At 44.8% G+C, this 52,423-nt stretch overlaps 3 protein-coding genes and 1 pseudogene across 5 annotated transcripts; 2 read left to right on the forward strand and 2 right to left on the reverse strand.

Moving 5' to 3' along the window:
• The first annotated feature begins 11,877 nt into the window (after nt 1-11,877).
• Nucleotides 11,878-17,627, forward strand: LOC123401091 (splicing factor 3B subunit 1). 3 transcript variants are annotated; one of them, XM_045094810.1, is made up of 4 exons: nt 11,878-15,804; nt 16,511-16,566; nt 17,022-17,094; nt 17,185-17,627. In XM_045094810.1, exon 1 carries the CDS (start codon nt 11,948-11,950, stop codon nt 15,797-15,799), a length of 3,852 nt encoding a protein of 1,283 aa, XP_044950745.1. In that variant the 5' UTR covers nt 11,878-11,947; the 3' UTR covers nt 15,800-15,804; nt 16,511-16,566; nt 17,022-17,094; nt 17,185-17,627. The 3 variants fall into 3 exon arrangements, with proteins under 3 accessions (XP_044950745.1, XP_044950744.1, XP_044950743.1); XM_045094809.1 differs by having other exon boundaries at nt 17,022-17,627; XM_045094808.1 differs by lacking the exon at nt 17,022-17,094 and having other exon boundaries at nt 17,313-17,627.
• Nucleotides 17,628-18,009: 382 nt separating this feature from the next.
• On the forward strand, nt 18,010-22,463 carry LOC123401092 (dolichol kinase EVAN). Its single transcript, XM_045094811.1, has 14 exons — nt 18,010-18,344; nt 19,088-19,200; nt 19,359-19,547; nt 19,664-19,768; nt 20,167-20,237; nt 20,318-20,392; nt 20,465-20,691; nt 20,839-21,028; nt 21,110-21,175; nt 21,299-21,387; nt 21,471-21,585; nt 21,726-21,777; nt 21,859-21,959; nt 22,068-22,463. The coding sequence occupies exons 1-14, from the start codon at nt 18,151-18,153 to the stop codon at nt 22,179-22,181; spliced, it is 1,701 nt and encodes a 566-aa protein (XP_044950746.1). The 5' UTR covers nt 18,010-18,150; the 3' UTR covers nt 22,182-22,463.
• Nucleotides 22,464-28,813: 6,350 nt separating this feature from the next.
• On the reverse strand, nt 28,814-30,040 carry LOC123401093 (glycine-rich protein 5-like). Its single transcript, XM_045094812.1, has 2 exons — nt 29,713-30,040; nt 28,814-29,528 (listed from the first exon to the last, which is right to left on the reverse strand). The coding sequence occupies exons 1-2, from the start codon at nt 30,006-30,008 to the stop codon at nt 29,162-29,164; spliced, it is 663 nt and encodes a 220-aa protein (XP_044950747.1). The 5' UTR covers nt 30,009-30,040; the 3' UTR covers nt 28,814-29,161.
• A 1,717-nt stretch (nt 30,041-31,757) lies between these two features.
• On the reverse strand, nt 31,758-34,304 carry LOC123401094 (annotated as a pseudogene).
• Nucleotides 34,305-52,423: the final 18,119 nt, after the last annotated feature.

Genomic DNA, 52,423 nt, shown 5'->3' on the forward strand with positions numbered 1-52,423 from the left:
TTCTGTTGAACAACGTTAGTCCGAGTTAGTTCCATTCAAACCATGCAAATTAGAGTCCAAAACAAGGGCAAAAGAGTTCGGAAAAGTAGACACGACGGAGACGTATCATGGTCCTATGACATAGAATACAGGAAATGAAACTACGAAAACAAAAGTCTTCACGCTTCAAAGTCCTCGCATCAATTTCTTCACCGACACAGCAATTTCCTCGCTTTTAAATTCTTCGAGGAAATAATAAAGTCTTCAGTCCAAGACATATATTTTTAGAGGTCGATATTCTCCGAATAACTCAAACTCCCCAACGACTTATAGAACCTGTATACACTCACAAACACATCAATCTCTTATCCTATAAGTCTTTAATACACCAAAATCACTAAGGGGCACTAGATGCACTTACACCAACACACTCAATACAATGGAAAATTGCATAGGTGCACTAGGTCGGCGAAGATATGGTGATACAAGTGTAGTATGGATAGTAGATATAGGTTTTTTTAATATGAAAATATAAAAACAGCAAGGTAGCAAGTGTAAAACAATGAGCAAAACGTTGTATAAATGCTTGGTAATAAGGTCTAGGGTTCATACTTTCACTAGTCCAATCTCTCAACAATGCTAAGATAATAGAATAATATGGTCATCCCTCAACTTGCAACAAAGAATCACTCCAAAGTTCCTGTCCAGCGGAGAACAATAAGATGAAATTGGTGTAGGTAGTAGAACCACCTCAAAGCTATTATTTCTGATCAATCTTTTCAGCTATTCTTATAAGTGTCACAAACAGTCCTAGAGTTCATACTAAAATAACACCCATGATATGTATCAATCAACCCTAATTTCACCTAGATACTCCAATGTCACCTCAAGTATTCGTGGGTAAACTAATCCCTCAACATCGAGGGTGAACTATGTTGGGGAACGTCGCATGGGAAACAAAAAATTTCCTACGCGCACGAAGACCTATCATGGTGATGTCCATCTACGAGAGGGGATGTGTGATCTACGTACCCTTGTAGACCGTACAACAGAAGCGTTAGTGAACACGGTTGATGTAGTGGAACGTCCTCACGTCCCTCGATCCGCCCCGCGAACCGTCCCGCGATCAGTCGCACGATCTAGTGCCGAACGGACGACACCTCCGCGTTCAGCACACGTACAGCTCGACGATGATCTCGGCCTTCTTGATCCAGCAAGAGAGACGGAGAGGTAGAAGAGTTCTCCGGCAGCGTGACGGCGTTCCAGAGGTTGGTGATGATCTCGTCTCAGCAGGGCTCCGCCCGAGCTCCGCAGAAACGCGATCTAGAGGTAAAACCGTGGAGATATGTGGTCGGGCTGTCGTGGCAAAGTTGTCTCTAATCAGCCCTAAAACCTCCGTATATGTAGGGGGGAGAGGGGGAGCCTTGCCTTGGGGTCCAAGGACCCCTAAGGGCTTCGGCCAAGCCAAGGGAGGGAGATCTCCCCTTCCAAACCGAGTCCAACTAGGTTTGGAAGGAGGAGTCCTTCCCCCTTTTCCCACCTCCTCTTTTTTTTCTCTTTGATTTTCTTCCTATGGCGCATAGGGCCTTCTTGGGCTGTCCCACCAGCACACTAAGGGCTGGTGCGCCACCCCCAAGGCCTATGAGCTTCCCCGGGGTGGGTTGCCCCCCCCCCCCCGGTGAACTCCCGGAACCCATTCGTCATTCCCGGTACATTCCCGGTAACTCCGAAAACCTTCCGGTAATCAAATGAGGTCATCCTATATATCAATCTTCGTTTCTGGACCATTCCGGAAACCCTCGTGACGTCCGTGATCTCATCCGGGACTCCGAACAACATTCGGTAACCAACCATATAACTCAAATACGCATAAAACAACGTCGAACCTTAAGTGTGCAGACCCTGCGGGTTCGAGAACTATGTAGACATGACCTGAGAGACTCCTCGGTCAATATCCAATAGCGGGACCTGGATGCCCATATTGGATCCTACATATTCTACGAAGATCTTATCATTTGAACCTCAGTGCCAAGGATTCATATAATCCCGTATGTCATTCCCTTTGTCCTTCGGTATGTTACTTGCCCGAGATTCGATCGTCAGTATCCACATACCTATTTCAATCTCGTTTACCGGCAAGTCTCTTTACTCGTTCCGTAATACAAGATCCCTCAACTTACACTAAGTCACATTGCTTGCAAGGCTTGTGTGTGATGTTGTATTACCGAGTGGGCCCCGAGATACCTCTCCGTCACACGGAGTGACAAATCCCAGTCTCGATCCATACTAACTCAACGAACACCTTTGGAGATACCTGTAGAGCATCTTTATAGTCACCCAGTTACGTTGCGACATTTGATACACACAAAGTATTCCTTCGATGTTAGTGAGTTATATGATCTCATGGTCATAGGAACAAATACTTGACACGCAGAAAACAGTAGCAATAAAATGACACGATCAACATGCTACGTCTATTAGTTCAGGTCTAGTCCATCACGTGATTCTCCTAATGACGTGATCCAGTTATCAAGCAACAACACCTTGTTCATAATCAGAAGACACTGACTATCTTTGATCAACTGGCTAGCCAACTAGAGGCTTGCTAGGGACAGTGTTTTGTCTATGTATCCACACATGTATATAAGTCTTCATTCAATACAATTATAGCATGGATAATAAATGATTATCTTGATACAAGAATTATAATAATAACTATATTTATTATTGCCTCTAGGGCATAATTCCATCGAGGGTGAACTACCCCCTACTTGCCATGGCCTTCGTTGGAATGATGAAGATGGCCACTCGAGATAATTTCCCTCTCCGCTAGGGAATTGGAAAGGCTCTAGATGGGTTTTCATCCAGAGAGAGAGTTGCTGCGGTGGAGCGGAAGTTCTCTCTTATTTCTGGGGTTTATGGTAAATATAGGATTTTTCAGCGTTGGAATCACGCCAAACGGAGCCACATGGGCCCCACAAGCCATCAGGGCGCGACCTAAGGGGCGCCCATTGGCTTGTGGCCCACACGTGGCTCCCCTCTGACCGCTTTTTGCTCCAATATTGCTTGTTTCCTCCAAAAAAAATATAAAAACGTTTCCGGCGACTATGAGAACTTTCATTTTCTGCACAAAAACAACATCATGATAATTATGCTGAAAATAATGTGAGTCCGGGTTAGTTCTAAATAAATCATGTAAAGTGCATTAAAACCATATAAAAATATTGTAAACATAGGCAAACATGGCATGAATACTTCATAAATTATCGATGCGTCGGAGACGAATCATCTATCATTTAACAAGAAGACATCCATACTCAGGTTTACTAGCAAACAATCATGTCCTTTTAAAATAAAAATGCTAAAGAAAGTTATGCCTGCAATATCATATAGCATGTCATGCTTAGTCGTCCTATCATAAAGTATAAATCATGAGCACCCAAGTGTCAAACCAAGAAATTGGATCATACTCTCTCCGTCCCAAAATAAGTGTCTTAACTTTATACCAACTCTAGTATAAAGTTACACTAAGCTTGAGAAAATTATTTTAGGACAGAGGGAGTACTTTTTAACACACTTCAGCATTTTATACCTCACTCAATACATGAGCGTGAACCATGGATATATCATAGTGGTGGACTAGAGTATGGCGGTAGGTTTCAAAGGAGTAAAAGTGGAGAAGAAAGTCTCGCATTAACTAGACGGACCAATGCGAGGAGTAGGAATTGTCATACAACATATGCACTAGAGCTATAAGTGTATGAAAGCTCAACAGAAGCTAAGTGGGTGTGCATCCAAGTTGCTTGCTAATGAAGACCTCGGGAATTTGAGGAAGCCCGACATCGGAGTATGCAAGATAAGTTCTATAATGTAAAAATTTCCACTAGCATATGATACGTCCATTTTGCATCATGAATTCTTATTGATATTTATGATATTCTTGTACATTATTCCTCATTATGATACAATTCTTATGTCTTTTACCTCTAAATATGCAAGGTATATCACAAAGAGGGAAATTACTAGAAATTGAAATTATGGACCTCAAAACCAAGAAAAAGGCTCAAAATCATTGGACTCCAAATGATCTAAAACTTCACGGAGATATTTATGGAATATTTAAGAACTATTGGGTCAAAAATATACCAGAAGGTGGCCACGTGCTGGCCATAAGCCAACAGGGCGCGCCCACCCCCCTAGGCGCGACCTATTGCCTTGTGGGGGCCCCAACAGGTCTCCTGATGCCCCTCTTCTCCTAAATGGTGTGCTTTACCCTAGAAAAAAATTCACAATCATACTTTCGAGATGAAGCGTCGCAGTCTCGAGACGGAAACCTGGGCAGAGGCCCTTTTTCTTTCCGGCAAACAGATTGTGCGGGGGAAACTTCCCTCCGGAAGGGGAAATCAAAGCCATCGTCATCACCAATGCTTCCTCCTTTGTGGTAGGATCAATCTTCATCAACATCTTCACCAACACCATCTCATCTCAAAACTCTAGTTCATCTCTTGTATTTAATCTTTGTCTCAGAACCTCAGATTGGTACATGTGGGTTACTAGTAGTGTTGATTACATCTTGTAGTTGATGCTAGTTGGTTTACTTGGTGAAAGATATTATGTTTAGATCCTTCATTACCATTATTATACCTATGATCTTGAACATGTTGATGAGGTGCGAGTAGTTACTATTATTCCCGAGGACATGGGAGAGGTCTTGTTATAAGTAATCATGTGAAATTGGTATCCGTTTGATATTTTGATGATATGTATGTTGTTGCTTCTCTTAGTGGTGTCATGTGAACATCGACTACACGACACTTCGGCCTAAGGGGAGGCATTGTGGAGTAACAAGTAGATGATGGGTTGTGAGAGTGACAGAAGCTTAAACCCTAGTTTATGCGTTGCTTCATGAGGGGCTGATTTGGATCCACACGTTTCATGCTATGTTTAGATTTATCTTAATTCTTCTTTCGTAGTTGTGGATTCTTGCAAGAGGGGGTAATCATAAGTGGGTTGCTTGTTCAAGTAAGAATAGCACCTTAGCATCGGTCCACCCACATATAAAATTATCAAAGTAACGAATGCCAATCAACTCAACATGATAAACACGACTAGACAGAAATTCTCATGTGTCCTCGGGAGCGCTTGCCTCATATAAGAATACTTCCAAGTCTGTCCTTTGCTAACGCGATACCTATCCACTCGATGCTAGCAATGGCCCTTTCACCGAAAACGCTTGCGGCTAAGGCCAAAATTTGTCGAGGGTTCCTCTGGTGTGGGAAAACGGAGGCTAGAGGAGGCAAGTGTGTTGTTGGATGAGATATTGTTTGTCGGGCAAAATGAGTCGAGGGACTGGGCATCATGGACATGTGATGAATGAATTTGGCCGTGCAAAACAAGTGGTTATGGCCGCAAAAAACAGACTGGAGCAGGCTATTTCAAGCGGCTATGCATGTCGCGCTCGGAGAGGGGAATAACACCCTTTTTTGGGAAGATCGCTGGCTCCAAGGATCTCAAATTCAGGACGTGGTGCCAATGTTGTATGAGCGAGCATCCGCTCGGGCGAAGACCTCTCGATCGGCTCATGACGCAGTCACCATGAATAGCTAGGCCCGCGATATCGAACCCTCCATCGTCTTGGCAGATCTAGAGCAATTCATGGTTGTGTGACTGTGATAGCCTGGCTTATTAGGGATGATAGACTACTCATATCAATAAGGAATTCCTTCTTTTCTGGGAGCCCATTCGAACAGAACTCCCAGGTTAAGCATGCTTGGCTTGGAGTAGTTCTAGGATGGGTGACCGACCGGGAAGTTGATCCCGGGTGTGCATGAGTGAGCACAAAGTGCGCAGAAAAGACTAGTATTGATATGTGGGGCAAGTCTAGATCCCGCCAGGAGTAACGACCGCCGGCAGGTGTGTCCGGGGCGCTACAAGTTTGGTATCAGAGCCGACCCTTGTGGTTACACAGATGTTTGCAGACATGTGTGCGGTCGTGTTGTTCATGACATTTGTGACCCGTCGTGGCACGCGACATGGTACATGTACTCGACTGGATGCACAGACGTTTGTACCAAGAGGGAACGCTCCTGTGGCCCGACGAGGACGTCGGTTCCTCTGAGTGGTGGTGTATGTGATAGTCTGGCTTATTAGGGATGATAGATGATACGTCTCCAACGTATCTATAATTTTTTATGGTTCCATGCTATTATCTTGTCAACTTTGGATGTTTTATATGCATGAATATGTTATTTTATATCTTTTTTGGGACTAACCTATTAACTCAGTGTCAAGTGTCAGTTTCTATTTTTTCCGTGTTTTTGACCCTTTTTCAGACGGAGTCCAAATGGAATGAAACTTTACGATGATTTTTTTGGACCAAAAGAGACCCCCGAAGCTTTGAAAGAAGGCCAGAAGAGCCACGAGGGAGTCACAAGCCCTGAGGCCGCCGCCACCCTCCTAGACGGCGCCTACCAGGCTTGTGACCTCCTCGTGGGCCCAACCGACGTAATTCCACCGCCATAAATTCCTATAAATTCAGAAATCCCCATAAAGAAACCTAGATAGGGAGTTCCGCCGCCGCAAGCCTCTTAGCCACCAAAAAACAATCTGGAGCCTGTTCCAGCACCCTGCCGGAGGGGAATCCATCTCCGGTGGCCATCTTCATCATCCCGACGATCTCCATGACGAGGAGGGAGTAGTTCTCCCTCGGGGCTGAGGGTATGTACTAGTAGCTATGTGTTTGATCTCTCTCTCTTGTGTTCTTGAGATGTCTTGATCTCGATGTACCATGGGCTTTGCTACTATAGTTGGATCTTATGATGTTCTTCCCCCTCTCCCTCTTGTAATGAATTGAGTTTCCCCTTTGGAGTTATCTTATCGGATTAAGTCTTTGAGAACACTTGATGTATGTCTTGCACGTGTCTATCGGTGGTGATCAACTTGCGGGTTTGTGACATTGGGAACCTATGCATATGGGTTGGCACACGTTTGATTCATGTGAGTACTCAATGTATGTTTTGGTGATCAACTTGCGGGTTCGTGACATTGGGAACCTATGCATAGGGGTTGGCACACGTTTTGACTCTCCGGTAGAAACTTTGGGGCACTCTTTGAAGTTCTATGTGTTGGTTGAATAGATGATTCTGAGATTGTGTGATGCATATCGTATAATCATGCCCACGGATACTTGAGGTGACAATGGAGTATCTGGGTGACATTAGGGTCTTGGTTGATATGTATCTTAAGGTGTTATTCTAGTACGAACTCTATGATGGATCGAACAAAAAGAATAGCTTTGTGTTATTTTACTACGGACTCTTGAATAGATCGATCAGAAAGAATAACTTTGTGGTGGTTTCGTACCCGACAATAATCTCTTCGTTTGTTCCGCGCTATTAGTGACTTTGGAGTGACACTTTGTTGCATGTTGAGGGCTAGTTATATGATCCAATTATGTTATCATTGTTGAGAGAACTTCGCTAGTGAAAGTATGAACCCTAGGCCTTGTTTCCACGCATTGCAATACCGTTCGTGCTCACTTTTACCATTTGTTACCTTGCTGTTTTTGTAATTTCATATTACAAAAACCTATATCTACCATCCATATTGCACTTGTATCACCATCTCTTCGCCGAACTAGTGCACCTATACAACTTACCATTGTATTAGGTGTGTTGGGGACACAAGAGACTCTTTGTTATTTGGTTGCAGGGTTGCTTGAGAGAGACCATCTTCATCCTACGCCTCCTGCGGATTGATAAACCTTAGGTCACCCACTTGAGGGAAAATTGCTACTGTCCTACAAACCTCTGCGCTTGGAGGCCCAACAACATCTACAAGGAGAAGGTTGCGTAGTAGACATCAAGCTCTTTTCTGGCGCCGTTGCCGGGGAGGTTAGCGCTTGAAAGTATATCTTTAGATCTTGCAATCGGATATTTTTGTTTCTTGTTCTTTCGCTAGAAAACTACAAAAAAATTGGAATTGAGGATGCCTCATATGCTCCATCTTTTCAATGTCTTTCGTGAGCATGATGTGAAGGAAAATTGTGCTCAAGTGCTGAAAGAAGAATTACATAGAATGCTTGGCATAGAATATGTGAATGATGAGCATGATTGTAATGTTGTTAGCATGAATTCTTTGAATACCCGTGATGCTAATGATATGCAAAGCCACAAGCTTGGGGATGCTATATTTGATGAAGATGATCTTTTTAGTTCTTCCACTTTGAATGATCAAAATCAGTTTGATGAAAGCATGCCCCCTATCTATGATGATTATTGTGAGGATACTTATGCTTTGAAGAAGAGGGATGATAAAACTTGTCATACTCTCGAGAACCCCTTTGCTAAACCTTGCTTTTTCATTGTGGACACAATTTGTAGTGCTCAAGTCTTTTACGATGCTCCCACTACTATTCTTGAGAATAGATTTCCTTATGTGGAGAGTAGTAAAATTTCTATGCTTGTAGATCATGAAAAGAATGCTTTAGGTGCTAGTTATATTGTTGAATTCATTCATGATGCTACTGAAAATTACTATGAGAGAGGATCATATGCTTCTACATATTGCAATAGTATCAAGCTTCCTCTCCATATGTTGAAATTTTTGAAGCTATGCTTGTTTTGCCTTCCTATGCTAGTTGATTCTTGCTCCAATAAATTGTTTGATCACAAAATCCCAATGCATAGGAAGTGGGTTAGACTTAAATGTGCTAGCCATTTGCTCCATGATGCTCTCGTTGTGTTTCAATCCTCACCTTTTATGTGAGCATCATTGAAATCAATGCCTAGCTAAGGGCGTTAAACTATAGCGCTTGTTGGGAGGCAACCCAATGAATAAATTTTTCTTTGCTTTTTTGCTTCCTGTTTTGTTTTCTCCACACCATCATAATTCTATTATGATTGTGTCTTTTGTGTTTCTTTTTGTGTTTGTGCCAAGCAAAACCGTTATGATTAGTCTTGGTGATGATTGTTTGATCATGCTTGAAAAAGACAGAAACTTTCTGCTCACGAAAAGAATTTTCATTTTTATTCTGTAAGAGCTTTTGAGTTGAGTCTTTTTGCTGCTGATGTCTATGCAATTTCTTCAGACTGTCATAATTTTTCAGATTTTTTGAAGTACCAGAAGTATACGAAGTATACAGATTTCTACAAACTGGTCTGTTGTTAACAGATTTCCACGCATTGCAATACCGTTCGTGCTCACTTTTACCATTTGCTACCTTGATATTTTTGTATTTCAGATTACAAAAACCTATATCTACCATCCATATTGCACTTGTATCACCATCTCTTCGCCGAACTAGTGCACCTATACAACTTACCATTGTATTAGGTGTGTGGGGACACAAGAGACTCTTTGTTATTTGGTTGCAGGGTTGCTTAAGAGAGACCATCTTCATCCTACGCCTCCCGCGGATTGATAAACCTTAGGTCACCCACTTGAGGGAAAATTGCTACTGTCCTACAAACCTCTGCGCTTGGAGGCCCAACAACGTCTACACGGAGAAGGTTGCGTAGTAGACATCAATAGACTACTCATATCAATAAGGAATTCCTTATTTTCCGGGAGCTCATTCGAACAAAACTCCCAGGTTAAGCGTGCTTGGCTTGGAGTAGTTTTAGGATGGGTGACCGACCGGGAAGTTGATCCCGGGTGCGCATGAGTGAGCACAAAGTGCGCGGAAAAGACTAGTATTGATATGTGGGGCCAGTCTAGATCCCGCCAGGAGTAATGATCGCCGGCGGGTGTGTCCGGGGCGGAGTGAGCACAAAGTGCGTAGAAAGACTAGTATTGATATGTGGGGCCAGTCTAGATCCCGCCAGGAGTAACGACCGCCGGCGGGTGTGTCCGGGGCGTTACATTGACCCATGGTGGCGGACATCGACCTAGATGATCAACGATGAGATACTAATGTTTTGGCATGGACCAAGGATGGCCAGTTCTCGGCCAAGCCGACTTACCAGGCAAAGTTTTGGGGACTCGAAGTTGCCTCCACGACCAGATTCACATGGGGCTCGAGAGCACCACTAAGATGCCGCTTCTTTGCTTGGCTCGCATCCAAAAACCGATGCTGAACCTCCGATAGATTGACGCATAGAGGACTGCTGCATCAGGCGGCTTGTCCTTTTTGCGACCAACACGAAGAAACAACCGATCATCTGCTCCTGCACTGTGTCTTCACGAGGGACATCTGGTCCAAGATAATGCCGCCCTTGGGCATGGGGCACGGCGAGCCGCGCACCGGGGAATCCCTCCCGGACTGTTGCGCAGGGAATGGCCAAGACCACCCGTCGAAACGATGTGCAAGATGGCACACACTATTTGTCTACCAACCATGTGGCAAGTGTGGAAGCATCACAATGCCATTGTATTTGATGGTAAAACTCCATGCCTACCTGACACGCTACATATAATTGTGAGCGAAAGTGTAGTGTGATAGGAAGCAGGCTGTTGTGCGACGAGGGCTCATTGAAAGGCCTCCTCGTGACGGTACAAGGGTGGGCGCAAGGCGAGTAGTCGACTAGTTTATTGGATGGAGTGAGGTGTGAGCATCATATAGACACGCCTTGTAAAACTACGGAGAGGCTCTTTCCTCGTTTTCTCCTTCTTTAATACTCCCTTCGTTCCTAACTACTCCATCCGTTCCTAAATATAAGTCTTTTAAGAGATTTCACTAAATATAAATCCGTCGTCGTGTGCTTCCCCTCTGCGCAGGTCGCCGTCGCCCCTCCCCCCGCGCAGGCGTCGTCGTCGCGTGCTTCTCCTCTGTGCATGCCGTCGTCGCCCCCTCCCCCGCGCAGGCGCCGTCCACGCCCTCGTACCTTCATTAGCGTTCCCTTTGCGCATGCCGCCATCGCCCCTCCCCCGCAGGCACCGCCGCACGCCCTCGTACCCTTCGCTGGCGCTGCTGCAAAACCACCATCGCCGGTGCTCGGGCCGAGCCACAGGGGAGATGACATGGCTGCCTCCTGCCATGGACTGATCTGTGTGTATGCATCTATTAAAAAAAGCTACAAGCGGTGTGCAACCAAACCTCTGCGCTTTGAGAGTTGCAACCAAACTTCGCCGGAGTTTTGTAGCCGGAGTTGCAACCATGATGAAAAATGCTGCAACCATTATACAAATTTGCTACATCACTTATTCTTTTTTGTTGCAAACGTATTGTTTTTTTGCTACAACCGTTGACATGAGCGAGTTGCAACCGTGATGGAAAATGCTGCAATCATTGTACAAATTTGCTACATCAGTCATTTTTTATTATTGCAACCGTATTGTTTTTTTGCTACAACCGTTGACATGGGCGAGTTGCAACCATGATGGAAAATGCTGCAACCATTATACAATTTTGCTACATTTGTCGTTCTCTTTTGTTGCAACCGTATTATTTTTTACAAGGGTTGCAACCATGAGCGCACGCTGCTACATCCACGAAGGTTAGAAATGCACAGAAGGCGACATAGGTGAGGGCGGCGAGGGCGGCCAGCGGTGAGGAGGTGAGGTGAGGCGGTCGGCGCGTGCGAGGCGGGCCTCTCCCCTTTCCCCGTGCAAGAGGTTGAAGATAGGAGGGATGGGGACGACGGGATCCGACGGCTCGAAAGCCAAATCTGACGGCTCGAAAGCCAAATCTGATGGCTGGAGCTCGACCGATCGAACAGTTGGACCGGCGCGCCGACACAGAGTGCTTCCCATTTAGGAATGGAGGAAGTAGTATATGATAGGTACACTTGTGCGAGAAAAAATACTAATGTTTGATTTTAAGTCGGTTCATTTCCGTTGCTAACAAAAAGTCGGTCCGTTCCGTGGCACAGAAAATAAAGGCAGTTCATTTTCTTTTTCCAGATCAACGGCCCAGAGCTCTCTGTGATCTACTTTGCCAGATCCCAACTTTCCCAAGTCCAAACAATTTCTTCCACTCAATCTCCCCTCGCCCCCTCCCCTCGCGAAACCCTAGCCCCGCGCCGCCGCCATGGACGGGATCGACGCGGAGCTCGCGCGCGCGCAGGACGAGCGCCGGAAGTTGGAGGAGGCCCTGGCGGCCGGCGCGCCCATGGCCGTCTCCTCCGTCACCTTCGACAAGGACCTCTACGGCGGGGGCGGCTCCGGCTCCGACCGCTTCGCCGGCTACGACACCTCCATCCCGGCCTCCGAGGACGACGCGCCCGAGGACGACGGCGCCGAGCCCACCGCCACCAACCCCGCCGTGCGCCGCCTCGCGTCCTACACGGGCCACGCCGTCGCCGCCGCCGACATCCCCCGCTCGGAGGACGACGACGGTATGCCCGCCAAGAGGTCCCAGCGCATCATCGACCGCGAGGACGACTACCGCCGCCGCCGCCTCGACCGCATCATCTCGCCCCAGCGCCACGACGCCTTCGCGTCCGGGGAGGCCACCCCGGACCCCTCCGTCCGGACCTACGCAGATGCCATGCGCGAGAGCAAGGTGCAGCAGGAGAAGGAGCACGTGCTGCGCGAAATCGCAAAGAAGAGGAAGGAGGAGGAGGAGGAGAAAGCCAAGGAGAAGAAGGCTGCGCCCCAGCCCCAGCCAGCCGCGACCAAACGGCGCAATAGGTGGGATCAGTCGCAGGACGGCGATGCCGCTGCTGGGGCCAAGAAGTCCAAGACCTCAGACTGGGATGCTCCTGACGCAACTCCTGGGATTGGGCGCTGGGACGCCACCCCTGGACGTGTTGGAGATGCCACGCCCTCTGTGAGGAGGAATAGGTGGGATGAGACTCCAACTCCAGGGAGGATGGCTGACGCAGATGCAACCCCTGCAGCCGGTGGCATTACTCCAGGAGCCACCCCTTCTGGGGCATGGGATGCTACTCCTAAGCTGCCTGGTGGGCTTGTCACACCAACACCCAAGAAACAGAGGTCGAGGTGGGACGAGACACCAGCGAGTATGGGGAGTGCAACACCTGGTGGCACGGCAGCGACACCTGCAGGTTTCAACACTCCTGGACAGACACCATTTGGGGCAGAGAACCTTGCCACGCCAACACCTGGCCATCTTGCTGCTCGTGGCCCGATGACTCCGGAGCAGTACCAGCTCTTGCGGTGGGAGCGCGACATTGAGGAGCGGAACAGGCCTCTCACTGACGAGGAGCTTGACTCCATGTTCCCGCAGGAGGGATACAAGATTCTTGAGCCTCCAGCTTCATACCAGCCCATACGCACCCCTGCAAGGAAGCTGCTTGCCACACCAACACCTCTGGGCACACCAATGTATGCTATTCCGGAGGAGAATCGTGGGCAGCAATTTGATGTGCCCAAGGACTTGGGTCCTGGTTTGCCACTCATGAAGCCAGAGGATTACCAGTACTTTGGGACGTTGCTGAATGAGGACGAGGAGGAGCAGCTAACGCCAGAGGAGCAGAAGGAGAGAAAAATCATGAAGCTCCTGCTCAAGGTAAAGAACGGCACACCCCCACAGCGGAAGACGGCACTCCGGCAGCTCACGGACAAAGCACGTGAGTTTGGTGCTGGCCCATTGTTCAACAAAATCCTGCCATTGCTCATGCAGCCAACACTTGAGGACCAGGAGCGGCATCTCCTGGTGAAGGTCATTGATAGGGTACTGTATAAGCTGGATGAGCTGGTCCGTCCATTTGTGCACAAGATTCTTGTTGTTATCGAGCCACTTCTGATTGATGAGGATTACTATGCTCGTGTTGAGGGCAGGGAGATTATCTCAAATCTTAGCAAAGCTGCTGGACTTGCTACTATGATTGCTGCCATGAGACCGGATATTGATAACATTGACGAGTACGTGAGGAATACGACTGCTAGGGCATTCAGTGTGGTGGCTTCTGCTTTGGGTATCCCGGCCCTCCTCCCATTTTTAAAGGCCGTTTGTCAGAGTAAGAAGTCCTGGCAAGCTCGACACACTGGTATCAAGATTGTTCAGCAGATTGCTATTCTCATGGGCTGCGCTGTTCTGCCTCACCTTAAGAACCTAGTTGAGATCATTGAGCATGGTCTAAGCGATGAGAACCAGAAAGTGCGGACGATCACAGCTCTCTCTCTTGCTGCACTTGCTGAAGCTGCTGCGCCCTATGGTATAGAAAGTTTTGATAGTGTCCTGAAACCTCTCTGGAAGGGTATCAGATCTCACCGTGGAAAGGTCCTTGCTGCCTTCTTGAAGGCTATTGGTTTCATCATCCCTCTTATGGATGCTCTGTATGCCAGTTACTACACGAAGGAGGTGATGCAAGTCCTGATTAGAGAGTTCCAGTCCCCAGACGAAGAGATGAAGAAGATTGTCCTGAAGGTTGTTAAGCAGTGTGTCAGTACAGAGGGTGTGGAGGCTGATTATATCCGGAGTGACATCCTTCCAGACTTCTTCAAACACTTCTGGGTTAGGAGAATGGCCCTAGATCGTAGGAACTATAAGCAACTTGTGGAAACAACAGTAGAGATGGCAAACAAGGTGGGAGTTACTGGTATCGTTGGGAAGATTGTTGAGGATCTGAAAGATGAAAGTGAGCCTTACAGGAGAATGGTGATGGAAACAATTGAGAAGGTGGTGGCTAACTTGGGTGCTTCGGATATCGATCCTCGCCTGGAGGAGCTGCTTATTGATGGCATCCTGTATGCTTTCCAAGAGCAGACAAGTGATGATGCAAATGTCATGCTTAATGGTTTTGGAGCTGTTGTGAATGCGCTTGGCCAGAGGGTCAAGCCTTATCTTCCTCAGATATGTGGTACCATTAAGTGGCGGTTGAATAACAAGAGTGCGAAAGTTAGGCAGCAAGCTGCTGATCTGATCTCAAGGATAGCTATTGTGATGAAGCAGTGCCAGGAGGAGCAGCTTATGGGTCACCTGGGTGTTGTGCTATATGAGTACTTGGGAGAGGAGTATCCTGAGGTGCTGGGTTCAATTCTCGGAGCATTGAAGGCTATCGTGAATGTTATTGGTATGACTAAGATGACGCCTCCAATCAAGGATCTCCTTCCTCGTCTGACCCCCATCTTGAAGAATAGGCATGAGAAGGTCCAAGAGAACTGCATTGATCTAGTTGGTAGGATTGCTGATCGTGGAGCAGAATTTGTACCAGCTAGGGAGTGGATGAGGATTTGTTTTGAGTTGCTGGAGATGTTGAAGGCTCACAAGAAGGGTATCAGAAGAGCCACTGTGAACACATTTGGTTATATCGCCAAGGCAATAGGGCCACAGGATGTGTTAGCCACTCTGTTGAATAACTTGAAGGTGCAGGAGCGACAGAACCGTGTGTGCACTACTGTAGCAATTGCTATTGTTGCTGAAACGTGCTCGCCTTTTACAGTTTTGCCCGCCCTCATGAATGAGTACCGAGTTCCGGAGCTAAATGTTCAGAATGGTGTTTTGAAGTCTCTCTCTTTCCTCTTTGAGTATATTGGTGAGATGGGGAAAGATTACATATATGCTGTCACTCCCCTGCTCGAAGATGCCCTAATGGACAGGGATCTGGTACACAGGCAGACTGCTGCATCTGCTGTTAAGCATATGGCTCTGGGAGTTGCTGGCTTGGGTTGTGAGGATGCTCTTGTCCACTTGCTTAACTATATCTGGCCCAACATATTCGAGACATCTCCCCATGTTATAAATGCCGTCATGGAGGCTATCGAGGGGATGCGAGTGGCTCTAGGTGCAGCTGTGGTTCTGAATTATTGCCTCCAAGGCCTTTTCCATCCAGCAAGGAAAGTACGCGAAGTATATTGGAAGATCTACAACTCGCTGTATATTGGTGCACAAGATGCACTTGTTGCTTCTTATCCTGCACTAGGCGATGATGGAGACAATATCTTCAGCCGTCCAGAGCTAGCCATGTTCGTATGATCTATGTGAGTGCTCCTTATTTCTTATTTCTTACTGTGATATGTGCAGTAGCTATTGAAAAATCTGCCAAGATATGAAATAAGTTTTGTAATATTGGTCGATGCATTTCATGTTTACTAGAATTTGGGTGCTGAATTCCTTTTGATCCAGACTATACTTGTAGTAGTTCAAGCTTTTGGAGTGATGTTTACTCAAATACGGACAACAGCTTTTAACTTGCAGTTCTTAAACATTATGCTCAGTAGGTCTCTCCCTACCACTTCAAGCGAAAGAAAACTCAGCCATGAACGGATTGAAACTCTGATAATATGTTACGATTTAATTTCATTCAGGTCCCTCAGAATTTGCAACTATAGTTGAAAGTGCAATATCTAGAACATGAACACAGTCAGATCAATTTTACATTATCAAGACTTGAGCATGAAAATCTTTAAACTCCTAACATGTATGTTCTCCAGTTTTAAGAAAGATGTATGCAGGTAGTAAAAATATTCTGTTAGTGGGTAGTTGTTTCTTTTCCTCTTTTTTCACATCTACTTCCTTGCCTTTATGTTCTACTGGCGCCAAGATTCTTGTTTTCATGCTCATTCATCTGTTTGTGTAGATTCTTAAAATATTACAGAGTCTTCTATTGTATTACTTTCAGTTTTAAGTTAGTCCTGATCTTCTAAATATCTAAGATCGGTGTCATTTTGTTGTGTTGTCCTGTAGATTTACATACCCTGCTTTGTGAAGACTTCACATTTTGAGGAGTATCTTATGTCCAGGTAACGGATCTGTATATGATGCTATACATTCTGCTTGCAATTGATCATGGACATATATTTTTGTATGATATACATGTTTTGTGCTAAAATGTATAAATTCTGTCAAGAATATTATTTGCTACTCCATATGTAGTCCATATTCAAATCTTTACAAAGACTTATATTTAGGAACAGATGGAGTAGCTAGTAGTGTTCATAGTAAATAGCTACTCAGTTTAAGTAGAATCAGCTGTACAGGGAGTAGCGCACTGACCCATTGAGTGTATGTTCAAATAAATAGCTGCTCAGTTTAAGTAGAATCAGCTGTGCATGTCATTTTAGCATGCGAGCAGTAGCAAGTGGTGCTTTATCTGTGTTGTCATGTTTCCTTTTGCATTTTGCTGTATGTTGTATTTTTCTTTTGCTCTCTACAAATAATACAAAAGCAAGAATCTGATATGCAAACGCATTGACAGGCAGGATGTGCATGTCCATGTATCGTCACCCACATGCATCAGTGCAGATGCATGTGAAGCTTGAACTGGGGTGGTATTTGAATTAGTGCTCGCATTTATTTGAACTGGTGTTGTTTGTTCTTGCAAAGTCTGTTTTTATGAAGCTGCATTTTTGTATTTGCAGGCTTGTTGCTTCCTGAAGGGGGGGTGCAATCTTTAAGAAATATACATTTTTGTCCTGGTTGACTGTAGTGCTTTAACCTACTGCTGGAGACCTATGGACTAACCTTCTCAGAACTGTTGTGTTTTCAGGGTATTTCTTTCCAAGTGTTCCACTGAAGAGTCTTCTTATCTTGATCTGCGACCGGGCGAGCGACGTGGCAGAGAAGCATGTTTATTTCGCCGTGGCTGATAATATGTGAAATCAAGTCCTTAATAGTGAAGACAATACAATCATACTAGCATGAACATCGTCTTATTTATCATGTATATTTGGTTATGATGGCCAGCCTCTGCTGTCAAAACTCTGTTTTAGCGATGTCTTGTAACGCTGTAAACCGTCAAGCTCTGTACTATGTGTGCTGTGGCATGATTATGTCTGGAATGCTTGCGTTGTTTTACGGTTGATCACCTTTCGTTGTTTTACGGTTGATCACCTTTCGTGTTAAACACATATTGTTTGCTGAGTCCATGTTTCTCAATGACTGATGTTCAATTGGCTTGAACCACGCAAAATGCATGGTATATGTATTTATCAATGTTCTAACGTTCTTTGAAGACGTAGATAATTTCGCTGGATATGTAATGTGCCGCCACTGGCAAATTCACGATCTTGAACGGTGCAAACGCCGGTATGTCGTGCCCGAGCGGCGGCATGAAGAAGCGAGCGGCCGTGGCGACCTGGTCTCCCCGACGGACCCGCCAATTATGACCGAGACCGGAACGAACCGAGTCGTGTGGTCAGTCACCCACCCAAAGCTAAGCGTCCCAGCCAAGCCAAACCAAGCTACCCAGAAGCCACGCGCACGCGGCGCGCGAGCGCAACCAACTGCTGCCCAGCCCGCCCGCCCTCCCATCACCGGCCGGTTCGCGCCGTGTCTCCGACGCCACCTCCCTCCCTTGCCCGCCCGGATCCTCGACGGCGCCGCCCATGGCGTCCTCCTCGCCGCTGCTCACGGGGGAGCGCCTCGTCGTCTTCCTCTTCGCCGCGCGCGTCGCGCTCGCCGCCCCGGCCCGCCTCGCGGCCCCGCTCGCGCTCCTCGCGGGGGCCGCCCTCGCCGTCGAGCTCGCCGTGGACCGCTCTGCCGCGGCCCCTTCCCCCCCTCTCCGCCGGTTCAGGACAAGGTGCGCCCCCCGCTCTCCCTCGCCTCTTTCCCATCCCCCACCCCACGGGATTAAACGAAACCATCGCGATTCGGCCGCCCAGGCGGATTCCCCAGAGCGTAAATTTGGTCTCGTTCGGTTCCCCCGCCAGAAGAATGAGAGCGAGGTCCCCTCGCAAAAATCTCTTCCACGAAATGGTCAAGACGATGGTCGCTGCCTCGTTTCATCGGGTTGTCAACACAATTGGGGAATAATTGGCGGCGTAGTTAGGGCAATAGCAGCTGGGGATGCAGATAGGAGCTTATTCCTTGGTTGAATTGTTGATTTAACATACACAGTAGAAATGCGACTTATTCAATTATTCATGGTGTAGCGACTACCATCAAGTATAATGTACAAGTTCAGGCGGCCTGTTAAGATTTATTTTAGGTCCTATGATGCGCACCCCTAATTGCATTTTAGCGACGATCTCCGAGTAGAATGTGGAACTTCAGAGGGTCTGTTGAGATTTATTTTAGGTCCTATGATGCGTACCCCCAACTGCATTTTAGCGACTATCTCTGAGTAGAATGTAAAACTTCAGAGGGTATGTTGAGATCTATTTTAGGTCCACCTATGATTCGCAACCCCAATCGCATACCTTTACTGTACATCATATTTGAGTTGTGTGACTACTTAATTTTATCTCGTCTTTTGTGGCAAGCTACAAAATAAAATTGAACCTAGTGCTTGGCGCCTGACGTATATATTTATATATCCTCCAGGCCAGGTGCTTCATCAGGCATTCTTCTTGGCGCAACTACTTTGCCATGTGTCATGCTTGCACGGTTAATCCAGCTTTCGAGGATCTTACCGACAGACCCTAATGGAGCACAAGGTATACTCCTAATTTTATCATCTTCATCAACAATTGAACAAGTCAGAGGACTTGTGAAGTGCATTTATCCTCTGTTTTATGTGCTATTGAACCTTTATTTTTGTGATGCATACATTTTACCTTTTACTAAATACATATATTTTTGTTTATGTGGCCAGAATTTGCATACCTTGAAATGCAGTATTGGGCGGTATCCATTAGCTGCGTCAGTGTGCTGTCTTTCTTCCTTTGGCATCTACGTCAGTCTGCCAACAATGAGATTTCTAAAACTTCGAAATATGGTTCATTGATGGTAGTTTTATATCTCGTGACATTCTTGCTGTTCTTCCTACTGAAGACTGATGGAGGTAACATGCAAGTCTTTATCTGCATTCAAATATAGATTGTCTGTGTGTTTTTAAATCTAATTCAAGTCGAAAGATGACCTGGATTTGACAAAATAATTGTGTTGAATTTATTGTAGGTCTGTTAGCGATGACCAAAAATGGGTATCTGCTCTGCCATGGCGTGGCTGCTGTGATCTTGATCAAGCACATTCTAGAGAAGTTCCCTTCATGTTCATCTTTTGGTTTGTACCTGAAGTCTAAGATGTAATTAGATCTTTATTTCTATTCTTCTGTTTATATCTGATTGCATATCCTAACAGGCATTTATACATTTTTCCTAGATACCTTATGTTAAATCCCATGCAGAAATATATGTGCACATAAGAACGATTGCAATTGCCCCCACTTTGTTTAGTATCTTTTGCATCTAAGGACAACTATTTTGTATGGTTCTTGTTTAGTAGTGCAATTTATTACTCCCTCCGACCCATAATAAGTGTCGCAGTTTTGAACTAAGGTTGAACTAACCTTAGTTCAAAACAGCGACACTTATTTGGATCGGAGGGAGTAGTATATACCCTCTTCATTTTGACTTGGAAGTGCAACCTTTTTCTTATTCACACTCTTCTATAAATTCCAGGGGAGGGACTTCTGGTATCAAGTGGTCTCATTGTTTACTTTGGTGATATTCTGGCTCGTACTCTTTCAAAGGTGTGAACTGTTCCTAACTATATGTTTGCTATGAAAAATAGCAAATCTGATGGTCTATATCATTTTAATTGCACTGGCAGATGGAGTTCTCTACATCATCAGGAGCATTCATACACACACCTGGAACTCAAAGCGAGATAGCCACTGTTATTCAGGTAGAGTATTTTATATTTCTATTGTCTGGCTTGAGCTTTTATAGCATTTACATCTTATACTTCTTTTGGCAGGGAGTTTTGCTTGGTCTTTTTCTACTTCCCTTGCTGTACAAAAGTTCTCTTCAAGTTTGGGTTTACTGTCGAACATTGGGCAAGCAACGGACACAAACAATTGAGAAACGAGCAGAAAAAAGAGCAGGTTCTGCTGTATTTTATGTCTCCTTGTTGGTCGTGTTACTGTTCTTAGTGCCGTCATGGACGCGGCTTGTTCAAGGTCTTGAAGTTCATCCATTTGTTTGGTAAGAATCACGGTTTGACTTCCATGGAAAGAGCATACAACTCATTATTAGTGGGATTAATATTTTAATTTTAAACTCTGTTCTTTCTTGGAAAATCTTCTGTATGTTTACAGATACTGATTTTGTTGTTTGCTTAATGGCTCACAGGGTTCTTAACTACATGTTCACCAATTCAGAAGAACGGCTTCTTTTATGTGCATACTGGATATTTGTCATATGTGTATCAATTAGAAGGTTCTACAGTATATCAAAGCAAAGCAAAACCGAGAGAATTCTTTTGCGCAAGTATTATCATCTTGTTGCTGTCCTGATTTTCTCGCCTGCCGTTATATTTCAGGTAATGTATACATCTAATCTAATCTAATCCCACTAGAATATTTCAAAACTTGTTGTGATGATTTTGATCTATGCTTTGCAGCCTGCTTTCTTGGACTTGGCATTTGGTGCAGCATTTGCTCTTTTCTTAATACTGGAGATGATTCGTGTAAGAATCCCTTTATTCTCCCATGACCTTCCTCATTCTCTTCCTTTTCCCTTTTCCCTTTCAACTCTATCTGTTATGCCAAGTTGTGCTCATTTCTCCACAAATGTTCAACTATGTCCTCAGGTTTGGGAAGTATACCCTCTTGGGCATACCATACATCAATTCATGAACGCTTTCACTGACCATCGTGATTCTGAGATTCTAATTATTAGGTAAGTGTGCTTTAGTAGTCTTTGTTTTCCATGTTTTACATCTTTCATTGTAGGATATAACGTGTTTTATTGTTTTTTTTCAGTCATTTCTCACTCTTACTGGGCTGTGCACTTCCTAAATGGATGTCATCTGGATTCAATGACCGACCCCTAGCCCCTTTTGCTGGAATTCTCAGCTTAGGGATAGGTGATACAATGGTAGGTCCAGTGGCCTGTTAATATTCCATACTCTACGCCTTCTTCTAATGCAAAATGATGTGCACTTGGGTGTGTGTCCGAGGAAAAACAATCCCTATTGTACTGTGTTATATCTGATGTATTCTCTTATTTGTACCCAGGCATCAATGATAGGGTACAAGTACGGTGTCCTAAGATGGAGCAAGACAGGAAGTGAGTTTGATTTTCTTTATTCCTTTGGTCCTCCCCGCAGTTGTCCGCTGGTCACTTATGCGTGTTTTCCTGAAATTTTAGAGAAAACAATTGAAGGCACGGCAGCAGGCATAACTTCTGTATTGGCAGCCTGCTCAATCTTGGTGACACTCTTGGCTTCAAGCGGATACATTCTTTCACAGGTTCGATCCCTTAATTTCTTGCACAGAATCGACCGAAGCTTTATGCCAGAACATGCAACACAACTCGAATAAACCGCCACTGACTGTTTTTCTTGTATATTGGCACAGCACTGGTTGTCACTTTCATTAGCTGTGACTTTGAGCTTATTACTGGAGGCATATACCACACAGCTGGATAACGCTTTCATACCCCTTGTGTTCTATAGCCTTCTATGTCTATAAATGAAGAGCAACCTGTTGACATCCAACTGACCTTGAGGTCCTCTTTTTGGTTACTGCTAATATATATAGTACAGCAAGGCAATAGCTAGTCATTTGTTCTCTTTGCCTCCTTGGTGCTCCTTTGTACCACCTCTGATTATAAGTGTAGTCCTAGGTTTAAGAATATAAGAAATAGAATTAGTGAATACTTCAGTAGAGGACATTTTTGGTACAGATGAAGAAGCTCTACGCTATAATTGTAAGTTTGTAACAGCTTATCTTGAAGTGGTTCCATTCCATCAATTCTTTTGATCTTCTGTTGGGCGCATCAAAACGCGAGTTGTATGAAGTAATGATGAGTGTGGATGCTATGGTCATGCTGTTGTGAAACCGTTGGTTTCACAATCTGATGGGCTGAGAACTGAAAGCTGAGTTGAGCCATCATCCTTTTCCTTCTTTCTCCGCAGCAAGAAGGTAAGAACAATAGCAAAACAATATCATAAGTTTATTTTAGCAACCATAGCATAGTCTCAATTATTAATCAAAGTTACTATAAATTTGAATCACTTATTTTGGGACGGAGGGAGTATAACACAAGTTACTTAGAGCCCGTTCGGAAGCTCTCCAGCTTCGCGCTCTGCCGGCTCCACGCGAGGAGTTCGGAAGCTCTCCAGATTCGCGCTATGCCGGCTCCACGCGAGGAGTTGGGCCGAACGCCTCGGCTCCAGCTTCGCGCTCTGCCGGCGTCACGTAGTGCAAATCGGTGGAGCGAGTGAGGCTTTGCGAAGCCAAATCGTGGAGTTGAACGAAATTACATCGGGAGTGCCACCGCTAAGTGGCATACTGGTTCGATTCATTTTATCCCAAACTGCCGTACGAACCAGCCACCATCGCCAGCCCATGCAGCATGGAGAGAAGCTGCCACACCCTCCCGACGAGTGAAGCTGGAGCCGTGGATTTGCTTAAAGCTGGAGAGCTTCCAAACGGAGCCTTAATAATTAGAACAATAGCATATACTCCCCATGTACTTAATACTTAGTAGTTGGACGAATATTGCTTTTGGCTCCCGAGCTCACTGGAGGCCTTTAAATTCAAACTTCAATTCAGTGAAAATTTGTATTTTAATGTTTCAAAAAATTCTAAAAAAACATATAGATAGGTGAAGGTATAATACACAAGTGTGTAAATTTTCAGAACAAAATACGTTGAAATGAGGGCTGTGCAAAAAAGACAAATCTGAGGCTGTTTAACACATGTTACTATTCATCATTTCAGATCATGAATTTGTCTTTTTTGTACAGATCACGTTTTAAAGTATTTTGACCTGAAATTTTACACACATGTAGGTTACATCCTTACATATATACATATTTTTTTCAGAATTTTTTGAACCATAAAAATTTGAATTTGAATTTTTCAAAAATAAAGGCCTCCATGGCTCCCGGGAGCCAAAACGCCATTCTCGTAGTTGGAGTCCAACTACAAGTATTTAGATACAGAGGGAGTAGAAGTCATTTTAATAGTGACATTATTGCATTTGACCTCTCCATAGCAAAAATTACTTGCAAAACAGTAGTATAAAATCTTTTTGAAGTAACAATAGATGAATTTTGTTAGGAAGTATTAGTATTAGTCTAGAAGTCCTTATTAGTCTATTAGTATTAGTCTAGGAGTCCTTATTAGTCTATGTTTACTTTCCTTGCACCTCAAGTCATGTGTAATATATATATGCCCCTTGGGCCTTCAATATAGACAAGTTGCTTTCCTAACATGGTATTAGAGCCTTAGGTCAATTTTTCACACGCGCAACTCGTGCTCCGATCCTTCTCCACGCAACCGCTGTTCGTCTAGCTGTTGCTCCCGATCTCCTCCTCCTGCTGCAGCGCTGCTTCTCCAGAACTGCTGGAATGAAGCTGCTCCCGTTGTTCCTGCTCCCGTTCTTCTCTTGTTGCTGCAGCGCTGCTTCTCCAGAACTGCTGGAACGAAGCTGCTCCCGCTCCCGATCTCCTCCTGCTGCTGCAGCGCTGCTTCTCCAGAACCGCTTGAACGGAGCTGCTCCCGCTCCCCATCTGCCTCCAGCCGTCGCCGCCTTCCGCCGCCGCTGCTACCGCTCCCGATCTGGCTTGGTTTCTGGCACTCGCCGCCTCCAGCCGCCAGCCGCCGCCGCCACTGCTACCGCTCCCGATCTGGTTTGGTTTCTGGCAGTCGCCGCCAGCCGCCGCCACCCCATCTCGCCACTTCCGCGGATCCAGATCGAGGGCGGCTCCAGATCAACCCGCCGCCTTGCCTCGGATCCAGATCGAAGCGGATCCAGATCGATGCGGCTCCTGATGAAGCAGACGCGGTTTCAGATGCAGCTGCGGTTCGTTGCTCCTAAAAAACGTCTGCTGCATTTGGCTACGTTGCTGTTCCGCGTTGTCCGGTGATCTTTGATGGCACTAACTACACCGAGTTCATTGGCTTCATGCGCATTCACATGCGTGGCATCCGTCTATGGGGTTTTCTTTCCGGCGAGGTCTGCTGTCCGCCATGTCCGGTTCCTCCCATGGCTCCTACTCCGCCGACCCCACCGGCTCTTCCTGCGGATGCTCCTTAGGCCGCAAAAGGATGCGGCTAAGCTTGCTGATGAGGCCGCTATGAGTGCTTATGATGAGAAGATCTTGGCTTATAAGGAGGCTCTTTGGTGTATCACGGTGCTCTGTCCGCTTACACCCAATGGCTTGATGATGATGCTCGTGCTGTAGCTGTTCTCACTGCTAGTGTTCTGCCTCAGTTTGCCTCTGAGTTTTTGGGCCTTCCTACTGCCTTTGAGATATGGACTCGCCTTTGTCAGCGCTATGCGTCCTCTGGTGATGCCTTATACCTCTTCATGGTTCGTCAGGAGCATGCTCTTCAGCAGGGTTACTCTACTGTTGATGACTTCTATGCACAGAGTTCTGCTATCTGGCACCAACTCGATTCTCTCCGCACTGCTGGTTGTCGTACTTGCCCCTGTTGCCAGGCTATCCAAGCCAACCTGGAGTTTCATCGCGTCTACGAGTTCCAGTCTCGGCTCCGTAAGGAGTTTGAGTCCCGACGTGCTCAGTTGTTTGCTCGTGGCCGTATTTCTCTCATGGAGGCGCTTTCTGAGATTCGTGCTGAGGAGACTCGCTTACGTGGTGCTGGTTTGCTGGAGGTTCCCTCGGTGCTCGCTGCTCGGGCTACTTCTATGCCACCTGCTGCACAGACCCCTTCTCACTCGAGTGCTCTGCCGCTCTTGCCCACTCCTTCTGGAGGCTCAGGTCGCCCCCGTCCACATTGTGGCTACTGCAACGATGATGGTCATATTGAGTCCCACTGCTACACGAAGAAGAAACACTTGCGCCAGGCGCAATCATCATCTATAGAGACTTCGTCATCTACCTCGACAGCTTCAACCATCGCTTTGACTGAGCAGGATATTCTGAGACTTAAGCGTCTTCTCGTTGCTTCAGGTTCTTCCTCGACGGGTACTGCTGGTATTGTGACTCAGGCTTCCGGCACCGAGCAACCACCTTCTACACAGTCAGGACCGCCTCACGCACACTCTGGTTGGAATTGGCCTTCGCCGCCATGATATTATTTTTTCTCTTCCGCTGCCATCATCCCTAATCTAGTGTGTGTTTTCTAGTTTTCTTTGTTTTCCGTTGCGTCCACCAAATTCGTTGATATTTTGTGTTTTCTCATGCCATGCGAGTCCACCATACCTTAGCCGTCAGCCTTTCTTCGGTCCTGATCCTTTCTATGCAACTTTTGTGGCCTATTTGCCCTTGTTGTTTTCTATAGGATTTCCTGGACTTCTTTTGCATTGTCGATCTACGTCCATCGTGCCTTATCCGCCGAGCTTCTTTCGCCGACGGTTGTCGTGGACTATGATTTTCTGCACAATGCTTTATTCTTTGATGTGCCATCTTCTTTTGACAACCCATCTTCTCTTGATACTTATGTTGTATCTTCAAGTGATGCGGTGTCTTCCTCTGACGTGCCATCTCTTTGGTGTCTTTCTCTTGATGTGCAATCTTCTTTTGACAACCCATCTTCTCTTGATACTTATCTTGTATCTTCAAGTGATGCGGTGTCTACCTCTGATGTGACATCTCTTTGTTCTCTCCTTCGGCGACTCGACAAGTTTTGAAGACTCTTCATGCTACGACGACACTCTCAAGACGCGGATTTGGATTATCATTGTTTTTTTAGTATTACACTTCTTCAAATGCAATGCTAGTGCATACACTTTGCATTTGAGAGGTGTGTGTGTGTGTGTGTGTGTGTGTGTGGAAGTATTACTAGGAGTCCTTGTTAGTCTACTAGTATTAGTCGGAGTCCTTATTAGTCTATGTTTACTTTCTTGCACCTCAGGTCATGTGTAATATATATATGCCCCTTGGGTCTTCAATATAGACAAGTTGCTTTCCTAACAAATTTAACTACTAACCAGGGCAAATTTTAAATAACATTAGGTGAATTTAACTACTAAAGATATAGCAAAATTTAATATGATAATTAATGGCTTGATGCACATGGGTCGGTGCAAGGTCATCGACATGAAAGGTTGGTGTTGCACATGGGTCGTATCTCGGTGAAGTTTCCCAAGATGGCTTGGGGTCATGTTGGTCCTGCCATCCTTGGTTCTTGGTTGTCGACTACTTCGCTCCGATGTTAGATGTGAGACCGTTGCACTGCCCAACGACTCGCCATGCTATGTGAGGGGGGGGGGTCTTATGGCTCTATCGCCAGCTTCGCCAATTTCCTCTCCTCCGCTTCGGCCTCACCATCCTCCTCATGTGTGCGCTGGTTCCATGCCCTCCTTGTGTCATGTAGCACGAGCCGCCACGTCGTCCAACCTCATCGTGTCTTCCTGTATCGAGGCCTCACGCTGCACCGCACCCTCCTCCTTGCCTCATGTGCTCTTTCGTGTGTCACACGACATTTTCGTGCTTGGGGCCATATGAACAAGCTATACGAGGAGGTGTTGGCTTCACTCACATCACACTATCATATTTATATAGAGAAAGAGAAAGTAATTGTCTCGTCGAGAGGGATGTGCGAGAGAGTAAGATGGTTATGGTTTCTAATATAAGCCGAGCTTATAGAATGTCCAGACACATCAGCTATTTTTATTGGAAATCACTAGCAAAATATGCCCGTGCGTTGCAACGGGAGTCAAATAAACTATGCGCTAGTCAAATAAGTATAATTCAATATCGTTACGTACGAACATCTTCTATTTTAACACAGTGGTTCACCATGTTGCCACTTATTTTCCCTTCCACGCTCGTTGATGATGGTGTGATGTCTACGTGATCATAGTGCACTCGACATGGTAAATCCCAAGGCTATGGGCTTGCCACTGCACTCATCGACCATGAATCACTCCCAAGCCTAGACAAATAAAGACTTTCAAAATCAAATCCTAGACATATTTTTTTAATCGGTGAACGTTTTTTTGAATAGACAAACACTGTTTTAAGATTTTGTTTTCTTTAAAAAATGACGAATAGTTGAAATCCATGAACTGTTTCGAATTCTTGAAAAAACAATTACTCACCAACATTTTTTTTGAATTGATCAGTTTTGTATTTTTTGAATAGACAAACACTGTTTTTAGATTTTGTATTTTTTTAATTTTGTGTTTTTAAATTTATGTGAACATTTTCTAAAATTTCATGGACATTTGTTTTCGGAATCCTTAATATATTTTGAATACACTATCATTTTTTCAAAATCATGAACATGCTTTTATTTCCTAGATATTTTTTATAATTGGTGAACAATTTTGCAAAACTACCAACATTTTTATAATCCACAAAAAAATTATGATTTTCCTTAACATTTTTTGAATTCATATACATTTTATGAGTTCTTAAACATGGTTTTGAAAAATCGCAACTTTTAAGATTTAAAATCCTGAATTGGTTGAAAGAAGGAAAGAAAACATAATGAGAAAAGGAAAGAAAAAAATCAAATGAAAAATAGAGGAGTCAAGCCCCGCACATGGGCCGGCCCATTAACGCATATGTGTGTGGGGTAAGGGGGGGGGGGGTTGCGGGAGAAAAGGAAGAGAAAAATTGTAGCATCCGGGAATCAATCCCTGGTCTCCCTAATGAAAGGGCTAGGCGTTAGCCACTCTACTACTCATACACCTACGGTTTTCATTAGTATTGTCGCGTAAAAGAACTTAGCACGACGCGACTTTGGAAAAACGAACCGTTGCCTTGACTTACGGGTGGCATGGCTGGTAATTTGTAGCAACTTTGAGGGTATTTTTCTAGACGGACGACAGAAACATTAGATGCTTTATTATTAAGAAGAGATGTATAATGTGCTACACATCGCAAATGAGCATAAAAAACTATCATGTGTGATGTGGGAAATTACATAGCAAACATGCATTCCAATGATCGTGTGTGATGTGGGATGTGGGATCTTACATAGAAACATGCATTCCAACCGTAATTGTGTGCCATGTGCTCACATCGCACTTGAGCCCTTTCGGCATGGCACTTCACACACTAGCCCACGTGTACCTTTCTACGCGATAGCCATGTCACACATATTTTGGACCCAACTTGATCATGTGCGACAAGGAATGTTGTTAGATCTTTTCTGTGCAACATCTTCACTTTGATAACAAATTAAGCACAAATTACTTGCATATTATCGTACCTTACATATACAACATCTCTCTCTAAGATATTAGATTATCAACAATTTCCATTCTATATTCATTGCTCCGTCTTAAAGTGAACAAACTAGATCAACCTTGGCCACATCGACTGTATCAGAGTGTTGATCACGTTGCATAGGGAACCAAGCTAAGAATTGTATCTCCACTAACATACAACTCATCACTTTCTCTTTTTAAAATATACTATGGCATTTCATGATTTTGCCTATGAAGCCCACAGGCATTGGGACTGCCCCAATTCCAGTTAACCTGTGAGCACATATCAATATCTCGGTCTTAAAGTGAACAAACTCGATCAACCTTGGCCACCACCATTGCCGGAGCCACCGGCGACACCTCCATTGGACGACCCACCTCCACTACCCCCTCCGCTTCCGGTAGAACCATTTGATTTACTAGACCCTCCGCCACCGCCCACCGCATTACCAGCACGACCAATGCCACCACCACCACCGGAGCTGCCACCGCTGTTTCCCCCACTTTCACCTCCAACACCACCGCCTCCTCCGATGCCCACGCTCGCCCCACCACGTCCGACATGAACACCGACACCACCTCCAGCTCCACCTCCTACATGCACATCGTGTGCGCTACCGGCCCCACCCCCACCTCCGCCGATCCCCACATCCACACCACCACGGCTGACGTCAATGCCAACACCCAGGGGCGAACCCAAGTACAGCCGAGTGGGGGCCAGGCCCCCACTCAAAATTTTGAATTCCCTTTGTATATGTGCATATTTTGAAAGAAAAGACTTCAAAGTCAGCACATTTATAGAAGATGTGCCCCCAGTCAAATGATGTGTCCCATTCAGAATTTTGTCTGGGTCCGCCCCTGCCAACACCTGCACCCGCGCCACCACCGGCACTTGCACTGCCACCACGGGCAGTGCCAGCTCCGCCTCCAAGCCCACCGCCGACAGCGATGGACACGTCGTGTCCGCCATGGCCTATGCTCACACCAAAGCCCCGTCCGCCACCCTCCCCGCCGCTGCCACCTTTGATGAAGAACGACTTGCTGTCATCCAGTTCGTTTTTGTCCTCTGGTAGGAGCCTTCCTTGGGCAAGCTGGAGAAGTGAAACGCGGAGCAGCACTACTAGAGTTGAGATGGACAGACGGCGGCAGGAGGTAGGAGTGGACATGGAGGAACTGCAAGGATGAACGGCACCAACAGTTGCTTGTGTGTAGGTGTGCTGATGACCCTGTTGTGCGCAGTGCGTGTATTTTTATAGAACAAATAAAGCCGATGTCTCCATGGAATAAGCAGCCACAAAGTAAAGGCGATCTGATCCTAGTGAGCTGTATAGCAACTGCCGATTGGCCAAGAGAATTTTCACGTGTACTACATGCTTGTGCTATCAGAAAGCAAAAACAAGCTTAAGCCACATGCTCATCTGTGCGATTGGAACTAAATATAGCTTAAGCCAACCAAATATATAGCTAGGTTTGAGATATTTTTTTGGCTGGAGTGAAGGGGAAATGTAACTAAATTGTTGTCATCAGGTACCCCGCAAAAGAAAAAAAAATGTTGTCATCAGGTAAGATCTTTTGCTCCCTCCATCTCATAATGTGGTGCACATAGATTTTTTTAAAAGTCAAGCATCGTAAAATTTGACCAAGCTTATATAGAAAAGTATCCCATCTACAATACCTATACCTATGGAAAACGTTCTCCTCCCGCTGGCGGATCACACAAAAGCATCCACCGTCTTGTACGTCCGCCACGTGCCATGCTAGATGCAACCTTCCAGCAACATGACCCCTGTTGCGAAAATTTTATTTTCCTGAGACGTTCGTAACATGACCAACAAAAAAGACGTCAGTAAACGATTCCGCAACCTGATCTTTGTTGCAAAAAAAATAACAATATGACCTCAGTTGCAAAAAATAATAATAATGTTTCTGCAACATGATCCGTGTTGCAAAAAATTCTGCAACATAATCTCTATTGCAAATATTTCTGCAACAAGATCTATGTTACGGATGTTTCGGCAACAAGACTGTTGTTGCAAAAACAAAGCACCACGTGCAGTCGCTAGATTACGTCAAATCTGACGACGTGTCGGGAACGGGCGGCCTGGGGTAGTGTTTCTGAAACAAAACGGTTGATGCAGAAACCTGTTATTCGTTAGACGGGTTTGGGTAGTTGGATCGAACGACTCACATAACACGTATCCGACGGCTAGTAGTGCGGTGGATGTTTCTAATGCATCTGCATCTAATGCATCCACCAGCAGATGCATAGCAGTTTCCATATACTATTGTGTAGGTGCAAGTATATATAAACATTATCAGAGTTTATGAAGTTTGACTTCTGAAAAGAAAATTATGTACGCACTACATTGTGGAAGATAGGAGCATATAAAGCTGACCACTCGGTTCTTTGGGTATGTCGATATGCATGTCCTTCATATTTGTTTGAGTAGCATGGAAGATATCAAAGGCCTGACAAAATGACTTACAATAATGAAGATAAAAATTGAAATGACGCACAAATTATCAAAATGCGACCAGACAAGTGATGCCCACACTAAATATGTATACACGAAATCTTGAATTGTATTATCTTCGTAAACTAATATAAAAGCATTTAAAACATTATTCAGTAATTTAAACACTTTCATATTAGTTTATAGAGGGAGTAAATAAGTACCAAAAAATTCATAGTTGGGCGTGTGTACCAAACGATTTCATTACCCGTCATGTTCGGGCAAGGAATATGTTGCTTTTGTCTTTACAGAAAACAAATGGACACAACCGTTCACACGTACTTTGACGATTCACGATTGCATAGTTTCACATGACCTTTGCAGCTTGTTTTCCAGTTACTGTATTTGCTTGTCCGTTCAAGTTGCTTTGCCTGAAGGTCATGCTCTCGAAAATACAAGATAGAAAATATAACGGAGCAATATTCGTAGTGAATATCGACTGTTTTAAACATAAGCACTTGCTGCACGACCACAACACAGACGTGCCTACTTTATCTGTCTCATAGTCGAAGATAACAAAATGAGTTGTTCCAACAAATCGGTAACTGGGATACATTTTTTTTTGCAGAAAAGCAGCACGACGTAGTAGCAACCAATTGGGTCTTCAAGATCGACGATTCCTTCCAACCACGTCGAGATCCATCTTCATTCAACTCGACCTTACAAGCGAAAGTGAATATCGGTCGACATCGCCGCTGTCATCATCTTGTTCCTCAACAGATCCACCGCTGTCATCATCTTGTTCCTCAACAGATCCACCTCCTCGCTGGTCCATGGATAATTCGAAGGACGAGCCCTCAGACGAGGAAACTTCTCGACACACCATTGACACACCTTCCTGTCGTGCAGGGATACCTCCCTGATGTTTGCCGCAGCTTGAATGACACGCCTCACGTATCCCGTGAAATTGCCATCAGGCTGGAAGCCGTAGATAATTAGCCTTGCCAGATTCTTGTGCCTAAAATGAGGATCAGATGGTCCCCACTTCACATCCACCTTCTTGGAGAAACTCTCTTGTGACTCCGACCCGCACTTATGATCCCATACCGTGATGCAAAGCTCCTCCAAGTATGGTGCAGCTTCAAGAAGGAACATCGTCCAAGAGATATCACATTCTTCGGGGAGATGATCCAGATTCACAAACCGAAGATTGGCAAGCACGGGAGCAAGCACTTTTGAGCATTCTGGTTGAACCTAAATCTGCGATAAAGACAAAAATTAAGTAACAATGCGCGCATAAATTGCATCATCAGATATGGTTAGAGTTAGTGAGTACCTTTTCACTACAAAACTCCAGATACAAATCGTCTAGATTGGGGGCATTGGCTAGCAGCTGGCTTAGGTTGAGGGTCTTGCCTGAAATGTTTGCATTGGAAAGGCTGAGCTTCGAAAGCTGAGGGACGAAACCAAGAACCAAGGGGTTCTCATCACAGGGCCAATCACTATAGGTCATCCGTTGGAGCTTTGGTAGGCAGTCAAGCACCACCGTTTTAAATTCCCCAAAGGTGATAGCAAACTCGAGGAGCCGAGCATGTTCTACGTGGAGCACCGAGCGGAACCCCACGTCACACTCGCGGAAAGACAGGGACTCCAGCCGCTTGCAATGGCTGAGGATGTTGGGTATATCTGATTCACCAAACCTCAGATTCCGCAGATGCAGCTGCGTGAGACCGGCAAATGCGTCCGGACAATCAGAGACAAAATCATTGAACTGCTTAGCAAAGAACACACGATGGGTATCGGTGCAATGGTTGGTATCCCTCAGTGTCATGATCTCGAACTCAGCCGCATCCAATTTCTGGGTCACCATGGCAAGGCCGACGGATCTGCCGATGGCGAGACAACAAGCGGGAACCAAGAAAAACTTGAGCTTCAGCTTGCGTACAGTGATGTGTGGAGACCTCGTGCTGAGGATCTTTTTCGTCACGTCGGCCACGACACCATCCATTTGGATCAAATCACGATTGCTGGGATCAATTATGATCTGTGAGAGCATAGTGGGCAGCTTCTGCATTTGCTTCGAAAGGATGCAGGCTCTTACGGCATCAAGCGTACCCACCCTCTCGAGGATGTTGAGCAGCAAATCGTTGGGCAGCTCGCTCAGCCTGTCCTCCCCGTTACCAGCTGCTGTCTTGGACTGTGTTTCCACCGTCTCAAGGCCTTTGAGAAGCACATCGTTGGGCAACTCGCTTAGCCTGTCCTCCCTGTTATCAGCTGCTTTCTTCGACTGCATTTAGGGGAGGCGGATTAGTCATCGCTGATAGAACGATAAATTGCGTTCCCTCCTTTCAGAATTAACCGATGCTGAAATGTGTGTATCTATAAGCGACCTCTAGATACCTCTAGAATTAACTGAGACGCATTTCAACATCAATTAATTCCGAACGGAGTGAGTAATAGCAATAAAAAAGCAAAAAAAAAAAAACAACTTACATCACGGCTGCGGCGACCTCTATTGAGCTTCATGGCGACAACGAGAAACAAAAGGTGAGCAAAAATTATTCCTGAAATGACGCCCCTTCTGTATGCGGAAATCGTGGACAACCGGGCTGAGCGCTTATAATAGCCTCCTCCGGATCCGATTCAGGCTGGTATACAAATCGTAAATCGACGGATTGTTACTGCTGTTCAACGAGAGGCGGACATATAAAAACAGCACCTTTTTCTAATACAAACCGAAATCGATCTCTTTTCTTCTTCGAATCCGATTACAGAACGAGATTGGCACCTGTTCCTTACTTGTTCCAATCCGAGCAGAGAACGAACTTGAGGGTCCTTCATCTACCGCCAAGGGCGGAAAGGGTTTGGGCGACAAGGGTGGCGAAGAGAGTTGCGGTCGCCGCCACCGCAGCCGCCGGTAGATGGAGCGGACGGTGAGTGGGTGGGTGGGGGATGATACAGCGTTAGGCCATGTATAATGCGAAAATTCGGATTTGAGGCCGAGCACTTCGGTGGTCTACATCCTGTCCATCCACACTCGTTAGGGATCCGCGCCCTCAACGTATTATGGGGAGCTGTCCCTGTATCGATAGCAGCATGCTGTGTATTGCGGAAGGTAGTGGAGAGAATTAGGTTTAGGATCTAGCGCATGTCACCAACAGTACCATGGCACATTAACTTGTTCCATCGACTTGTACTGGACCTGGTACACGGCGCCGTGATATTCCACGTTGTATCAGGGTTAGATTCCAACGCACGCTGGCCGTCGTCAATTATAGAATCAGTAGCAATTAATCAGCGATTAGTAGGATAAGATTATAATCCATGCCGTGCTCGGATTTAATATGAAGTTGATAATTTGGACAAAGGGCCCCTGAGCTCACTTTTTTGTGTGTGAGCTTTTTTTCGTCAATTTTTCTTGGTGATAATTTCTCAATACAACATTCTCTAGGATCAGTACTCTTTAATTGAACTTAATCACCTTAAACCCAAGTGACAGTTAACACTAATACAAGCATGGGCGAGGCAAGCACGCGCACACGCATGCAGTCCAAACAGAAGGTTAAATAAACAGTGTTGGTACATGACATCACTGGCAATATAGGGCCAAGCATTGTACATGCATGTGAAAAGTACGAACGTTGTGATCAATTCAGTAGCATGCTCATGTCAAATCAGAAGTACTTCTTTATTGTTTCTTAGCCCTGGCGGCAGGGAGGGCATTTACCACATCTTCGTCCACCCCGGCCTGATACATATCGCCTGCTTCCTCCTACCAGCTCCTCCATGCCCCCGAAGAACACGGACAAGGATGCGCGTGCGGGAGAGCTGCTCAATCCGTCTGGAACTACTCAGAGGCTAACCGAGGGTCTCCCTGAAAGGTATGTTATCAGTTCCCCCAACACTTTGCCCCCGTTTCATGCATCACCCGCCTAGATCTAAAATAGTTTTTTAATCGCATCCACGAGATTGATAGAGAAATTTCTATATGTAAATCTTAGGAAAACGAGTGTTGGATAATCTTTTTAGCATGGAAGAAGCACCAGTAGTTGTAAATCAAGAAACAATGAACGAAGCATCACCAGACTGTTTTGACAGTGACGTCGACGGTTCAGGAGGATCTCCTGCCCCCTTGGAACCCGAGCAATAACATCTAGGTTGTCATTGCTGAAAATAGGCGTCGTGATTTCAAAGTTCTCAGATTTCAAGAAGGAGTTGGTCCGAGAAACTGGATTTGATGGATTGATGCATATCAAGTCTTGGCAGAAGATAAATCTAAAGTACAGTGCTTACTTGATGGATAGAGTTGATGTGGAGAACAATATTATCAATCTAGAAAGCCAGGGGATGCTTGAGCTCACAGATAACCAAGTACATTATGTGTTTGGCATCCCAATCGGTGAGCACACAATTGTTTCTGAAGGTGTGGATCCATCATATGCTTGCGTTGAATTTACACGGGCTGCAGTAGGCATTAGCGACAAAGGTACTCATAGTTTGAAGGCATCAGAGGAATACCTTAACCGCGACATCACAGTTGACTCCAGGAAGATAGATAAGGACTGTTTCAAAATTGCTTTTGTAATCTTTGTAGTTGGGCATGCCCTTGCGCCGTCTGCCAAACACGACTACATCGAAATTGATTTCTGGTCAGCCTTAAACGATGTTACCAAAATCAAAGAATGGAATTGGTGTCGTTACCTGCTATCTCACATGTTCCAAGCTGTGAGGAAGTTCAAGTAAGATGTAGTGAGGCGACCCCCAACCATACACATTGTTGGGTGCCATCTTTTCCTGCAGGTACATGAAACCAAACATTTTTTACAGCATGCACATGCACAAGTAATTTATGTTGTTAACCCCACCGAACACATGTGCAGGTTCTTGTTCTAGATAGCTTAGATCTCGATGTCAACAGCAAACTGTTGGAAATATGCCCTAGAGGCAATAATAAATTAGTTATTATTATATTTCTTAGTTCATGATAATCGTTTATTATCCATGCTATAATTGTATTTATTGGAAACACAATACTTGTCTGGATACATAGACAAAACACTGTCCCTAGTAAGCCTCTAGTTGACTGGCTCGTTGATCAAAGATGGTCAAGGTTTCCTGGCCATAGGCAAGTGTTGTCACTTGATAACGAGATCACATCATTAGGAGAATCATGTGATGGACTAGACCCAAACTAATAGACATAGCATGTTGATCGTGTCATTTTGTTGCTACTGTTTTCTGCGTGTCAAGTATTTGTTCCTATGACCATGAGATCATATAACTCACGGACACCGGAGGAATGCTTTGTGTGTATCAAACGTCGCAACGTAACTGAGTGACTATAAAGATGCTCTACAGGTATCTCCGAAGGTGTTCGTTGAGTTAGTATGGATCAAGCTGGGATTTGTCACTCCGTGTGACGGAGAGGTATCTCGGGGCCCACTCGGTAATACAACATCACACACAAGCCTTGCAAGAAATGTGACTTAGTGTAAGTTACGGGATCTTGTATTATGGAACGAGTAAAGAGACTTGCCGGTAAACGAGATTGAAATAGGTATACGGATACTGACGATCGAATCTCGGTCAAGTAACATACCGAAGGACGAAGGGAATGACATACGGGATTATATGAATCCTTGGCACTGAGGTTCAAACGATAAGATCTTCGTAGAATATGTAGGATCCAATATGGGCATCCAAGTCCCGCTATTGGATATTGACCGAGGAGTCTCTCGGGTCATGTCTACATAGTTCTCGAACCCGCATGGTCTGCACACTTAAGGTTCGACGTTGTTTTATGCGTATTTGAGTTATATGGTTGGTTATCGAATGTTGTTTGGAGTCCCGGATGAGATCACGGACGTCACGAGGGTTTCCGGAATGGTCCGGAAACGAAGATTGATATATAGGATGACCTCATTTGATTACCGAAAGGTTTTCGGAGTTACCGGGAATGTACCAGGAATGACGAATGGGTTCCGGGAGTTCACCGGGGGGGGGGGGGGGCAACCCACCCCGGGGAAGCCCATAGGCCTTGGGGGTCGCGCACCAGCCCTTAGTGGGCTGGTGGGACAGCCCAAAAGAGCCCTATGCGCATTGGAAGAAAAATCAAAGAGAAAAGAAAAAAAAGGAGGGAGGTGGGAAAGGGAAGAAGGACTCCACCTTCCAAACCAAGTAGATTTCGGTTTGGGAGGGGGAGACCTTCCCCCTTAGGCTCGGCCGACCCCTTGGGAGTCCTTGGACCCCAAGGCAAGGCTCCCCCCTCCTCCTCCTATATATAGTGGGGTTTTAGGGCTGATTTGAGACAACTTTGCCACGGCAGCCCGACCACATATCTCCACGGTTTTACCTCTAGATCGCGTTTCTGCGGAGCTCGGGCGGAGCCCTGCTGAGATAAGATCATCACCAACCTCCGGAGCGCCGTCACGCTGCCGGAGAATTCTTCTACCTCTCCGTCTCTCTTGCTGGATCAAGAAGGACGAGATCATCGTCGAGCTGTACGTGTGCTGAACGCGGAGGTGCCGTCCGTTCGGCACTAGATCGTGGGACTGATCGCAGGACGGTTCGCGGGGCGGATCGAGGGACGTGAGGACGTTCCACTACATCAACCGCGTTCACTAACGCTTCTGCTGTACGGTCTACAAGGGTACGTAGATCACACATCCCCTTTCGTAGATGGACATCACCATGATAGGTCTTCGTGTGCGTAGGAAAATTGTTGTTTCCCATGCAACGTTCCCCAACAGTGGTATCAGAGCTAGGTTCATGCGTAGATGTCTTCTCGAGTAGAACACAAAAGTTTTTGTGGGCGGTGATGTGCGTTTTGCTGCCCTCCTTAGTCTTTTCTTGATTCCGCGGTATTGTTGGATCGAAGCGGCTCGGACCGACATTACTCGTACGCTTACGAGAGACTGGTTTCATCGCTACGAGTAACTCCGTTGCTCAAAGATGACTGGCGGGTGTCAGTTTCTCCAACTTTAGTTGAATCGGATTTGACCGAGGAGGTCCTTGGATGAGGTTAAATAGCAACTCATATATCTCCGTTGTGGTGTTTGCGTAAGTAAGATGCGATCCTACTAGATACCCATGGTCACCGCGTAAAACATGCAACAACAAAATTAGAGGACGTCTAACTTGTTTTTGCAGGGTATGCTTGTGATGTGATATGGCCAACGATGTGATGTGATATATTGGATGTATGAGATGATCATGTTGTAATAGATAACATCGACTTGCACGTCGATGGTACGGCAACCGGCAGGAGCCATAGGGTTGTCTTTATAACTAAACGTTTGTGCTTGCAGATGCGTTTACTATTTTACTAGGATGTAGCTTTAGTAGTAATAGCATGAGTAGCACGACAACCCCGATGGAGACACGTTGATGGAGATCATGGTGTGGCGCCGGTGACAAGAAGATCGTGCCGGTGCTTTGGTGATGGAGATCAAGAAGCACGTGATGATGGCCATATCATGTCACTTATGAATTGCATGTGATGTTAATCCTTTTATGCACCTTATTTTGATTAGAACGACGGTAGCATTATGAGGTGATCTCTCATAAAATTTCAAGATGAAATTGTGTTCTCCCCGACTGTGCACCGTTGCTACAGTTCGTCGTTTCGAGACACCACGTGATGATCGGGTGTGATAGACTCAACGTTCACATACAATGGGTGCAAAACAGTTGCACACGCGGAACACTCGGGTTAAGCTTGACGAGCCTAGCATGTGCAGACATGGCCTCGGAACACATGAGACCGAAAAGTCGAGCATGAATCGTATAGTTGATATGATTAGCATAGAGATGCTTACCACTGAAACTATTCTCGACTCACGTGATGATCGGACTTGAGATAGTGGATTTGGATCATGTACCACTCAAATGACTAGAGAGATGTACTTTTTGAGTGGGAGTTCTTAAGTAATATGATTAATTGAACTAATTGTCATGAACATAGTCTAATGGTCTTTGCGAATTACGATGTAGCTTGCGCTATAGCTCTACTGTTTTTATATGTTCCTAGAGAAAATTTAGTTGAAAGTTGATAGTAGCAAACTTTGCAGACTAAGTCTGTAAAACCGAGGATTGTCCTTGTTGCTACGCAGAAGGCTTATGTCCTTAATGCACCACTCGGTGTGCTGCACCTCGAGCGTCGTCTGTAGATGTTGTGAACATCCGACATACACGTTTATGATGACTACACGACAGTTCAGTGCAAAATACTTAATGGCTTAGAAGCAAGGCGCCGAAGACGTTTTGAAACGTCACGGAACATAAGTGATGTTCTAAAGAGATGAAATTGTGATTTCATGCTTGTGCCCTTGTTAAGAGGTACGAGACCTCCAACAAGATTCTTTGTCCACAAAGTAAAGGAGAAAAGCTCAATCGTTGAGCGTGTGCTCAGATTGTCTGAGTACGACAATCACTTGAATCAAGTGGGAGTTAATCTTCCAGATGAGATAGTGATGGTTCTCCAAAGTCACTCCCACCAAGCTGTGAAAGCTTCGTGATGAACTATAACATATCAAGGATAGATACAATGATCCTTAAGCGATTCGCGATGTTTGACACTACGAAAGTAGAAATCAATTAGGAGCATCAATATTTGATGGTTTGTAAAACCACTAAGTTTCAAGAAAGGCAAGGGCTAGAAGGGATACTTCGTGAAACGGCAAAACAGTTGCTGCACTAATGAAGAGACCCAAGATTAAACCCAAACCCGAGACTAAGTGCTTCTGTAATGAGGGGAACAGTCACTGAGGCGGAGCAACTCTAGATACTTGGTAGATAAGAAGGCTGGCAAAAGTCGAGAGAAGTATATTTTATATACATGATGTTGATGTGTACTTTACTAGTACTCCTAGTAGCACGAGGGTATTGGATACCAGTTCGGTTGCTAAATGATTCGTAACGCGAAATGAAAGCTACGGCATAAACGTAGACTAGCTAAAGGCGAGGTGACGATACGTGTTGGAAGTGTTTCCAAGGTTGATATGATCAAATGTCGCACGCTCCCTCTACCATCGGGATTGGTGTTAAACCTAAATAATTGTTATTTGGTGCTTGCGTTAAGCATGAACATGATTGGATCGTGTTTATTGCAAAACGATTATTCATTTAAAGAGAATAATGGTTACTCTATTTTCTTGAATAATCACCTTCAATGGTTTATTGAATCTCGATCGTAGTGTTACACATGTTCATGATATTGGTGCCAAAAGATACGAGTTAATGATGATAGTACCACTTACTTGTGGCACTGCCGCTTGAGTCATGTTGGTATAAATTGCATGAAGAGGCTCCATGCTGATGGATCTTTGTACTCACCTGATTTTGAATCACTAGTGACATGCAAATCATACCACATGAGCAAGGCCTTGTTTTCATTGAGATGAAATAAGATAGTAACTTGTTGGAAGTGATACATTTTGATGTATGCAGTCCAATGGGTGCTGAGGCACGCAGTGGATATCATTATGTTCTTACTTCACTGACGACTTGAGTAGATACAGGAGTATTTACTTAATGAATCACAAGTCTGAAATATTGAAAAGTTCAATTCCGTTTCAGAATGAAGTTTGTCGTAACAAGAGGATAAACTGTCTACGATATAATCATAGAAATGAATATCTGAGTTACGAGTTTTGGTACACAGTTAAGACAATGTGGAAATTGTTTCGCAGTTCATGCCACCTGGAACATCATAATGTGATAATGTGTCTGAACGTCATAGCCACGCACTATTTGGTATGGTGCATGCTATGATGTCTCTTATCGAAATACCACTATCGTTTATTGGTTAAGCATTAGAGACAACCGCATTCACTTTAAATAGGGCACCACGTATTTCCGATTGAGATGACACAGTATAGACTGAGGTTTAGAGAAATCTAAACTGTCGTTTCTTGAAAGTTTGGGGCTTCGACACTTATGTGAAAAAGTTTCAGTCTGATAAGCTCGAACCCAAAGAGGATAAATGCATCTTCATAGGATATCCAAAACAGTTGGGTACATCTCCTATCTCAGATCCGAAAGCAAAGTGTTTGTTTCTAGAAACGGATCCTTTCTCGAGGAAAGGTTTCTCTTGAAAGAATCGAGTGGGAGGGTAGTAGAACTTGATGAGGTTATTGAACCATCACTTCAACCAGTGTGTAGCAGGGCGCAGGAAGTTGTTCCTGTGGCGCCTACACCAATTGAAGTGGAAGCTGATGATAGTGATCATCAAGCATCGGATCAAGTTACTACAAGCCTCGTAGGTTGACAAGGTCGCGTACTACTACGGAGTGGTACGGTAACCCTGTCTTGGAGGTCATGTTGTTGAGCAACAGTGAACCTACGAGTTATGGAGAAAGCGATGGTGGGCCCAGATTCCGACAAATGGCTGGAAGCCATGAAATCCAAGAGAGGATCCACGTATGAAAACAAAGTGTAGACTTTGGAAGAACTACTTGATGGTCAGAGGACTATTGAGTAAAGATGGGTCTTTAAAAGGAAGACAGACGATGATGGTGATAAGTCACTATTAAGAAAAGCTCTACTTGTCGCAAAGATGTTTCCGACAAGATTGAACTGTTGACTATGATGAGTCTTTCTCACTCGTAGCGATGCTAAAGGTATGTTAGAATTATGTTAGTTGTTGATGCATTATTTATGAAATATTGCGCATAGGATGTCAAAACATTGTTTTCTCAATGGTTTCCTTGAGCAAACATTGTATGTGATACAACCAGAAGGTTTTGTTGATCCTAAAGATACTAGCAAGTATGCAAGCTCCAGTGATCCTTCAATGGACTGGTGCAAGCATCTCGGAGTTGGAATATACACTTTGATGAGATGATCAAAGATTTTGGGTTTGTACAAGGTTTATGAGAAACTTGTATTTCCAAAGAAGTGAGTGGGAGCACTATAGAATTTCTGATAGGTATATGTGGTTGACATATTGTGGATCAGAAGTAATGTAGAATTTCTGTAAAGCATACAAGGTTGTTTGAAAGAAGTTTTCAAAGGAGTACCTGGATTACGCTACTTGAACGTTGAGCATCAAGGATCTATGGAGATAGATCGAAAGCGCTTAATAGAAGTTTCAACAAGATGCATGCCTTGACAAGTTTTTGAAAGAGTTCAAAATAGATCAGCAAAGAAGGAGTTCTTGGTTGCGTTGTGAGGTGTGAATTTGAGTAAGACTCAAAACCCGACCACGGCAGAATAAAGAGAATAGACGAAGGTCGTCTTCTATGCCTTAGCCGTAGAATCTAAAGTATGCCATGCTGTGTACCGCACCTGATGTGTGCCTTGACTCAAAGTCTGTTGAGAGGTACAGAGAGTAATCCATGATTGAATCACTAGCAGTGGTCAAAATTTATCCTTAGTAACTAATGGACTAAGGAATTTTTCTCGATTATGGAGGTGGTTAAAAAGTTCGTCGTAAAGGGTTACGTCGATGCAAGCTTTGACACTAATACGAATAACTATGAGTAGTGAAACGGATTCGTATAGTAGAGTATATATTTGGAGCATTTCCGAATAGCACGTAGTAGCAACATCTATAAGATGACATAAAGATTTGTAAAGAACGCACGGATCTGAAAGTTTCAGAACCGTTGACTAAAACCTCTCTCACGAGCAAGACGTGATCAGACCCCATGGGTGTTGGATTCGTTGGAATCACATGGTGATGTGAACTAGATTATTGACTCTAGTGCAAGTGGGAGACTGTTGGAAATATGCCCTAGAGGCAATAATAAATTAGTTATTATTATATTTCTTAGTTCATGATAATTGTTTATTATCCATGCTATAATTGTATTGATTGGAAACACAATACTTGTGTGGATACATAGACAAAACACTGTCCCTAGTAAGCCTCTAGTTGACTGGCTCGTTGATCAAAGATGGTCAAGGTTTCCTGGCCATAGGCAAGTGTTTTCACTTGATAACGGGATCACATCATTAGGAGAATCATGTGATGGACTAGACCCAAACTAATAGACGTAGCATGTTGATCGTGTCATTTTGTTGCTACTGTTTTCTGCGTGTCAAGTATTTGTTCCTATGACCATGAGATCATATAACTCACGGACACCGGAGGAATGCTTTTTGTGTATCAAACGTCGCAACGTAACTGGGTGACTATAAAGATGCTCTACAGGTATCTCCAAAGGTGTTCGTTGAGTTAGTATGGATCAAGACTGGGATTTGTCACTCCGTGTGATGGAGAGGTATCTCGGGGCCCACTCGGTAATACAACATCACACACAAGCCTTGCAAGCAATGTGACTTAGTGTAAGTTACGGGATCTTGTATTACGGAACGAGTAAAGAGACTTGCCGGTAAACGAGATTGAAATAGGTATACGGATACTGACGATCGAATCTCGGTCAAGTAACATACCGAAGGACAAAGGGAATGACATACGGGATTATATGAATCCTTGGCACTGAGGTTCAAACGATAAGATCTTCGTAGAATATGTAGGATCCAATATGGGCATCCAGGTCCCGCTATTGGATATTGACCGAGGAGTCTCTCGGGTCATGTCTACATAGTTCTCGAACCCGTAGGGTCTGCACACTTAAGGTTCGACGTTGTTTTATGCGTATTTGAGTTATATGGTTGGTTACCGAATGTTGTTCGGAGTCCCGGATGAGATCACGGACATCACAAGGGTTTCCGGAATGGTCCAGAAACGAAGATTGATATATAGGATGACCTCATTTGATTACCGGAAGGTTTTTGGAGTTACCGGGAATGTACCGGGAATGACGAATGGGTTCCGGGAGTTCACCGGGGGGGGGGGGGGCAACCCACCTCGGGGAAGCCCATAGGCCTTGGGGGTGGCGCACCAGCCCTTAGTGGGCTGGTGGGACAGCCCAAAAGAGCCCTATGCGCATTGGAAGAAAAATCAAAGAGAAAAAAAGGAGGGAGGTGGGAAAGGGAAGAAGGACTCCACCTTCCAAACCAAGTAGATTTCGGTTTGGGAGGGGGAGACCTTCCCCCTTAGGCTCGGCCGACCCCTTGGGAGTCCTTGGAGCCCAAGGCAAGGCTCCCCCTCCTCCTCCTATATATAGTGGGTTTTTAGGGCTGATTTGAGACAACTTTGCCACGGCAGCCCGACCACATATCTCCACGGTTTTACCTCTAGATCGCGTTTCTGCGGAGCTCAGGCGGAGCCCTACTAAGATAAGATCATCACCAACCTCCGGAGCGCCGTCACGCTGCCGGAGAACTCTTCTACCTCTCCATCTCTCTTGCTGGATCAAGAAGGCCGAGATCATCGTCGAGCTGTACGTGTGCTGAACGCGGAGGTGCCGTCCGTTCGGCACTAGATCGTGGGACTGATCGCGGGACGGTTCGCAGGGCGGATCGAGGGACGTGAGGACGTTCCACTACATCAATCGCGTTCACTAACGCTTCTGCTATACGGTCTACAAGGGTACGTAGATCACACATCCCCTCTCGTAGATGGACATCACCATGATAGGTCTTCGTGTGCGTAGGAAATTTTTTGTTTCCCATGCAACGTTCCCCAACACAAACCGCAGGGCGTCTACCCAAGAATTGCACTGTTTGATTATGATTCCATGAAAAAGATGGTTGACGCCATATCTGTAAACATGGGAGGAGGAGAAATATCTTACCACCGTTCCTCGGTTAGTCGCAGAATCACATTCTCTATAATAATCCATCAGACTATTTTTATCTGACGCTCCAAACTCTTTTGTTCAATGCACCAGGTTCGTAGGGAACAAAATGTCAGCAAGGAACTTGTGTGTGTCGTGCAGGACGATCCTGCAAACAATTTTCCTCGGCCTTCACCGACACCGAAACGGGCACAGTTTACATCTGCTCCCGTCAAGCGAGCAAGCTACACCAAGACTGGTCCACTAGAATTTGCTAATCATATCCGCACAAAATACCCGACAATAGTAAGTTCATGGCCCTTTGATGCTCAACCATAACTCTGTTTAGACGCCTAAACATCTCTTATAATTTTTTTATGAATTTACCATTATTGCAGTCGGGAGAAAAGCTTGGGATGATTCTCAACGAACACAATGCAAGGGGATTGGCTCATATTTCAGAAATGAGATGGTCGTTCCAGTCAACAATGTTCAACTTTGTAGACAAGTTAGTTTCATGCATTGCTGACAATTGCACCTGCTGCAAGGCGTTTGGTAGGAAAGAATGCAGGCTAAAAATGAAGATGACATCGATGCGGAAAATGCACCAGCTCCTAACAATGAATCAACGGTTTTTTTGACCCCGATCTCCAATAAGATAAACACTAGACTAGAAGGCATTTTTGCTAATGAAGGTCCGCTCGTTAACGCTTAATCGTCTTGTTTTCCAAATGGTTATGCATTGCTATTTCATACACACACACGGTCTATTTTTTTGTTCTAACTTTAATTGTTATGCGGCAGGTAGTTATTCTGGGGATAGTTCAAATGCCCGTAAGAGGAATTGTGTGATGGGCAGCAGTAATGCAATCGAGTCACAAAAGAAGATATGTGTTTCACCAAATGAACCAATCCAAGTTCGAACACCATCTGACATTGATATTCTGAACAACTCATCTATATCTGCCAAGGACGGTGCACGCAATCAAGTTGCCGACATTGTATATTCATTTTTTGATGATCTGGCCGCATCTTTTGTCAGCTACTACGCCGAGCTAAGACCATCATCTAATTACGTCACTTTCGGAACTACAAACGATATTGTGCCGAGTAAGATACGATTACCAAAATGTAAATTGGCCCGTGATCCATGGTCAGTTGGATCAGTACCACTCCCCCAAGCCAAACTATTATGAGAACTATCAAGGATTGGTTCCTAGCAGCTGCACGATTAACACTAGAAAGGTAAACCATATTCTTTTCTTGTATGGTAATTCTCGAAACAAACGTTTTCGTGATCAACTCACCTTTCTACCGAAATCTCATATTTTGCTAGTTCGCGGCATCCGCGCTAACTATTATTATCATTGCGTAGGCAATGGATTACCCACCCAAAGCCAAGGCTCATATGTATAGATGGCATTGAACTGCATCAATAGCTAGCTGGTATTGACCAACTCAGCCACGAGATGGGCGCTATCATCTTCAGGCGATTCGGCCAAATGGACAAGTTCTACAACAAGGACACAACAACAATGATATGGAGGAAATTCCTGGAGCCTGATTTCGCTGTAAGATCATTGCATATGTTGTCAACTCATATCCAGCGACAAATACTCTTTTTCATTGTAAATGTTAAAGACTACTATCATTGCAACAGACCGCGGTATTGTCCAACGCTGACCCATTGACCATTCAATCTATCCGGACAAGCTTCACGAACGGAGTGGCTGATTTGAACCCAGCATCAAGCAGGCTTGTAAGTTTTTTATTTTTGATAAATCTCAACAACGGAATAAGATCATATTTTCTAAAATTGAATAACATTTCTCGTAGTGGCATATCCCAGCAATTCTACCTGATGGTTGGGCACTTTACTCATTTGACATGCTGAAAAGAAGGATTGTAGTACTAGACCCTGCAGTAGGACCATTTGGCTTCAGCAATCGCCAAGTGAACATGCACACATACGTCTCAGACAAACTTCATAGTGCACTTTTTAGATGCTTGCAAATTATGTTTGAGAACTGGCATTGCAGTTGCGAAGAATGGACTAGGTCTTTCCCAGTCCCGATGATTGAGAATATGGAAAAGTATGTTTCTATAACCTTAACACCCTAAAAATTATTGTTTTAATATAGATTGAAGCTGAATCACAAACCTGCTTCATCATATTGGGCTACAGATATAACTATGGTGCAGGGACTACATTCCTTGCATGGAATTTCGACGGCGAGAAGTTCCAAATCCCAGTCACGAAAGTGAGTACCTACCATTTTTAACATGGAAGCGAGCTCCTGTTTTTGTATGGGTTTGTGTATTAACACTCGATACACTTGATTTTGAAACTAGGACAATCTGGAGAGACACAAGAACTGGGTGCTTTATGAGGTGATGCGCACGGATGGTAACAAGTCAATGATCCCGTCGGACGCCATCGAAGCCATTAAGGGATCATTCTTAGCTCTATGAAGATCACTATGTATCAATTCCTTTAACGAACAGCAAATATTTTTTTTATTTATATATTTCAAATGTACCAAGATGGCGGTGGATCTATGAATGTTTTCATGCGTTCCTTCTTCCTGTATTACATTACTGCACATCACAGAATCGAATGGAATCAGGATGGTAATTCCTCCATTTGTTTAGTGGTTTGACACTTACTATTTTTATGTTGCAAACAACCAACATACTCAGCAATTAGCTTGATACAAATGACTACCAACCAAATCATAAACTAGCTGGATACAAATTGCCACCAACTAACTAAGCTAGTAGATGGGGACAAACCGAAATGAAACTCCACATGGAACTCATAAAATTTAGCTAAGTGGATTGGAAGCATACTAAAAACCTAGCGTGTCGCCGTCAGGTACAAAATCACAGCCAACACCAGAATGAGCAAAGCACTCCTCATTTGATTTGTACCATTGACAACTCTTGCAGCTCGTTCAGTAGCTAGGGCACCTTCGTTCATTGCTTCAATTTTGTCTCTGAGCTGACGAGTCTCATTGGCGATTTCCTCCTCACTGGTCCTTGCAGCATTGTGTAGATGTTCGTTCATCCTCTCAAGCATCCACACCATGTCCCTTAGATCAACTATTAGTTGCTTTAGGAATGGGTCCTTGATAGGGTCATCGCGCCATGAAAAATAATCGCACCCGCCTCGCTGATCAAAGGGGGAAGAGCACTGTGTTTCGTTTGAAATATAAAAACCAGAAAAGATTTGACAGAATAACGAAGAGCAAGTTTCTGCAATTGCTCACCTTGAAACGCATACAATTAAAGTACCTCTTCCCTGGATTATCGTCGCTCCACGATATCCACATGGCTGCTTTCTCTTTGCAGTCACACACATCAGCTGGCTCGTAGTCTAGAGGCCCATGACGGTACCTCACGAGAGACCTCATGGGGGCTCCAAATCCTCTACATGAAGAAGACCGAGCTGCTGAGGACGAAGAGCCGGAAGAAGCCATTTGTGTGTATTCTAAGTTGTGGGATGAGGTTGCCCAAGGAAAGCTGGGTCGTTTTTATAGCCCCCGCCCATGTCCAATCAAAATACCAACGACTACTTGCCAATTCAAAACATGCAGAGACGTTACGCGAGGCACCATGCAAGCAGATTGAAAACGGCTAGGCACATACCAACGGCTAGCACACAAGCTGGCGAGTGATTAGGATGTCTCGGCAATAAGTAATATTACACCAGAATAATACAGGGTTCACAAAAGCACCATAGTCACTGATAGGTTCACAAAAGGATCACCAACACGACAAGCTTAACTTTTACAGTACTTAACCAAGCCAACGCACATGCGCTTGACCGACACGGGATGGAACTCCTTCATCCGCATGTTAACCTAAATTTCATCTGCCACCTGGACCATGAACCCAGCGCGAGGAGCAGTGTTGCACCGGGCCGCCAAAGTTTCGTACAACATCCTCTTCCTCCTAGACGCCAATCCAGCCTGCGGAACCAAACACAACACATTGAGGGTTTGTAAAATCGTGCCAATGTAAATTATTTTGATAGGAATACTCATAACTATGTTTTGCAAATTACCCGAGGTATGTCCTTTTCAAGTCTAGTCCCATTGAATTTGTCAGCGTAGTAAGCAATGTAACCAGGAGATTCACCGCTGGAAAAGAGAAACGAACCATGTTTTCAAAATCTTGAAAGAACTCAATTTTAAATCAAGTTTGTACAGGCGGATATTGTACCTCGCACATGCAAGGTGCATGTTAATGTTGTACTTCACACCCCAATCTGGTATATGCATGGACCACCCGTCATCTAACATTTCCCCCACGTACTTCATACCTTTAAGCATGTAGTCAATAGTTACGCCATGCTTAACTCTGTAATCCTCTTTTGCCATCTCTGTAAAGACGGGGTCAAGCACACTCAAGCGCTTGAGAAGCTTGTCAAACACATACAAACACCAATCCCTATCAAATGCTATTGGAACCATGATCTGCAAATATAATAGAAACAAATTAGACATCATGTTTATCCAGTGAACTAACATGTGCATGGTACATACCATCCTGCAAAGCCTGAGTGCATAACCAAGGCTACTTGTTGACATCAAGCTCCTCAACATGGATGGAGCCTCTCTGTTCCACGTGTTCTCCATATGCAGCTAAAATACAATAAAAACACAAACAAATGTTTACAAGCGCATCAAACCATAACACACATGCAAATCAATCATGCGCAGTTGCCCTTGTTTAACTTACAGGCACATCTGGTGAGAGGAGACCCCTGAAAACTGGCAATCCAACCCTATCAAACATCTTCTTCTCCCTCTCGTTGAACCCACGCACCCAAGCTTCCATGCCGTTGTGGTACATCGCACCACCCAGGCTGAACTGATACTTCAGCTTATGCCCATCCATCACCAAAAGTGTTGGGGAAGAAATTTTGTACCAGGTGCTGCCCAGAAAACAATGTAAATCATTAGCACAAGAGATACACCGACATAAAAGATCAACACATTGGCGGCTCATAGAGCTGACCTGCTTAGACTCTTCGTGCAAGAAAGGTAAATGAAGTCCTCGTAAAAGTTTTGGCAGACATGGTCGGGGTACTGGTCGGCGTGAGACAATTCAAGTTCAAACGGTGAGAAACCGTATTCCTCATCTTGTGCAAAGTACTCCTCAGCAGGGATAATAGCTGCGCGATCACGTGCAGATGAATATCAGGATGCAACCCTAAACATCATTTGGAAGTGTTGAGATTGAATAAACTTTAGTACCGAGCGGCGAAGTTGTGTCAACGGCTGCAATACATATCCTCTTGTTACTTATTGGCATGCAAGTTGCAATCGAACTAGTAGTTGGACTAACCAACCCCGAAGAGCTCTGCCCAACCATTTGATGCGGTAACATGTCTAAGAAAATAATAGATTTTTTAGGTACAGTGCCGCTATTTTTCCATGGATGTATGGCACATATATTGCAAAATAGTGAGACTTAATAATTCATACCCTCAGTCATGAGATACAGAAATGAAGTGTCGATCATAGGCTCATGGTATGCATTTGGAGCGGCGGCCTCTACGTTAGGCGCGGGAGCAAAAAGTTCATGCATGGTTTGCTGACGGGTGGGCCTTGGCGCACCTGACACACATGCATCGAGTAGAGCAATCAGTATCAAAGTAAAACAACAACAGGATTACACTGATCGAGGCAAACCTGTAGCTATTCCTTTGCACTTCAAATCCACAACCATGCATTTGTCCTGCGGTTCGCTACCCAGTTTGGCCATGCCGAGTAGCTCTCCTATAGGAAATGTGGCAGGTCATTAAAAATTTGTCCTTACTCTCCCATGCATGGCAATAGTGAAACTACTCAGCAATGTTTTTTGTGTACCTCCAGGCTGATGACGTGCAGCCGAAGAACTCGCCTCCACAATACATGGCTGTCCTTTAGTAGAAGCATATGCTAATCCATGACTAGAACTAGAACCTGGCTCACAACAAAATTGATGATAATCAAGGAGGAGATAGTTTTTATTACGATGCCAACTCATGAGCATTAGGCGTACTACCTGCACCGGCAGAATGTTGAGCAAAAACGTCTAGTTCCATCGTCGACTTTGCTACTTCTCTTGAAATTGCTGCCAAATCACGAGCAACTGCACCGAGAGGTATACTTAATTAGGTGCATAATTGCTGACGATCAACAACACAAAAACTAGCATGCAAATGTAGCAAACGGTAGCATGCGTGTACACGAAACTAGCAAGGGATGCTATGCCAACCTGCAGATGTAGAAGCACTTGCCCCAGGAGTAACATGAACTTGCGGAGCCGCGGATTCAAAAGCTTGCTGAGGAACACGAACTTGGGAAGCCACAACCAGAGAAGCTTGCTTCTTCACTTGCCCAATAAAGAAATCCAAAGCTTCCTTAGCATCCCGTTGCCTTTTTGCTGACGACGTGGCTCTAATTTCTAATGCGATTTTGTCCCTCATGTTGTCCACCACCTTCATCATCTCCACCTCACATATCTTGTAATGGAACTCCATGGTAGCTTTGAAAGCTTCAATAACCTAAAAAAAGACAACCAAATTTTTTTTAGTATGCATTTTACTAAATACGCTTTTCAAAGAGAAACATTTTTCATGAAAATTAATCCATCACCAAACCTTTGTTGGCAGCACTGATAAGTTATCCATATCAACCGGGCCAGCTGCGCCGCGTGACCCACTAGCATGCCCCACCATCTGCCCGACAACTGCTTGTGCATGCGCCGCCTGTGAGCATGACCCAGGTACACTAATTGCCGGTGACCGGGGAATATCTCCTAACTGAAACGAACAATAGAGTGTAACAAATGAAATGCATGGACCTCAAAACAAGAACTAGAGAAAACGCAACCAAACCTTGAGCAGCAAAAAGGAACGAACCGGAAGAAATGGTGAAACAGAAAGAACATTGAATTAAATGCAATGTATGAATAATTCTACCTCCAGGCCACATTCAATCCCTTGCGCAGTGGCATGCTTTCTGATGAGGTCCTTCAACTTTGTGTCCGAGTAATGCCCAATTCTTGGCAACTGAAGAGTCTCTCTCCCATGCAGGGCATGTTCATGATAGTCCAGCCACATGATCTTCCAGAAGCGATGCTAGTGAGAGAAGTTTACACCACTACAAAAAATATACAAGCATGAAAAAACTAACCTGTGGCACTATAAGGCATCCCTCCAGTTTTACATTTGCAGCATCCATTGATAGGTCCTCTCTAAGTTTTCTTGCCGCCTCCCTCAACCCCTCCACAACATAGTCACATAAATCAAACTCTGCTATGTTATCCGGCTCAGCTACAACTGGGAGTAGCTCATTTGCTATCTTGGCTGTCGCACCTCTCAGAACAAGAAAGGTAGAGCTAGCTAAAAGGGTTATAGCCGCCTTCATCGCAGTCCGCTCATCACCCTCTATAGCATCTTTGCTAGCAGATTGTACTATTTTTTCCACCTTATAAACTGGGATGCTGTTC

The sequence above is a fragment of the Hordeum vulgare genome, chromosome 6H (genome assembly GCF_904849725.1).
Source record: "Hordeum vulgare subsp. vulgare chromosome 6H, MorexV3_pseudomolecules_assembly, whole genome shotgun sequence".
Taxonomy (NCBI): Eukaryota; Viridiplantae; Streptophyta; class Magnoliopsida; order Poales; family Poaceae; genus Hordeum; species Hordeum vulgare.

Excerpts from the sequence above, each read along its gene's own strand:
- LOC123401091 (XM_045094809.1), top strand. The coding sequence starts at position 11,948 with ATGGACGGGATCGACGCGGAGCTCGCGCGCGCGCAGGACGAGCGCCGG.
- LOC123401092 (XM_045094811.1), top strand. The coding sequence starts at position 18,151 with ATGGCGTCCTCCTCGCCGCTGCTCACGGGGGAGCGCCTCGTCGTCTTC. Across the intron at positions 20,393-20,464 it reads AGATAGCCACTGTTATTCAG|GGAGTTTTGCTTGGTCTTTT; the intron begins GTAGAGTATTTT and ends TTCTTTTGGCAG. Across the intron at positions 20,692-20,838 it reads GAAGTTCATCCATTTGTTTG|GGTTCTTAACTACATGTTCA; the intron begins GTAAGAATCACG and ends AATGGCTCACAG.
- LOC123401093 (XM_045094812.1), bottom strand. The coding sequence starts at position 30,008 with ATGTCCACTCCTACCTCCTGCCGCCGTCTGTCCATCTCAACTCTAGTA. Across the intron at positions 29,529-29,712 it reads GCCGGTGGTGGCGCGGGTGC|GGGTGTTGGCATTGACGTCA; the intron begins AGGTGTTGGCAG and ends GGGTTCGCCCCT.